The sequence below is a fragment of the Syngnathus floridae genome, unplaced genomic scaffold (assembly GCF_059516105.1).
Source record: "Syngnathus floridae isolate MCC-2025c unplaced genomic scaffold, RoL_Sflo_1.0 HiC_scaffold_50, whole genome shotgun sequence".
NCBI lineage: Eukaryota > Metazoa > Chordata > Actinopteri > Syngnathiformes > Syngnathidae > Syngnathus > Syngnathus floridae.
The window spans coordinates 297,532-368,810 of record NW_028284079.1 but is presented as its reverse complement, the minus strand read 5'-3'; the positions used below and the strand labels follow the sequence as shown (position 1 = coordinate 368,810).

Here is a 71,279-nt window from a genome sequence, read left to right as displayed (position 1 = left end):
AGCGAGTAATGTTGGTTGAACCGATGAATGAAGGTTGAAAGCAATTTAAATTATGACTTTGTATAAATACTAGATATTAACAGAACATCTACTGCGCAAAATGGGCAGAGTTTACTTGTTTGAGAAGGAGTGGCTTATTCAAAACTAAGATGTATTTAATCTGTTTGTTCCCAGGCAAAATTGGATGTGATGCAATTCCAAATCTATCTGAAACGGCAGTTAAAAGTAGAGTTACATAGTTTTCTTTTTTAATCAACACAATCATTTACAACCGTTGACCAGAAAGAATCGTCGAAATTCGACGTCCCCCACAAACGCCACGCTCACTCGCTTTTCAGGGCAACAAAAGTACTTCTTTTTATAAACGATGAGTTGTACTTACCGTGTACGCTCTGGACGGTCCAGTTGCAAGCAGAAAATAAAAATATTTCTCTTGTTAGTCGTATGTTACCATCCGCTGTGTCTTTGTCAACATCGCCGCCATTTTCCTACTTCCTGCTGCGAGCCACGCCCACGGATTTAAATTTGGGCGGAAGCTCTTTCCATTGGCGTCGTTTTCGCGTATAGCAAATCCGATTGGTTGGGAAGGGGGCACGGTTATGCAGCCGAGGGGTCCTGTGATCGGTGGGATGTAAAGTAGGCGTCGACGTCACGTCCGCGTCACGTGACCACGACGTGGCAGACGATATAGCAACCGCTGTTTTGTTTAGTAGATTTACAGTTGTTATGCATTGGCATAATGGTGTGCACTCAAAATAGATTTAAATAAATTAAATATTTCTTCTGCCCACTCCCTTTTAAACAAGTTAACTCTGCCCACGTCCATTGACGTCTTGTCTGCGTCACGTGACCACGACATAGCGACGTCATGTAGTAACCGCTGTTTTGATCAGTAGACTTACAGTTATTATGCGTTGACATAATGGCGCACTGGTTAGCATGGCCACCTCTTAAGCATGATGTTGCGGGTTCGACGCCTGATCAATGTTAGCATGGAGTGAGCTTAAGTGCATGGCGCTGAAGATTTGAATCTTTGAAATGCGCTGAGGTCTGACATATCAGGCAGAATGGTTTGCCATCACGTTCAACAAAAAATAGAAACTTTCCCACTCTGATTAAAACGTCCTGTGTTCATCTACGTATTTTCGTTTTGCTGTGCATCTTTTCCCTGCCATTTCAAGAGCCCAATTGACACTCATAGTTTAAAGAAATGTGTTTGCCCATCCTACTTTGTGGAATTTCACCACATGCGCTTTTGACCAAAATACCAAATTGAACTCAAGTGAAGCCAACACGCACAACCCCCCCCCCCCCCCCCCCCCCCCACACACACACACACACAAATGTTGATATGAACATAAAAGAGCCGCATGCGGTTCGGGAGTTGCGGCTTGGCCAAACCTGTACTATACAACTTTATTTGTATAAAATTTTCACAACAGCTGTCACACAAACAAAGCGGGAAAAACCGAAGACGTGCGTGTTCCGCCCACGCTGGATTTATTTGCACCTTTGAAAAGACACCGTATTGCCGCAGATGTGGCAAAGAGTACTTTTGGGCATCTGAGACGGAAGGATGTCCAAAGCATCACGTCACCTGCTCTGGTAGGCATGGTGGTGGGACGTTGAGGTCAACCGCTTTGGGGTTGGCTGAATCTTTGATCGCAGGATGCCACACACTTGAAGACAGAAGCAGAAAAGCAGAGCTAAATGCAAAATGTACTCACCGGTGACTCCAATTTTTTTCCCCCCTGAAGAAACAGCTGGACGGGTGGCCCCGGCTGGCCAGTGGGACTCTTGTTATTCTGACCCTTTTTAGTGCGCGTTTGGGGCAACAACCGTTTTTTGTGGCGCTCTCTTCTGGTTCAAAAGTGCCCTGCATGTGAATTTGCTTTTCCTGCCTTCTGATTGGATGAGCGCCGGTGTGACGCGGTGCCTCTGTCACCGTGGCGGGGGGTATACGTTGGCATCGGAGCGTCTGCCAACGTCTGAGACCGGCTGGCAGTGTATCGGAGGTGTCGAGTGCGGTGCCGCTGGAGCTCACTCACCAGCTGGTGTTAGGGCCACAGAATGAAGGCCAAGGAGAAGAATAGAAAGAGAAACAGAAACTTCTCCTCCAATTGTTTGATTTGTCTCTTCTGAGCTTCGATGAATTCTTTCAGCTCTTTGTTCCTCTAGGACGGACAAATGGAAAGTGGCATTCAAAAGCCAGTAAACGTGCAAGTAAGTGCCGGGCTGGCTTTGGGCCCTTACCTGTTGCGCGCTGTGCAGCAGATCCATTCTCTCTTGGAGGATGCAAGCGTCGCGCTCCCTCAACTCGCACATCAGGGCTCGCTTCCATTGGTCCACGGCGCTCCTAAGCTCTTCTCTCTGATCCGCCGTCAGCACGTCATTCACGCCAGCGTGGCTGGCTTTTTCGCCGTCCGTGGCGGGGCAGTCCCGCTGCGGTAGCGCCTCGTACAACATGGCCTCCAGCTCCAGGATCCTCTGGGCCGCAATCCTCGTCCATCAGTGGTCCGGCGGGAGATTTGAGGGCGGCTTACCTTATGAGCCTGGTCCATGGAACACTTCCTGAAGTCCAACTCTTCATCCAGGTAGCCCTTCTGCTTGCAGAACATATCCTAGCACAGCTCAAGGTCAGAATTGTTGGGGCACATTGCCGGAGTTCCCCTTGGCTGATGTCGCGTGTCTGTCTACCTTCTCACTTTCAATGTCCAACATCTTCTGTTGAAGTGCTGACTTGGTCACTTTGATGTATTCTAACCACTGAGGAAAGGCTGCTGTCACATAAGCAGAATGCGAGAGCGTGCGTGGACGTGCGCGTTACCTTCTCGGCTAGGGTGAGAAGGGTCCTGGCGTGAATCACGACCACCTGCTCCTCGTTGGTGAGATTCTGCAAGAGCCCAAAGGCACAGCGTCAACAAGCTTCTTTCAGCGCAAAGCCTTCCAAAAGTCACATTTGAGCCGCCGAGTCTCGTGGAGTGCGAACATAAGGAGTTCGACATACACTTACGGCGTTATAGCCCAGGATGTCCAGCTTTTCCAAAAGTGACAACTACAGGGTGTGTCAGGGTTTTCCAGATTATCTTTATCGTATCATTATGTTGCTTTGACTTTGACTGCAACCTGTAATAAATAATATTATTTATCCCTTATTTATCCCTATCGCTTATCCCTTCCTACACAAAGTCGTAAAACACCCCTTGCTATGTTTTGACTAGAGGTCAAGGGCTTCCTCTATTCAATCCACTCTTACACCCACCCTGTTTCTCTTAATTAAAATGCTCGTGCAGGAGCCGAGAGTCAGACTTCATTCGTACAACGGATGGACTCTCCACCTGCAGGTGTCCAAAAGAACTTACTTGTCTCCCGTGTGGTTCTTGCAAAATAAGTTGGAGCGAGCGCAACTCTAACAGGGTGCATTTTGCCACTAGCTGCCTACGGACAATGACGTCGCGCTCGCGGCTCATGGTTGACGGGCTGAGCAGCCGGGCAAGTCCGTCGTTTTCAGCGCACAGCGAGTGGCAAAGGCGCTGACAAAACGGGAGCTTTGAGCTGCTGAAAACGGCAAAACAAGTCTAAAGCGTGTTCAAACGCGTGCGCACAATGCTCCTGCTTGAAAGGTCGGAATTTAAGGGGCCAATTTTTTGGATGGCGGCCGCCGGCCAAGCTTTGGACGGAAAAGGTTTCCTGGCGACAGCGAGCGAGCGCGGCGCTGCCGTACGTGCACCGAGTCGCCTGCCTGAAGACCTTGGACAAGTCGTCGATGATGTGCCGCTGCTCCACAACTTGAAGGAACTCCATTTCACCGTCCTGCTGGCCGCAACCGCGGTCCAGGTCATTGAGCGAACTAGGCCTTCTCTGTGGAACACAAATGCAGTGGACTCTGTTGGCACGCCGCCGTTGTCCGCGTCGACTTACCAAGCTTGCCATCTCCTCGTTCTCCTGGGTGACAAAGCGCACTTTGTTTTCAAGGCGGCACAGCACCAGCGAGAGTTCTTCATTCTTCCTGCTCAGGCGTTTGTTTTTGTACAGGAGTGGCAGAAACTGGCTTTCTGTTTCTCTCAGTCGCTTTAGCTGCAAGCATGAAGTGCGGGATGTGAAAGACGCACAACACGCGGGCCAGAACGTATCCATTCCTTTTGCATCGGTTTGAACGGAATCGTGGCTTTGGCTCCCAATAAAAGACATCTACCAGGCAACCGACGCGCCGCGCCGCTCAACTAATAAGCAAGCGCAATGGGTGCCTCGCTGGATGGCGCGCATCAAACGTAGCGCAAACCTTCAAGCGTGCCGTCAATAAATTACCAGTTCATTGCGCTCTTCAGAAAGCAGGGCGTTTCGATCCTCCAGTTTCCTGATGACTGCGCTGAGCTCAGCGATTTTCAGATGAAACCGTCGCGTGTCCCGATCCTCCTGAGACTGAAAACGCCCCGCAACACACACACACAAGCACTCGTTCAAAGTTCAAAACTGTTTTTGTGCTACCTTCCTCCAGCAACGAACTAAGTCATGCGTACTGCAAGTGTGTGATGAGGTGGCTTACGCAATGAAGAGGATTGCTAGTAGCGGCGTTGACCCCACTTCCAGGGTAGTTTAGGCCCGCCCTTTGGGAATCCCTCAGGGCAGCGATCTGCTGCTCGGCAGCCTGAGTCTGCAGCTGAAGGCGGTGGACGTGGCCGGCCCCAGGGCTTCATCCAAAACACTAACCGCTCTGTCTTTCAGCTTGATCTCATCCGTCTGGATGTACAAACGGGGAGCGCTCAGGCAGGCGGGCAAACTCATTTGCCAGAATTGTGACAAAAACAAAGAGAGCAACCGGCCAATTTTTTTCTTGAATCGACTAGAACACCTTTGCTGTGACAAAAGCGAAGCGAGCAACCGGACATTTTCTTCTTGTGAAATAGAATAGAATAGAATAGAATGCCTTAGGTGTCATTGCACTGCAGGTATACAACGAAATTGGGAACATAGCCACGCACCGCGCATCTGATCAGTCCTACCAGTCGGCGGATCTCCCTCTCGCAGTCTCTCTTGGTTCGGCTCAGCTCCTCCCGATGCTGGTGATGAGCCGATCGGAGCTCGGCCGCTCGGGACTGCCAGGCCTGCTGGGCCGCTGCCAGGGCTTCTTCCGCGCTCCTGGTGGAGGCGACACCGCTCGGTCTCCCGACACCGCCGCGTCTCCTCCACCTCCGCCAGCAAAGCGCCCCCCCTCCTCACCTGAGCAGACATTGCGCCACACCGGGCCGTTGAGACCGCAACGGAGCGCCGCGACGCTTACTGGGGACAAGCTACACAATACGGTAGCGGCCGCATCGAAGCCCGACGTGGCGTGCGGATAGTCAGACACGGATAGAGCGGATCACCTTGTCCATGGAGCCGTCCCTCAGGCTGAGGACCAAGGCATTCAGTCGCTGGATCTCTCCATCTTTGATTTTGATCACTCTCATCAGCTCCATTTCATGCTGCCGCAGTAATGTCTCCCTGGTAATGGCTAACTCTTTCTGCTTCTCCTCATGGAGTTTGCTTTTGAGTTCCGTCATGGCGGCGGTGGCACGGTGGTGCTCCGCCCGCAGGTCCTGACTTCTCTCTCTCTCCAGACAGCTGACCTGACATGACTTAGACTTAGACTTAGACAAACTTTATTGTCATCTTGTCTGCACATGGTGCATACAAAACGAAATTCCATTGCATACGTCTTACAACAAAGTAGTGATATTGCAGTTGAATAGAAGTAACATATCCTATGAAAATATATATATATACATATACTATATATATATATATATATATATATATATATATATTAAAAATAAGTATAAAGTGCAGCAGTGATAATTATGCAATAGTGCAAGTAGGCAAAACAGTATTCAAGAGTGTGCAGAGGAATGCTAAACCATGTATTAAACTTCTATTTAAAGGGTTTATACAAGTTCAGTAAAGTTGGTAGTGCGAGATAGTGCAAGATAGAGGTCCGTAGTGTCATAAAGTACAGTTCTGTGAATGTGTGATGCAGAGTTCAGTTTAGAGCTCAACAGTTCTAGTGTTCAACAGTCTGATGACAGCAGGGAAAAAGCTGTTGCAGAACCTGGTGGACCTGCAGCGGATGCTGCAAACCTCTTCCCAGAGGGCAGCAGGGAGAACAGTCCATGGTGGGGGTGTGATGGGTCATTGATGATGTTACGGGCACGGGACATGCAGCGCTGAGATGAAATGTCCTGAATGGAGGGAAGAGGAGCCCCTATGATCCTCTCTGCTGTCCTCACCACTCTCCTCACGTTCTTCCAATCGGAGGCGGTGCAGCCTCCACACCATACAGAGAGACAGCTTGTCAGAATGCTCTCTATGGTGCTCCTGTAGAACGTCCTCATGATGGGTGGGGGCAGGTGGGCTCTCCTCATCCTCCGCAGGAAGTACAAGCGCTTCTGTGCCCTCTTGACCAGTGCCGTAGTGTTCATAGTCCAGGTGAGGTCTTCTGTGATGTGGACCCCCAGGAATTTGGTGGTGCTGACCACCTCCACAGCTGAGCTGTTGATGATCAGTGGAGCGTGGTGAGGCTGTTTTTTCCTGAAGTCGACGACGATCTCCTTCATCTTCTCCTCATTCAGGATCAGGCTGTTTTCTCTGCACCAGCCCACCAGCTGCTCCACCTCCTCTCTGTAGTCCAGGTCGTTGTTGTCTCTGATGAGCCCCACCACCGTTGTGTCGTCTGCTGACTTCACGATGTGATTGGTGGTGAACCTGAGGACGCAGTCGTGTGTCATCAGGGTGAACAGCAGGGGGCTCAGGACGCAGCCCTGAGGGGAGCCTGTGCTGAGGGTGATGACATCAGAGGTGTTCTGTCCGACCCGGACTGACTGAGGTCTGTTGGTGAGGAAGTCTAGCAGCCAGTTGCGAAGGGGGGTGTTGAAGCCCAGGTGTTCCAATTTTCCTACCAGATGCTGTGGGATGATGGTGTTAAACGCTGAGCTGAAGTCCAGGAACAGCATCCGCACATGGGTGTTCTTCTCCTCCAGGTGAGCCAGGCTCAGGTGAAGAACGGAGGAGATGGCGTCCTGAGTGGAGCGGTTTTGCCGGTCGGCAAACTGGAACGGGTCAAATAATAGGGGGAGTCTGGAAACGATGTGACCTTTAAGCAGCCTTTCGAAGCACTTCATCATAACCGGAGTCAGTGCAACAGGCCGGTAATCATTAAATGAGGTGATTTGAGGTTTCTTCGGCACCGGAATGATGGAGGCAGTCTTAAAGCACGCCGGCACTGTGGCTTGGCCCAGCGAGGTGTTAAAAATGTCTGTGATGACCCCAGCCAGATGACTTGCACATTCCCTGAACACACGCCCAGGAATGTTGTCGGGGCCAGGGGCCTTACAGGGGTTGACTCTCCTCAGGGTCTTCAACACATCGGCGGAGTCAAGGCAGAGTACCTCCTCTTTCTGATGGGGGACAGTTTTAACTGCTGGAGTGCCGTTTAGTGCCTCGAACCTCCCAAAGAAGTTATTTAGACCATTTAGAAAGTCAGCATCAACTACACCCACCGGGGGGGGGGGGGGGAGGGTGAGTTGTAGTCTGTAATCGCCCGTATGCCTTGCCACATACTCCTGATGTTTTTGACGTCGTGGAAACGATCCTGAAATTTTCGACTGTGGTCTCGCTTCGCTATCCTTCCTGATGGCACGGTTCAAGTTGGCTCTCGCTGTCCTCAGTGTCTCCTTGTCGCCAGACTTGAAGGCAGAGTTCCGCGCTCGTAGCGTTTGACGTACCTCCTCAGTCATCCAGGGTCGTTGGTTGCCCCGGGTGATGATATTCTTAGTGGTGCTGACGTCCTCGGTGCATTTGTTGATGTAGGCTGACACAGTCATGGCACACGCATGTCTAATCTACATCGGGAAATCTGGGAGGGAGGGAGGGAGGCAGGCAGGGAGGCAGGCAGGGAGGCAGGCAGTGTCTGTCTGTTGAGGTTTTCACCTTGTTCTTCTCCTGCTGAAGTTCTAACTGGACGTCCATCAGTTTGGTTCTCAGCTCGTCATTGGCGGCCTGAAGGGCGTCCGTTCGCTCCGCCTTGGCCCGCCCTGCCGGAGCTCGTTTGGACATCTCTTACTCGAGTCTCGCCCGGTCGTCAGTCAGAGATCACAACATTTGTACCTGGAGAGCACAAACGCAGCGCTGTTTTCCACTGGCTTCGAACTCAACTTCAATCGGTACCGTAACTTACAACATCATAAACATAGAACTAGCTTGACTTATTCATTGAATAAATGCATTTGGTTCTTCAAAACTGCATCACGCAACATAGCGTGACCGAGACGGCCGTTATCCACCTGCGTGAAGTTATTTGGTGAAATGAATGAGATGTTTAAGACACCATCGTTCTGTCTCTCTGTAGATGAAGGGAAATAATCGATTGCTGAAGGTCCAAAGGTGTTGTGATAAACAAATAAACATATTAGTGATTAGTGACATATTTGTGATAAACATATTAGGCAGGATAATCACATATGTTAACTTGACTGCCCACACTGTATTTATTTATGGTTATTTGTTAAATCGAGTACTGTTAGACATGAAATAGGAAGTGTTTAACATAAATGGAAGACGAAAGGGGTACTCACCATTGTAGCTCCTGCTGGTCAATGATACGAGCCTCTTCTTGCAGTGGAAAACATACAGCCAACAAACACCGTGGAACCTAAAGGAATGAAATTAAACATTAACATTTAGCCTCAACCAACATTCACAGATACAACGCAACGCAAACTACACAAACGTAAATCTTTTTAAACACAATGAGTTGTACTTACCGTGTACGCTCTAGACGGTCCACTTGCAAGCAGAAAATAAAGATATTTCTGTTGATAATCGTCGTGTTTGTATCCGGTGTCTCGCTCAAGGCCATTGCGCCCACAGATTTGAATTTTGGCGAGAGTTCAGCCTATTGACGTCATTTCCGCGGTGTAATACCCGCATATCTGAAACGGCAAAGTTAAGAGTAGAGTTAAATAAAGTTTTTAGTCAACGCAATAATTTACAACCGTTGACCAGTCGAAATAATCGTCGAAATTTGGCGTCTGTGGCTGGAAGCAGACGCCGAGTTCGACGTTCCTCCCAAACGCCAAACTCCCTCGCTTTTCAGGGCTCAAAAAAAACAGTTGTAATTACCTTGTACGCTCTAGACGGTCAAGTTGCAAGCTGAAAACAAAAATATTTGCCTTGTTAGTCATCGTGTTACTAACCGCTGTGTCTTGTTTGCCAGAATTGCCGCTTTCCTACTTCCTGTTGCAAGCCACGCCCACGGAGTATAATTTTGCCGTGAGTTCCGCCTATTGACGTCATGTCCGCGTCACATGACTGCGACGTAATATTATCTAAAACTGTTTGTGCGGTATTGTGTTGTTCTGTGCGGTGTTGTGTTATTCTGTGCGGCGTCGTGTTGTTCTGTGCGGCGTCGTGTTGTTCAGTGCGACGTCGTGTTGTTCAGTGCGGCATGGTGTTGTTCAGTGCGGCATGGTGTTGTTCAGTGCGGCATGGTGTTGTTCAGTGCGGCATAATGTTGTTCAGTGCGGCATAATGTTGTTCAGTGCGGCATGGTGTTGTTCAGTGCGGCATGGTGTTGTTCAGTGCGGCATGGTGTTGTTCAGTGCGGCATAATGTTGTTCAGTGCGCCATAATGTTGTTCAGTGCGGCATGGTGTTGTTCAGTGCGGGATGGTGTTGTTCAGTGCAGGATGGTGTTGCTCAGTGCGGCATGGTGTTGTTCAATGCGGCATGGTGTTGTTCAGTGCGGGATGGTGTTGTTCAGTGCGGCATGGTGTTGTTCAGTGCGGCACAATGTTGTTCAGTGCGGCATGGTGTTGTTCAGTGCGGCATGGTGTTGTTCAGTGCGGCATGGTGTTGTTCAGTGCGGCATAATGTTGTTCAGTGCGGCATAATGTTGTTCAGTGCGGCATGGTGTTGTTCAGTGCGGCATGGTGTTGTTCAGTGCAGCATGGTGTTGTTCAGTGCGGCATAATGTTCAGTGCGCCATAATGTTGTTCAGTGCGGCATGGTGTTGTTCAGTGCGGGATGGTGTTGTTCAGTGCAGGATGGTGTTGCTCAGTGCGGCATGGTGTTGTTCAATGCGGCATGGTGTTGTTCAGTGCGGGATGGTGTTGTTCAGTGCGGCATGGTGTTGTTCAGTGCGGCACAATGTTGTTCAGTGCGGCATGGTGTTGTTCAGTGCGGCATGGTGTTGTTCAGTGCGGCATGGTGTTGTTCAGTGCGGAATGGTGTTGTTCAGTGCGGCATGGTGTTGTTCAGTGCGGGATGGTGTTGTTCAATGCGGGATCGTGTTGTACAGTGCGGGGTGGTGTTGTTCAGTGCAGGATGGTGTTGTTCAGTGCGGCATGGTGTTGTTCAATGCGGCATGGTGTTGTTCAGTGCGGGATGGTGTTGTTCATTGCGGCATGGTGTTGTTCAGTGCGGCATGGTGTTATTCAGTGCGGCATGGTGTTGTTCAGTGCGGCATGGTGTTGTTCAGTGCGGCATAATGTTGTTCAGTGCGGCATGGTGTTGTTCAGTGCGGGTAGGTGTTGTTCAGTGCAGGATGGTGTTGTTCAGTGCGGCATGGTGTTGTTCAGTGCAGCATAGTGTTGTTCAGTGCAGCATGGTGTTGTTCAGTGCGGCATGGTGTTGTTCAGTGCGGCATGGTGTTGTTCAATGCGGCATGGTGTTGTTCAATGCGGGATCGTGTTGTTCAGTGCGGGGTGGTGTTGTTCAGTGCAGGATGGTGTTGTTCAGTGCGGCATGGTGTTGTTCAATGCGGCATGGTGTTGTTCAGTGCTGGATGGTGTTGTTCATTGTGGCATGGTGTTGTTCAGTGCGGCATGGTGTTGTTCAGTGCGGCATGGTGTTGTTCAGTGCGGCATGGTGTTGTTCAGTGCGGCATGGTGTTCAGTGCGGGATGGTGTTGTTCAATGCGGGATGGTGTTGTACAGTGCGGGGTGGTGTTGTTCAGTGCAGGATGGTGTTGTTCAGTGCGGCATGGTGTTGTTCAATGCGGCATGGTGTTGTTCAGTGCGGGATGGTGTTGTTCATTGCGGCATGGTGTTGTTCAGTGCGGCATGGTGTTGTTCAGTGCGGCATGGTGTTGTTCAGTGCGGCATGGTGTTGTTCAGTGCGGCATAATGTTGTTCAGTGCGGCATGGTGTTGTTCAGTGCGGGTAGGTGTTGTTCAGTGCAGGATGGGGTTGTTCAGTGCGGCATGGTGTTGTTCAATGCGGCATGGTGTTGTTCAGTGCGGGATGGTGTTGTTCAGTGCGGGATGGTGTTGTTCAGTGCGGCATGGTGTTGTTCCGTGCGGCATGGTGTTGTTCAGTGCAGGATGGTGTTGTTCAGTGCGGCATGGTGTTGTTCAGTGCGGAATGGTGTTGTTCAGTGCGGCATGGTGTTGTTCAGTGCGGCATGGTGTTGTTCAGTGCAGGATGGTGTTGTTCAATGCGGGATGGTGTTGTTCAGTGCGGGATGGTGTTGTTCAGTGCAGGATGGTGTTGTTCAGTGCGGCATGGTGTTGTTCAATGCGGCATGGTGTTGTTCAGTGCAGGATGGTGTTGTTCAGTGCGGCATGGTGTTGTTCAATGCGGCATGGTGTTGTTCAATGCGGCATGGTGTTGTTCAGTGCGGCATGGTGTTGTTCAGTGCGGCATGGTGTTGTTCAGTGCGGCATAATGTTGTTCAGTGCGGCATGGTGTTGTTCAGTGCGGCATGGTGTTGTTCAGTGCGGCATGGTGTTGTTCAGTGCAGGATGGTGTTGTTCAGTGCGGCATGGTGTTGTTCAATGCGGCATGGTGTTGTTCAGTGCAGGATGGTGTTGTTCAGTGCGGCATGGTGTTGTTCAATGCGGCATGGTGTTGTTCAGTGCGGGATGGTGTTGTTCAGTGCGGCATGGTGTTGTTCAGTGCGGCATAATGTTGTTCAGTGCGGCATGGTGTTGTTCAGTGCGGCATGGTGTTGTTCAGTGCGGCATAATGTTGTTCAGTGCGGCATGGTGTTGTTCAGTGCGGAATGGTGTTGTTCAGTGCGGCATGGTGTTGTTCAGTGCGGGATGGTGTTGTTCAGTGTGGCATGGTGTTCAGTGCGGCATGGTGTTGTTCAGTGCGGTATCGTGTTGTTTAGTGCGGTATCGTGTTGTTCAGTGCGGTATCGTGTTGTTCAGTGCAGTATCGTTGTGTTTTTCGTAATGTGTTGTGTTGTTCGTATTGTGTTGTGTTGTTCGTATTGTGTTGTGTTGTTCGTATTGTGTTGTGTGTTTCATATTGTGTTGTTCATATTGTGTTGAGTTGTTCGTATTGTGTTGAGTTGTTCGTATTGTGTTGTGTTGTTCGTATTGTGTTGCCTTTAACACTTAGCCTCTAACACTTAGCCTCTAACACTTAGCCTTTAGCACCTAGAAGGTAAATAAATAGGAAGGAAGGACTCACCGGTGACGTCTTCGCCCACGTCCAAGCGTTGTACTTTGTATTTTCATCCTTCTGACAGTGGAAAACATAGCCAACAAACACCGTGGAACCTAAACGAATGAAAGAAAACTATCATTTGGCCACAACAGACATTCACAGATACAACACAATGTGACGTGCGGGGTTGAGGTTAAAGGTTGAGTGAAGGGCCCTCGTTTTAAACTACTTTTTTGAAAAGGATTGGGAACAAGTAAGACGTATTTAATTTATTTAATGGGAAGTAGTAAGAGCTATTGAATTTAATCTATGTATTATATTCTATTGTATTGTATTCTGTTGTATTCTTTTGGATTGTATTCACACTAACCCCACTAAAACTTCAGCCCACAAAAACTCGCCTCTGGCGCCTAGCCTCTGGCTTTTAGCCTCTAACACTTAGCCTTTAACACTTAGCCTAGAAGGTGAATAAATAGGGTTAAAGGTTGAGTGAAGGGACCTCGTTTTAAACTACTTTTTTGAAAAGGAGTGGGAACAAGTAAGACGTATTTAATTTATTTAATGGGAACTAGTAAGACTTATTAAATTTATTTAATCTACTTTTCTTCCCAGGCAAAATTTGATGTGCTGCAATTCCAAATTTCCAAAGTGAATGAAGGAATGAAGTCCTTTAAATTATGATTTTGTATAAATACTAGGCATTAACACAAAATTGACGGCACAAAATGGGCAGACTTTACTTGTTTGAAAAGGACTGGTTACAAGACAGACTTTTTTAATTTATTTAATGGGAAGAAGACTTATTTAGTTTAATTGATCTATTTTTGTTCCCTGGCAAAATTCGATTTGCTGCAATTCCAAATTTCCAAAGTGAATGAAGGAAAGAAGTCGTTTAAATTATGATTTTGTTTAAATACTAGGCATAGACACAAAATCTACGGCACAAAATGGGCAGACTTTACTTGTTTGAAGAGGACTGGTTACAAGACAGACTTTTCTGATTTATTTAATGGGAAGAAGACTTATTTAGTTTATTTAATCTATTTTTGTTCCCTGGCAAAATTGGATTTGCTGAAATTGTATTTTGCCAAATCTTGACTTGAGACCTGATAGGAAGTATTAAACGCTTAGTTAAATCAATACAAGTTGGTAATAAGAGCGAGTAATGTTGGTTGAACCGATGAATGAAGGTTGAAAGCAATTTAAATTATGACTTTGTATAAATACTAGATATCAACAGAACATCTACTGCGCGAAATGGGCAGAGTTTACTTGTTTGAGAAGGAGTGGCTTATTCAAAACTAAGATTTATTTAATCTGTTTGTTCCCAGGCAAAATTGGATGTGATGCAATTCCAAATTTCACCACATGATGGTGCCCAATTTTGACTTCATAGGACATATTAAACACTTAGCTTGTTATTATGTTCAAGGTAATCAGATTTGTTTATTATTCTAATGGCCTCTTCAAAACTATTCTGGATTACTACTTTGGATCTATTCTACATTACTTGGCAACAACATACTCTGTAACAGATTAGGCAGTATAATCATATATGTTAACTTGAGAGTGCCCACACTCAATCTACTTATCGTGATGTGTTAAATCAATTACTGTTAGACATTATTTGTCTGATAATCTACCAAATCTTTGAATTGAAGAATTTGTGATTTAATTAATAGCTTGTTGTTATGTTAAGGGTAATCGTACTTGTATATAATTCTAATGGCCTTCTTTTGAAAACTATTCTGAATTACAACTTTGGATCTTATATTACTTTGCAACAATCTACTCTGTGACAGATTAGGCAGTATAATCACATATGTTAACTTCAGTGCCCACACTGTATTTATTTATGGTTATTTGTTAAATCAAGTACTGTTAGACATGAAATAGGAAGTGTTTAACATAAATGTTATGGCTACTCACCATTGTAGCTCGCTCCTGGTCAATGATACGAGCCTCTTCTTGCAGTGGAAAACTTGCAGCCAACAAACACCGTGGAACCTAAAGGAATGAAATTAAACATTAACATTTCGCCTCGACCAATTTTCACACGTACAACGCAACGCGGCTACACTTCTGCTATTACAAACGTAAATCTCCTTAAACACAATGAGTGTTACTTACCGTGTACGCTCTAGACGGTCCAGTTGCAAGCAGAAAATAAAGATATTTCTGTTGATAATCGTCGCTGCTCAGCGGCTCACGGCCATCGCGCCAACAGATTTGAATTTTGGCGGAGGTTCGGGCAATTACGTCATATCCGCGGCACATGACTGCGACGTAATACCCGCTTATCTGAAACGGCAGTTAAAAGTAGAGTTACATCAAGTTTTCTTGGAACCTAAACGAATGAAAGAAAACTATCATTTGGCCACAACCAAGATTCACAGATACAACACAACGTGCGGGGTTGAGGTTAAAGATTGAGTGAAGGGCCCTCGTTTTAAACTACTGTTTTGAAAAGGAGTGGAAACAAGTAAGACGTATTTAATTTATTTAATGGGAAGTAGTAAGACTTATTAAATTTATTTAATCTACTTTTCTTCCCAGGCAAAATTTGATGTGCTGCAATTCCAAATTTCCAAAGTGAATGAAGGAATGAAGTCCTTTAAATTATGATTTTGTATAAATACTAGGCATAAACACAAAATCGACGGCACAAAATGGGCAGACTTTACTTGTTTGAAAAGGACTGGTTACAAGACAGACTTTTTTAATTCATTTAATGGGAAGAAAACGTATTTAGTTTAATTGATCTATTTTTGTTCCCTGGCAAAATTCGATTTGCTGCAATTCCAAATTTCCAAAGTGAATGAAGGAAAGAAGTCGTTTAAATTATGATTTTGTTTAAATACTAGGCATAGACACAAAATCTACGGCACAAAATGGGCAGACTTTACTTGTTTGAAGAGGACTGGTTACAAGACAGACTTTTCTGATTTATTTAATGGGAAGAGGACTTATTTAGTTTATTTAATCTATTTTTGTTCCCTGGCAAAATTGGATTTGCTGAAATTGTATTTTGCCAAATCTCGATTTGAGACCTGATAGGAAGTATTAAACGCTTAGTTAAATCAATACAAGTTGGTAATAAGAGCGAGTAATGTTGGTTGAACCGATGAATGAAGGTTGAAAGCAATTTAAATTATGACTTTGTATAAATACTAGATATTAACAGAACATCTACTGCGCAAAATGGGCAGAGTTTACTTGTTTGAGAAGGAGTGGCTTATTCAAAACTAAGATTTATTTAATCTGTTTGTTCCCAGGCAAAATTGGATGTGATGCAATTCCAAATCTATCTGAAACGGCAGTTAAAAGTAGAGTTACATAGTTTTCTTTTTTAATCAACACAATCATTTACAACCGTTGACCAGAAAGAATCGTCGAAATTCGACGTCCCCCACAAACGCCACGCTCACTCGCTTTTCAGGGCAACAAAAGTACTTCTTTTTAAAAACGATGAGTTGTACTTACCGTGTACGCTCTGGACGGTCCAGTTGCAAGCAGAAAATAAAAATATTTCTCTTGTTAGTCGTATGTTACCATCCGCTGTGTCTTTGTCAACATCGCCGCCATTTTCCTACTTCCTGCTGCGAGCCACGCCCACGGATTTAAATTTGGGCGGAAGCTCTTTCCATTGGCGTCGTTTTCGCGTATAGCAAATCCGATTGGTTGGGAAGGGGGCACGGTTATGCAGCCGAGGGGTCCTGTGATCGGTGGGATGTAAAGTAGGCGTCGACGTCACGTCCGCGTCACGTGACCACGACGTGGCAGACGATATAGCAACCGCTGTTTTGTTTAGTAGATTTACAGTTGTTATGCATTGGCATAATGGTGTGCACTCAAAATAGATTTAAATAAATTAAATATTTCTTCTGCCCACTCCCTTTTAAACAAGTTAACTCTGCCCACGTCCATTGACGTCTTGTCTGCGTCACGTGACCACGACGTAGCGACGTCATGTAGTAACCGCTGTTTTGATCAGTAGACTTACAGTTATTATGCGTTGACATAATGGCGCACTGGTTAGCATGGCCACCTCTTAAGCATGATGTTGCGGGTTCGACGCCTGATCAATGTTAGCATGGAGTGAGCTTAAGTGCATGGCGCTGAAGATTTGAATCTTTGAAATGCGCTGAGGTCTGACATATCAGGCAGAATGGTTTGCCATCACGTTCAACAAAAAATAGAAACTTTCCCACTCTGATTAAAACGTCCTGTGTTCATCTACGTATTTTCGTTTTGCTGTGCATCTTTTCCCTGCCATTTCAAGAGCCCAATTGACACTCATAGTTTAAAGAAATGTGTTTGCCCATCCTACTTTGTGGAATTTCACCACATGCGCTTTTGACCAAAATACCAAATTGAACTCAAGTGAAGCCAACACGCACAACCCCCCCCCCCCCCCCCCCCCACACACACACACACACAAATGTTGATATGAACATAAAAGAGCCGCATGCGGTTCGGGAGTTGCGGCTTGGCCAAACCTGTACTATACAACTTTATTTGTATAAAATTTTCACAACAGCTGTCACACAAACAAAGCGGGAAAAACCGAAGACGTGCGTGTTCCGCCCACGCTGGATTTATTTGCACCTTTGAAAAGACACCGTATTGCCGCAGATGTGGCAAAGAGTACTTTTGGGCATCTGAGACGGAAGGATGTCCAAAGCATCACGTCACCTGCTCTGGTAGGCATGGTGGTGGGACGTTGAGGTCAACCGCTTTGGGGTTGGCTGAATCTTTGATCGCAGGATGCCACACACTTGAAGACAGAAGCAGAAAAGCAGAGCTAAATGCAAAATGTACTCACCGGTGACTCCAATTTTTTTCCCCCCTGAAGAAACAGCTGGACGGGTGGCCCCGGCTGGCCAGTGGGACTCTTGTTATTCTGACCCTTTTTAGTGCGCGTTTGGGGCAACAACCGTTTTTTGTGGCGCTCTCTTCTGGTTCAAAAGTGCCCTGCATGTGAATTTGCTTTTCCTGCCTTCTGATTGGATGAGCGCCGGTGTGACGCGGTGCCTCTGTCACCGTGGCGGGGGGTATACGTTGGCATCGGAGCGTCTGCCAACGTCTGAGACCGGCTGGCAGTGTATCGGAGGTGTCGAGTGCGGTGCCGCTGGAGCTCACTCACCAGCTGGTGTTAGGGCCACAGAATGAAGGCCAAGGAGAAGAATAGAAAGAGAAACAGAAACTTCTCCTCCAATTGTTTGATTTGTCTCTTCTGAGCTTCGATGAATTCTTTCAGCTCTTTGTTCCTCTAGGACGGACAAATGGAAAGTGGCATTCAAAAGCCAGTAAGCGTGCAAGTAAGTGCCGGGCTGGCTTTGGGCCCTTACCTGTTGCGCGCTGTGCAGCAGATCCATTCTCTCTTGGAGGATGCAAGCGTCGCGCTCCCTCAACTCGCACATCAGGGCTCGCTTCCATTGGTCCACGGCGCTCCTAAGCTCTTCTCTCTGATCCGCCGTCAGCACGTCATTCACGCCAGCGTGGCTGGCTTTTTCGCCGTCCGTGGCGGGGCAGTCCCGCTGCGGTAGCGCCTCGTACAACATGGCCTCCAGCTCCAGGATCCTCTGGGCCGCAATCCTCGTCCATCAGTGGTCCGGCGGGAGATTTGAGGGCGGCTTACCTTATGAGCCTGGTCCATGGAACACTTCCTGAAGTCCAACTCTTCATCCAGGTAGCCCTTCTGCTTGCAGAACATATCCTAGCACAGCTCAAGGTCAGAATTGTTGGGGCACATTGCCGGAGTTCCCCTTGGCTGATGTCGCGTGTCTGTCTACCTTCTCACTTTCAATGTCCAACATCTTCTGTTGAAGTGCTGACTTGGTCACTTTGATGTATTCTAACCACTGAGGAAAGGCTGCTGTCACATAAGCAGAATGCGAGAGCGTGCGTGGACGTGCGCGTTACCTTCTCGGCTAGGGTGAGAAGGGTCCTGGCGTGAATCACGACCACCTGCTCCTCGTTGGTGAGATTCTGCAAGAGCCCAAAGGCACAGCGTCAACAAGCTTCTTTCAGCGCAAAGCCTTCCAAAAGTCACATTTGAGCCGCCGAGTCTCGTGGAGTGCGAACATAAGGAGTTCGACATACACTTACGGCGTTATAGCCCAGGATGTCCAGCTTCTTCATCAGATCACTGATGACGATGTCCGGGGGAAAGGCGCAAGGAGCAATGTAAGGTGTTCTGGGACCTCGGGTTAAGGTTAGGGTTGCGAGGGACGCCTTACGTACGCTCACGCCCTCGGCCTCGCAGTAGATCTGCAAAGGGCTGAGGCCGTCTGGGAAACGGACTTGCAGAAACTTCAAGACGGGGGAGCGCCACTCCCTCTCCTGAAAGGCAGAGGCATGCATCCGTCCGTCCGTCCGTCCGTCCGTCCGTCCGTCACATCTCTGGCCTCAACACGCTTGTGCGAGTCTTCCCACCTCCAGCTCCAGGATGCGGAACTCAAGCAGTTCGTTTTGGTCTCGGATATCCTGGATGTGCTCTTTCAGACGCGCTTCTTCCGCCTCCATCCGCCTGACCTGAAAAGACAGTCAGACCTCATCTGCGGGGCTTCCCGACGGGTGTGACGCCAAGCGACTCCGCCCAGCGCCTTTCTTTCCGTCACCTTTTCGGCCAACTGCTGATTGCTCTGACGCAGCAGCTGCTTCTCCTCCACCCACTTGACATTCTAGAAGAGACAAACGCGTGGACAGCTTTGGAATGTTGTGTCATTTTCATCCACAAATTCTTTGGTTGACTGGAAAATGACATTTGCTTTTCTCCGCATTTTCCCAGCCACGTTCGGGGGGGGGGGGGGGTTGGTCCAGTAATGCCAGACGAATGAGTGACTGAAGAATGTAGCTATTTTGTCTGAGAAAAAGGTGTGCTCATTGATGAGCTTACCTGTCCTTGTTGCTTCAGCGCTGACTCCAGATCTGCTACTCTGCTTTGATAGTGACCCATTTCTACCATCAGCTTTTCTCTGGTCTGAAAGGAGGAGGAGGGAGGCTCCTCCTCCTCCTTTCAGACCAGAGAACACCCGAGGCTGGGTGAGAACGGGGAGGCTGCGACCCGGCCGGGGGTTGCGGAAAGGGGCGCCACCTTGATCTCCTTCTCGGCGTCGTAGTCCCCTTCGCTGGTCTGGGCTAGCAGAGCGTAGGCTCGTTGCAGCGCTTGATATTCTTGCGTCAGCTGGCGGTAGCGAAGCTCCGCCTCTTCATGCACACACCAATGCAACACAGCACTAGTACCAGAATCAGTCAGACCGGCGACAAAGCACCCGCGACGCAAAGACGAGTCCGATTCCAGGCTGAAGAGGAATGTTTGGTGCCAATACGCTGGCAGAAATGGCGGGCTACCTCTTCGGGTTCCGTGTCGGGGGTTCTGTCGGTGTGAAAAGACAAGGACGATCCGTCCGAGTCCACCAACACGTCTTCGTCGTAGCCGTAAAATGTTTCGATGACCTGCGGGCGCGGAAGCAAACATCTCTCTGAACAAACTGAAGCGACACCTCACGATGAATCGACGAGAGGAACGATAGCGAGAAAAAGGCCATTTCATCTTGCGCAACACCAAGCAGCCGCAAACAAACAGACTCACCTTGCAGGACCTCACGCTTTGTTCCTCCTCAGAGATTCTCGACGTCGGTATCGTAGCAGCAAATCTCTCTCCTGTCGACACAAATAATCCGCCTTTGAGATTCTTTGGATGCAAAGGGAACGAATGGCTCCGGCGCAGAAACAAACGCGACTCACAATGACATTTCTGACATGAGCTCCTGTCTCCAGAGCCTGAAAAACACGTCACCGGCGATGATTGGAGGGACGCTCGTCTTTTCCAAAAGTGACAACTACAGGGTGTGTCAGGGTTTTCCAGATTATCTTTATCGTATCATTATGTTGCTTTGACTTTGACTGCAACCTGTAATAAATAATATTATTTATCCCTTATTTATCCCTATCGCTTATCCCTTCCTACACAAAGTCGTAAAACACCCCTTGCTATGTTTTGACTAGAGGTCAAGGGCTTCCTCTATTCAATCCACTCTTACACCCACCCTGTTTCTCTTAATTAAAATGCTCGTGTAGGAGCCGAGAGTCAGACTTCATTCGTACAACGGATGGACTCTCCACCTGCAGGTGTCCAAAAGAACTTACTTGTCTCCCGTGTGGTTCTTGCAAAATAAGTTGGAGCGAGCGCAACTCTAACAGGGTGCATTTTGCCACTAGCTGCCTACGGACAATGACGTCGCGCTCGCGGCTCATGGTTGACGGGCTGAGCAGCCGGGCAAGTCCGTCGTTTTCAGCGCACAGCGAGTGGCAAAGGCGCTGACAAAACGGGAGCTTTGAGCTGCTGAAAACGGCAAAACAAGTCTAAAGCGTGTTCAAACGCGTGCGCACAATGCTCCTGCTTGAAAGGTCGGAATTTAAGGGGCCAATTTTTTGGATGGCGGCCGCCGGCCAAGCTTTGGACGGAAAAGGTTTCCTGGCGACAGCGAGCGAGCGCGGCGCTGCCGTACGTGCACCGAGTCGCCTGCCTGAAGACCTTGGACAAGTCGTCGATGATGTGCCGCTGCTCCACAACTTGAAGGAACTCCATTTCACCGTCCTGCTGGCCGCAACCGCGGTCCAGGTCATTGAGCGAACTAGGCCTTCTCTGTGGAACACAAATGCAGTGGACTCTGTTGGCACGCCGCCGTTGTCCGCGTCGACTTACCAAGCTTGCCATCTCCTCGTTCTCCTGGGTGACAAAGCGCACTTTGTTTTCAAGGCGGCACAGCACCAGCGAGAGTTCTTCATTCTTCCTGCTCAGGCGTTTGTTTTTGTACAGGAGTGGCAGAAACTGGCTTTCTGTTTCTCTCAGTCGCTTTAGCTGCAAGCATGAAGTGCGGGATGTGAAAGACGCACAACACGCGGGCCAGAACGTATCCATTCCTTTTGCATCGGTTTGAACGGAATCGTGGCTTTGGCTCCCAATAAAAGACATCTACCAGGCAACCGACGCGCCGCGCCGCTCAACTAATAAGCAAGCGCAATGGGTGCCTCGCTGGATGGCGCGCATCAAACGTAGCGCAAACCTTCAAGCGTGCCGTCAATAAATTACCAGTTCATTGCGCTCTTCAGAAAGCAGGGCGTTTCGATCCTCCAGTTTCCTGATGACTGCGCTGAGCTCAGCGATTTTCAGATGAAACCGTCGCGTGTCCCGATCCTCCTGAGACTGAAAACGCCCCGCAACACACACACACAAGCACTCGTTCAAAGTTCAAAACTGTTTTTGTGCTACCTTCCTCCAGCAACGAACTAAGTCATGCGTACTGCAAGTGTGTGATGAGGTGGCTTACGCAATGAAGAGGATTGCTAGTAGCGGCGTTGACCCCACTTCCAGGGTAGTTTAGGCCCGCCCTTTGGGAATCCCTCAGGGCAGCGATCTGCTGCTCGGCAGCCTGAGTCTGCAGCTGAAGGCGGTGGACGTGGCCGGCCCCAGGGCTTCATCCAAAACACTAACCGCTCTGTCTTTCAGCTTGATCTCATCCGTCTGGATGTACAAACGGGGAGCGCTCAGGCAGGCGGGCAAACTCATTTGCCAGAATTGTGACAAAAACAAAGAGAGCAACCGGCCAATTTTTTTCTTGAATCGACTAGAACACCTTTGCTGTGACAAAAGCGAAGCGAGCAACCGGACATTTTCTTCTTGTGAAATAGAATAGAATAGAATAGAATGCCTTAGGTGTCATTGCACTGCAGGTATACAACGAAATTGGGAACATAGCCACGCACCGCGCATCTGATCAGTCCTACCAGTCGGCGGATCTCCCTCTCGCAGTCTCTCTTGGTTCGGCTCAGCTCCTCCCGATGCTGGTGATGAGCCGATCGGAGCTCGGCCGCTCGGGACTGCCAGGCCTGCTGGGCCGCTGCCAGGGCTTCTTCCGCGCTCCTGGTGGAGGCGACACCGCTCGGTCTCCCGACACCGCCGCGTCTCCTCCACCTCCGCCAGCAAAGCGCCCCCCCTCCTCACCTGAGCAGACATTGCGCCACACCGGGCCGTTGAGACCGCAACGGAGCGCCGCGACGCTTACTGGGGACAAGCTACACAATACGGTAGCGGCCGCATCGAAGCCCGACGTGGCGTGCGGATAGTCAGACACGGATAGAGCGGATCACCTTGTCCATGGAGCCGTCCCTCAGGCTGAGGACCAAGGCATTCAGTCGCTGGATCTCTCCATCTTTGATTTTGATCACTCTCATCAGCTCCATTTCATGCTGCCGCAGTAATGTCTCCCTGGTAATGGCTAACTCTTTCTGCTTCTCCTCATGGAGTTTGCTTTTGAGTTCCGTCATGGCGGCGGTGGCACGGTGGTGCTCCGCCCGCAGGTCCTGACTTCTCTCTCTCTCCAGACAGCTGACCTGACATGACTTAGACTTAGACTTAGACAAACTTTATTGTCATCTTGTCTGCACATGGTGCATACAAAACGAAATTCCATTGCATACGTCTTACAACAAAGTAGTGATATTGCAGTTGAATAGAAGTAACATATCCTATGAAAATATATATATATACATATACTATATATATATATATATATATATATATATATATATTAAAAATAAGTATAAAGTGCAGCAGTGATAATTATGCAATAGTGCAAGTAGGCAAAACAGTATTCAAGAGTGTGCAGAGGAATGCTAAACCATGTATTAAACTTCTATTTAAAGGGTTTATACAAGTTCAGTAAAGTTGGTAGTGCGAGATAGTGCAAGATAGAGGTCCGTAGTGTCATAAAGTACAGTTCTGTGAATGTGTGATGCAGAGTTCAGTTTAGAGCTCAACAGTTCTAGTGTTCAACAGTCTGATGACAGCAGGGAAAAAGCTGTTGCAGAACCTGGTGGACCTGCAGCGGATGCTGCAAACCTCTTCCCAGAGGGCAGCAGGGAGAACAGTCCATGGTGGGGGTGTGATGGGTCATTGATGATGTTACGGGCACGGGACATGCAGCGCTGAGATGAAATGTCCTGAATGGAGGGAAGAGGAGCCCCTATGATCCTCTCTGCTGTCCTCACCACTCTCCTCACGTTCTTCCAATCGGAGGCGGTGCAGCCTCCACACCATACAGAGAGACAGCTTGTCAGAATGCTCTCTATGGTGCTCCTGTAGAACGTCCTCATGATGGGTGGGGGCAGGTGGGCTCTCCTCATCCTCCGCAGGAAGTACAAGCGCTTCTGTGCCCTCTTGACCAGTGCCGTAGTGTTCATAGTCCAGGTGAGGTCTTCTGTGATGTGGACCCCCAGGAATTTGGTGGTGCTGACCACCTCCACAGCTGAGCTGTTGATGATCAGTGGAGCGTGGTGAGGCTGTTTTTTCCTGAAGTCGACGACGATCTCCTTCATCTTCTCCTCATTCAGGATCAGGCTGTTTTCTCTGCACCAGCCCACCAGCTGCTCCACCTCCTCTCTGTAGTCCAGGTCGTTGTTGTCTCTGATGAGCCCCACCACCGTTGTGTCGTCTGCTGACTTCACGATGTGATTGGTGGTGAACCTGAGGACGCAGTCGTGTGTCATCAGGGTGAACAGCAGGGGGCTCAGGACGCAGCCCTGAGGGGAGCCTGTGCTGAGGGTGATGACATCAGAGGTGTTCTGTCCGACCCGGACTGACTGAGGTCTGTTGGTGAGGAAGTCTAGCAGCCAGTTGCGAAGGGGGGTGTTGAAGCCCAGGTGTTCCAATTTTCCTACCAGATGCTGTGGGATGATGGTGTTAAACGCTGAGCTGAAGTCCAGGAACAGCATCCGCACATGGGTGTTCTTCTCCTCCAGGTGAGCCAGGCTCAGGTGAAGAACGGAGGAGATGGCGTCCTGAGTGGAGCGGTTTTGCCGGTCGGCAAACTGGAACGGGTCAAATAATAGGGGGAGTCTGGAAACGATGTGACCTTTAAGCAGCCTTTCGAAGCACTTCATCATAACCGGAGTCAGTGCAACAGGCCGGTAATCATTAAATGAGGTGATTTGAGGTTTCTTCGGCACCGGAATGATGGAGGCAGTCTTAAAGCACGCCGGCACTGTGGCTTGGCCCAGCGAGGTGTTAAAAATGTCTGTGATGACCCCAGCCAGATGACTTGCACATTCCCTGAACACACGCCCAGGAATGTTGTCGGGGCCAGGGGCCTTACAGGGGTTGACTCTCCTCAGGGTCTTCAACACATCGGCGGAGTCAAGGCAGAGTACCTCCTCTTTCTGATGGGGGACAGTTTTAACTGCTGGAGTGCCGTTTAGTGCCTCGAACCTCCCAAAGAAGTTATTTAGACCATTTAGAAAGTCAGCATCAACTACACCCACCGGGGGGGGGGGGGGGGAGGGTGAGTTGTAGTCTGTAATCGCCCGTATGCCTTGCCACATACTCCTGATGTTTTTGACGTCGTGGAAACGATCCTGAAATTTTCGACTGTGGTCTCGCTTCGCTATCCTGATGGCACGGTTCAAGTTGGCTCTCGCTGTCCTCAGTGTCTCCTTGTCGCCAGACTTGAAGGCAGAGTTCCGCGCTCGTAGCGTTTGACGTACCTCCTCAGTCATCCAGGGTCGTTGGTTGCCCCGGGTGATGATATTCTTAGTGGTGCTGACGTCCTCGGTGCATTTGTTGATGTAGGCTGACACAGTCATGGCACACGCATGTCTAATCTACATCGGGAAATCTGGGAGGGAGGGAGGGAGGCAGGCAGGGAGGCAGGCAGGGAGGCAGGCAGTGTCTGTCTGTTGAGGTTTTCACCTTGTTCTTCTCCTGCTGAAGTTCTAACTGGACGTCCATCAGTTTGGTTCTCAGCTCGTCATTGGCGGCCTGAAGGGCGTCCGTTCGCTCCGCCTTGGCCCGCCCTGCCGGAGCTCGTTTGGACATCTCTTACTCGAGTCTCGCCCGGTCGTCAGTCAGAGATCACAACATTTGTACCTGGAGAGCACAAACGCAGCGCTGTTTTCCACTGGCTTCGAACTCAACTTCAATCGGTACCGTAACTTACAACATCATAAACATAGAACTAGCTTGACTTATTCATTGAATAAATGCATTTGGTTCTTCAAAACTGCATCACGCAACATAGCGTGACCGAGACGGCCGTTATCCACCTGCGTGAAGTTATTTGGTGAAATGAATGAGATGTTTAAGACACCATCGTTCTGTCTCTCTGTAGATGAAGGGAAATAATCGATTGCTGAAGGTCCAAAGGTGTTGTGATAAACAAATAAACATATTAGTGATTAGTGACATATTTGTGATAAACATATTAGGCAGGATAATCACATATGTTAACTTGACTGCCCACACTGTATTTATTTATGGTTATTTGTTAAATCGAGTACTGTTAGACATGAAATAGGAAGTGTTTAACATAAATGGAAGACGAAAGGGGTACTCACCATTGTAGCTCCTGCTGGTCAATGATACGAGCCTCTTCTTGCAGTGGAAAACATACAGCCAACAAACACCGTGGAACCTAAAGGAATGAAATTAAACATTAACATTTAGCCTCAACCAACATTCACAGATACAACGCAACGCAAACTACACAAACGTAAATCTTTTTAAACACAATGAGTTGTACTTACCGTGTACGCTCTAGACGGTCCACTTGCAAGCAGAAAATAAAGATATTTCTGTTGATAATCGTCGTGTTTGTATCCGGTGTCTCGCTCAAGGCCATTGCGCCCACAGATTTGAATTTTGGCGAGAGTTCAGCCTATTGACGTCATTTCCGCGGTGTAATACCCGCATATCTGAAACGGCAAAGTTAAGAGTAGAGTTAAATAAAGTTTTTAGTCAACGCAATAATTTACAACCGTTGACCAGTCGAAATAATCGTCGAAATTTGGCGTCTGTGGCTGGAAGCAGACGCCGAGTTCGACGTTCCTCCCAAACGCCAAACTCCCTCGCTTTTCAGGGCTCAAAAAAAACAGTTGTAATTACCTTGTACGCTCTAGACGGTCAAGTTGCAAGCTGAAAACAAAAATATTTGCCTTGTTAGTCATCGTGTTACTAACCGCTGTGTCTTGTTTGCCAGAATTGCCGCTTTCCTACTTCCTGTTGCAAGCCACGCCCACGGAGTATAATTTTGCCGTGAGTTCCGCCTATTGACGTCATGTCCGCATCACATGACTGCGACGTAATATTATCTAATACTGTTTGTGCGGTATTGTGTTGTTCTGTGCGGTGTTGTGTTATTCTGTGCGGCGTCGTGTTGTTCTGTGCGGCGTCGTGTTGTTCAGTGCGACGTCGTGTTGTTCAGTGCGGCATGGTGTTGTTCAGTGCGGCATGGTGTTGTTCAGTGCGGCATGGTGTTGTTCAGTGCGGCATAATGTTGTTCAGTGCGGCATGGTGTTGTTCAGTGCGGCATGGTGTTGTTCAGTGCGGCATAATGTTGTTCAGTGCGCCATAATGTTGTTCAGTGCGGCATGGTGTTGTTCAGTGCGGGATGGTGTTGTTCAGTGCAGGATGGTGTTGCTCAGTGCGGCATGGTGTTGTTCAATGCGGCATGGTGTTGTTCAGTGCGGGATGGTGTTGTTCAGTGCGGCATGGTGTTGTTCAGTGCGGCACAATGTTGTTCAGTGCGGCATGGTGTTGTTCAGTGCGGCATGGTGTTGTTCAGTGCGGCATGGTGTTGTTCAGTGCGGCATGGTGTTGTTCAGTGCGGAATGGTGTTGTTCAGTGCGGCATGGTGTTGTTCAGTGCGGGATGGTGTTGTTCAATGCGGGATCGTGTTGTACAGTGCGGGGTGGTGTTGTTCAGTGCAGGATGGTGTTGTTCAGTGCGGCATGGTGTTGTTCAATGCGGCATGGTGTTGTTCAGTGCGGGATGGTGTTGTTCATTGCGGCATGGTGTTGTTCAGTGCGGCATGGTGTTGTTCAGTGCGGCATGGTGTTGTTCAGTGCGGCATGGTGTTGTTCAGTGCGGCATAATGTTGTTCAGTGCGGCATGGTGTTGTTCAGTGCGGGTAGGTGTTGTTCAGTGCAGGATGGTGTTGTTCAGTGCGGCATGGTGTTGTTCAGTGCAGCATAGTGTTGTTCAGTGCGGCATGGTGTTGTTCAGTGCGGCATGGTGTTGTTCAATGCGGCATGGTGTTGTTCAATGCGGGATCGTGTTGTTCAGTGCGGGGTGGTGTTGTTCAGTGCAGGATGGTGTTGTTCAGTGCGGCATGGTGTTGTTCAATGCGGCATGGTGTTGTTCAGTGCTGGATGGTGTTGTTCATTGTGGCATGGTGTTGTTCAGTGCGGCATGGTGTTGTTCAGTGCGGCATGGTGTTGTTCAGTGCGGCATGGTGTTGTTCAGTGCGGCATGGTGTTGTTCAGTGCGGGATGGTGTTGTTCAATGCGGGATGGTGTTGTACAGTGCGGGGTGGTGTTGTTCAGTGCAGGATGGTGTTGTTCAGTGCGGCATGGTGTTGTTCAATGCGGCATGGTGTTGTTCAGTGCGGGATGGTGTTGTTCATTGCGGCATGGTGTTGTTCAGTGCGGCATGGTGTTGTTCAGTGCGGCATGGTGTTGTTCAGTGCGGCATGGTGTTGTTCAGTGCGGCATAATGTTGTTCAGTGCGGCATGGTGTTGTTCAGTGCGGGTAGGTGTTGTTCAGTGCAGGATGGGGTTGTTCAGTGCGGCATGGTGTTGTTCAATGCGGCATGGTGTTGTTCAGTGCGGGATGGTGTTGTTCAGTGCGGGATGGTGTTGTTCAGTGCGGCATGGTGTTGTTCCGTGCGGCATGGTGTTGTTCAGTGCGGGATGGTGTTGTTCATTGCGGCATGGTGTTGTTCATTGCGGCATGGTGTTGTTCAATGCGGCATGGTGTTGTTCAATGCGGCATGGTGTTGTTCAATGCGGGATCGTGTTGTTCAGTGCGGGGTGGTGTTGTTCAGTGCAGGATGGTGTTGTTCAGTGCGGCATGGTGTTGTTCAATGCGGCATGGTGTTGTTCAGTGCTGGATGGTGTTGTTCATTGTGGCATGGTGTTGTTCAGTGCGGCATGGTGTTGTTCAGTGCGGCATGGTGTTGTTCAGTGCAGGATGGTGTTGTTTAGTGCGGCATGGTGTTGTTCAATGCAGGATCGTGTTGTTCAGTGCAGCATAATGTTGTTCAGTGCAGCATGGTGTTGTTCAGTGCGGCATGGTGTTGTTCAATGCGGCATGGTGTTGTTCAGTGCGGGATGGTGTTGTTCAGTGCGGCATGGTGTTGTTCAGTGCGGCATAATGTTGTTCAGTGCAGCATGGTGTTGTTCAGTGCGGCATGGTGTTGTTCAGTGCGACATAATGTTGTTCAGTGCGGCATAATGTTGTTCAGTGCGGCATGGTGTTGTTCAGTGCGGCATGGTGTTGTTCAGTGCGGCATGGTGTTGTTCAGTGCGGCATGGTGTGCTTCAGTGCGGCATGGTGTTGTTCAGTGCGGCATAATGTTGTTCAGTGCGCCATAATGTTGTTCAGTGCGGCATGGTGTTGTTCAGTGCGGGATGGTGTTGTTCAGTGCAGGATGGTGTTGCTCAGTGCGGCATGGTGTTGTTCAATGCGGCATGGTGTTGTTCAGTGCGGGATGGTGTTGTTCAGTGCGGCATGGTGTTGTTCAGTGCGGCACAATGTTGTTCAGTGCGGCATGGTGTTGTTCAGTGCGGCATGGTGTTGTTCAGTGCGGCATGGTGTTGTTCAGTGCGGCATGGTGTTGTTCAGTGCGGAATGGTGTTGTTCAGTGCGGCATGGTGTTGTTCAGTGCGGGATGGTGTTGTTCAATGCGGGATCGTGTTGTACAGTGCGGGGTGGTGTTGTTCAGTGCAGGATGGTGTTGTTCAGTGCGGCATGGTGTTGTTCAATGCGGCATGGTGTTGTTCAGTGCGGGATGGTGTTGTTCATTGCGGCATGGTGTTGTTCAGTGCGGCATGGTGTTGTTCAGTGCGGCATGGTGTTGTTCAGTGCGGCATGGTGTTGTTCAGTGCGGCATAATGTTGTTCAGTGCGGCATGGTGTTGTTCAGTGCGGGTAGGTGTTGTTCAGTGCAGGATGGTGTTGTTCAGTGCGGCATGGTGTTGTTCAGTGCAGCATAGTGTTGTTCAGTGCAGCATGGTGTTGTTCAGTGCGGCATGGTGTTGTTCAGTGCGGCATGGTGTTGTTCAATGCGGCATGGTGTTGTTCAATGCAGGATCGTGTTGTTCAGTGCAGCATAATGTTGTTCAGTGCAGCATGGTGTTGTTCAGTGCGGCATGGTGTTGTTCATTGCGGCATGGTGTTGTTCAGTGCGGCATGGTGTTGTTCAGTGCAGGATGGTGTTGTTCAATGCGGGATGGTGTTGTTCAGTGCGGGATGGTGTTGTTCAGTGCAGGATGGTGTTGTTCAGTGCGGCATGGTGTTGTTCAATGCGGCATGGTGTTGTTCAGTGCAGGATGGTGTTGTTCAGTGCGGCATGGTGTTGTTCAATGCGGCATGGTGTTGTTCAATGCGGCATGGTGTTGTTCAGTGCGGCATGGTGTTGTTCAGTGCGGCATGGTGTTGTTCAGTGCGGCATAATGTTGTTCAGTGCGGCATGGTGTTGTTCAGTGCGGCATGGTGTTGTTCAGTGCGGCATGGTGTTGTTCAGTGCAGGATGGTGTTGTTCAGTGCGGCATAGTGTTGTTCAATGCGGCATGGTGTTGTTCAGTGCAGGATGGTGTTGTTCAGTGCGGCATGGTGTTGTTCAATGCGGCATGGTGTTGTTCAGTGCGGGATGGTGTTGTTCAGTGCGGCATGGTGTTGTTCAGTGCGGCATAATGTTGTTCAGTGCGGCATGGTGTTGTTCAGTGCGGCATGGTGTTGTTCAGTGCGGCATAATGTTGTTCAGTGCGGCATGGTGTTGTTCAGTGCGGAATGGTGTTGTTCAGTGCGGCATGGTGTTGTTCAGTGCGGGATGGTGTTGTTCAGTGCGGCATGGTGTTGTTCAGTGCGGCATAATGTTGTTCAGTGCGGCATGGTGTTGTTCAGTGTGGCATGGTGTTCAGTGCGGCATGGTGTTGTTCAGTGCGGTATCGTGTTGTTTAGTGCGGTATCGTGTTGTTCAGTGCGGTATCGTGTTGTTCAGTGCAGTATCGTTGTGTTTTTCGTATTGTGTTGTGTTGTTCGTAATGTGTTGTGTTGTTCGTATTGTGTTGTGTTGTTCGTATTGTGTTGTGTTGTTCGTATTGTGTTGTGTGTTTCATATTGTGTTGTTCATATTGTGTTGAGTTGTTCGTATTGTGTTGTGTTGTTCGTATTGTGTTGCCTTTAACACTTAGCCTCTAACACTTAGCCTCTAACACTTAGCCTTTAGCACCTAGAAGGTAAATAAATAGGAAGGAAGGACTCACCGGTGACGTCTTCGCCCACGTCCAAGCGTTGTACTTTGTATTTTCATCCTTCTGACAGTGGAAAACATAGCCAACAAACACCGTGGAACCTAAACGAATGAAAGAAAACTATCATTTGGCCACAACAGACATTCACAGATACAACACAATGTGACGTGCGGGGTTGAGGTTAAAGGTTGAGTGAAGGGCCCTCGTTTTAAACTACTTTTTTGAAAAGGATTGGGAACAAGTAAGACGTATTTAATTTATTTAATGGGAAGTAGTAAGAGCTATTGATTTTAATCTATGTATTATATTCTATTGTATTGTATTCTGTTGTATTCTTTTGGATTGTATTCACACTAACCCCACTAAAACTTCAGCCCACAAAAACTCGCCTCTGGCGCCTAGCCTCTGGCTTTTAGCCTCTAACACTTAGCCTTTAACACTTAGCCTAGAAGGTGAATAAATAGGGTTAAAGGTTGAGTGAAGGGACCTCGTTTTAAACTACTTTTTTGAAAAGGAGTGGGAACAAGTAAGACGTATTTAATTTATTTAATGGGAACTAGTAAGACTTATTAAATTTATTTAATCTACTTTTCTTCCCAGGCAAAATTTGATGTGCTGCAATTCCAAATTTCCAAAGTGAATGAAGGAATGAAGTCCTTTAAATTATGATTTTGTATAAATACTAGGCATTAACACAAAATTGACGACACAAAATGGGCAGACTTTACTTGTTTGAAAAGGACTGGTTACAAGACAGACTTTTTTAATTTATTTAATGGGAAGAAGACTTATTTAGTTTAATTGATCTATTTTTGTTCCCTGGCAAAATTCGATTTGCTGCAATTCCAAATTTCCAAAGTGAATGAAGGAAAGAAGTCGTTTAAATTATGATTTTGTTTAAATACTAGGCATAGACACAAAATCTACGGCACAAAATGGGCAGACTTTACTTGTTTGAAGAGGACTGGTTACAAGACAGACTTTTCTGATTTATTTAATGGGAAGAGGACTTATTTAGTTTATTTAATCTATTTTTGTTCCCTGGCAAAATTGGATTTGCTGAAATTGTATTTTGCCAAATCTTGACTTGAGACCTGATAGGAAGTATTAAACGCTTAGTTAAATCAATACAAGTTGGTAATAAGAGCGAGTAATGTTGGTTGAACCGATGAATGAAGGTTGAAAGCAATTTAAATTATGACTTTGTATAAATACTAGATATCAACAGAACATCTACTGCGCGAAATGGGCAGAGTTTACTTGTTTGAGAAGGAGTGGCTTATTCAAAACTAAGATTTATTTAATCTGTTTGTTCCCAGGCAAAATTGGATGTGATGCAATTCCAAATTTCACCACATGATGGTGCCCAATTTTGACTTCATAGGACATATTAAACACTTAGCTTGTTATTATGTTCAAGGTAATCAGATTTGTTTATTATTCTAATGGCCTCTTCAAAACTATTCTGGATTACTACTTTGGATCTATTCTACATTACTTGGCAACAACATACTCTGTAACAGATTAGGCAGTATAATCATATATGTTAACTTGAGAGTGCCCACACTCAATCTACTTATCGTGATGTGTTAAATCAATTACTGTTAGACATTATTTGTCTGATAATCTACCAAATCTTTGAATTGAAGAATTTGTGATTTAATTAATAGCTTGTTGTTATGTTAAGGGTAATCGTACTTGTATATAATTCTAATGGCCTTCTTTTGAAAACTATTCTGAATTACAACTTTGGATCTTATATTACTTTGCAACAATCTACTCTGTGACAGATTAGGCAGTATAATCACATATGTTAACTTCAGTGCCCACACTGTATTTATTTATGGTTATTTGTTAAATCAAGTACTGTTAGACATGAAATAGGAAGTGTTTAACATAAATGTTATGGCTACTCACCATTGTAGCTCGCTCCTGGTCAATGATACGAGCCTCTTCTTGCAGTGGAAAACTTGCAGCCAACAAACACCGTGGAACCTAAAGGAATGAAATTAAACATTAACATTTCGCCTCGACCAATTTTCACACGTACAACGCAACGCGGCTACACTTCTGCTATTACAAACGTAAATCTCCTTAAACACAATGAGTGTTACTTACCGTGTACGCTCTAGACGGTCCAGTTGCAAGCAGAAAATAAAGATATTTCTGTTGATAATCGTCGCTGCTCAGCGGCTCACGGCCATCGCGCCAACAGATTTGAATTTTGGCGGAGGTTCGGGCAATTACGTCATATCCGCGGCACATGACTGCGACGTAATACCCGCTTATCTGAAACGGCAGTTAAAAGTAGAGTTACATCAAGTTTTCTTGGAACCTAAACGAATGAAAGAAAACTATCATTTGGCCACAACCAAGATTCACAGATACAACACAACGTGCGGGGTTGAGGTTAAAGATTGAGTGAAGGGCCCTCGTTTTAAACTACTGTTTTGAAAAGGAGTGGAAACAAGTAAGACGTATTTAATTTATTTAATGGGAAGTAGTAAGACTTATTAAATTTATTTAATCTACTTTTCTTCCCAGGCAAAATTTGATGTGCTGCAATTCCAAATTTCCAAAGTGAATGAAGGAATGAAGTCCTTTAAATTATGATTTTGTATAAATACTAGGCATAAACACAAAATCGACGGCACAAAATGGGCAGACTTTACTTGTTTGAAAAGGACTGGTTACAAGACAGACTTTTTTAATTCATTTAATGGGAAGAAAACGTATTTAGTTTAATTGATCTATTTTTGTTCCCTGGCAAAATTCGATTTGCTGCAATTCCAAATTTCCAAAGTGAATGAAGGAAAGAAGTCGTTTAAATTATGATTTTGTTTAAATACTAGGCATAGACACAAAATCTACGGCACAAAATGGGCAGACTTTACTTGTTTGAAGAGGACTGGTTACAAGACAGACTTTTCTGATTTATTTAATGGGAAGAGGACTTATTTAGTTTATTTAATCTATTTTTGTTCCCTGGCAAAATTGGATTTGCTGAAATTGTATTTTGCCAAATCTTGACTTGAGACCTGATAGGAAGTATTAAACGCTTAGTTAAATCAATACAAGTTGGTAATAAGAGCGAGTAATGTTGGTTGAACCGATGAATGAAGGTTGAAAGCAATTTAAATTATGACTTTGTATAAATACTAGATATCAACAGAACATCTACTGCGCGAAATGGGCAGAGTTTACTTGTTTGAGAAGGAGTGGCTTATTCAAAACTAAGATTTATTTAATCTGTTTGTTCCCAGGCAAAATTGGATGTGATGCAATTCCAAATTTCACCACATGATGGTGCCCAATTTTGACTTCATAGGACATATTAAACACTTAGCTTGTTATTATGTTCAAGGTAATCAGATTTGTTTATTATTCTAATGGCCTCTTCAAAACTATTCTGGATTACTACTTTGGATCTATTCTACATTACTTGGCAACAACATACTCTGTAACAGATTAGGCAGTATAATCATATATGTTAACTTGAGAGTGCCCACACTCAATCTACTTATCGTGATGTGTTAAATCAATTACTGTTAGACATTATTTGTCTGATAATCTACCAAATCTTTGAATTGAAGAATTTGTGATTTAATTAATAGCTTGTTGTTATGTTAAGGGTAATCGTACTTGTATATAATTCTAATGGCCTTCTTTTGAAAACTATTCTGAATTACAACTTTGGATCTTATATTACTTTGCAACAATCTACTCTGTGACAGATTAGGCAGTATAATCACATATGTTAACTTCAGTGCCCACACTGTATTTATTTATGGTTATTTGTTAAATCAAGTACTGTTAGACATGAAATAGGAAGTGTTTAACATAAATGTTATGGCTACTCACCATTGTAGCTCGCTCCTGGTCAATGATACGAGCCTCTTCTTGCAGTGGAAAACTTGCAGCCAACAAACACCGTGGAACCTAAAGGAATGAAATTAAACATTAACATTTCGCCTCGACCAATTTTCACACGTACAACGCAACGCGGCTACACTTCTGCTATTACAAACGTAAATCTCCTTAAACACAATGAGTGTTACTTACCGTGTACGCTCTAGACGGTCCAGTTGCAAGCAGAAAATAAAGATATTTCTGTTGATAATCGTCGCTGCTCAGCGGCTCACGGCCATCGCGCCAACGGATTTGAATTTTGGCGGAGGTTCGGGCAATTACGTCATATCCGCGGCACATGACTGCGACGTAATACCCGCTTATCTGAAACGGCAGTTAAAAGTAGAGTTACATCAAGTTTTCTTGGAACCTAAACGAATGAAAGAAAACTATCATTTGGCCACAACCAAGATTCACAGATACAACACAACGTGCGGGGTTGAGGTTAAAGATTGAGTGAAGGGCCCTCGTTTTAAACTACTGTTTTGAAAAGGAGTGGAAACAAGTAAGACGTATTTAATTTATTTAATGGGAAGTAGTAAGACTTATTAAATTTATTTAATCTACTTTTCTTCCCAGGCAAAATTTGATGTGCTGCAATTCCAAATTTCCAAAGTGAATGAAGGAATGAAGTCCTTTAAATTATGATTTTGTATAAATACTAGGCATAAACACAAAATCGACGGCACAAAATGGGCAGACTTTACTTGTTTGAAAAGGACTGGTTACAAGACAGACTTTTTTAATTCATTTAATGGGAAGAAAACTTATTTAGTTTAATTGATCTATTTTTGTTCCCTGGCAAAATTCGATTTGCTGCAATTCCAAATTTCCAAAGTGAATGAAGGAAAGAAGTCGTTTAAATTATGATTTTGTTTAAATACTAGGCATAGACACAAAATCTACGGCACAAAATGGGCAGACTTTACTTGTTTGAAGAGGACTGGTTACAAGACAGACTTTTCTGATTTATTTAATGGGAAGAGGACTTATTTAGTTTATTTAATCTATTTTTGTTCCCTGGCAAAATTGGATTTGCTGAAATTGTATTTTGCCAAATCTTGACTTGAGACCTGATAGGAAGTATTAAACGCTTAGTTAAATCAATACAAGTTGGTAATAAGAGCGAGTAATGTTGGTTGAACCGATGAATGAAGGTTGAAAGCAATTTAAATTATGACTTTGTATAAATACTAGATATCAACAGAACATCTACTGCGCGAAATGGGCAGAGTTTACTTGTTTGAGAAGGAGTGGCTTATTCAAAACTAAGATTTATTTAATCTGTTTGTTCCCAGGCAAAATTGGATGTGATGCAATTCCAAATTTCACCACATGATGGTGCCCAATTTTGACTTCATAGGACATATTAAACACTTAGCTTGTTATTATGTTCAAGGTAATCAGATTTGTTTATTATTCTAATGGCCTCTTCAAAACTATTCTGGATTACTACTTTGGATCTATTCTACATTACTTGGCAACAACATACTCTGTAACAGATTAGGCAGTATAATCATATATGTTAACTTGAGAGTGCCCACACTCAATCTACTTATCGTGATGTGTTAAATCAATTACTGTTAGACATTATTTGTCTGATAATCTACCAAATCTTTGAATTGAAGAATTTGTGATTTAATTAATAGCTTGTTGTTATGTTAAGGGTAATCGTACTTGTATATAATTCTAATGGCCTTCTTTTGAAAACTATTCTGAATTACAACTTTGGATCTTATATTACTTTGCAACAATCTACTCTGTGACAGATTAGGCAGTATAATCACATATGTTAACTTCAGTGCCCACACTGTATTTATTTATGGTTATTTGTTAAATCAAGTACTGTTAGACATGAAATAGGAAGTGTTTAACATAAATGTTATGGCTACTCACCATTGTAGCTCGCTCCTGGTCAATGATACGAGCCTCTTCTTGCAGTGGAAAACTTGCAGCCAACAAACACCGTGGAACCTAAAGGAATGAAATTAAACATTAACATTTCGCCTCGACCAATTTTCACACGTACAACGCAACGCGGCTACACTTCTGCTATTACAAACTTAAATCTCCTTAAACACAATGAGTGTTACTTACCGTGTACGCTCTAGACGGTCCAGTTGCAAGCAGAAAATAAAGATATTTCTGTTGATAATCGTCGCTGCTCAGTGGCTCACGGCCATCGCGCCAACAGATTTGAATTTTGGCGGAGGTTCGGGCAATTACGTCATATCCGCGGCACATGACTGCGACGTAATACCCGCTTATCTGAAACGGCAGTTAAAAGTAGAGTTACATCAAGTTTTCTTGGAACCTAAACGAATGAAAGAAAACTATCATTTGGCCACAACCAAGATTCACAGATACAACACAACGTGCGGGGTTGAGGTTAAAGATTGAGTGAAGGGCCCTCGTTTTAAACTACTGTTTTGAAAAGGAGTGGAAACAAGTAAGACGTATTTAATTTATTTAATGGGAAGTAGTAAGACTTATTAAATTTATTTAATCTACTTTTCTTCCCAGGCAAAATTTGATGTGCTGCAATTCCAAATTTCCAAAGTGAATGAAGGAATGAAGTCCTTTAAATTATGATTTTGTATAAATACTAGGCATAAACACAAAATCGACGGCACAAAATGGGCAGACTTTACTTGTTTGAAAAGGACTGGTTACAAGACAGACTTTTTTAATTCATTTAATGGGAAGAAAACTTATTTAGTTTAATTGATCTATTTTGTTCCCTGGCAAAATTCGATTTGCTGCAATTCCAAATTTCCAAAGTGAATGAAGGAAAGAAGTCGTTTAAATTATGATTTTGTTTAAATACTAGGCATAGACACAAAATCTACGGCACAAAATGGGCAGACTTTACTTGTTTGAAGAGGACTGGTTACAAGACAGACTTTTCTGATTTATTTAATGGGAAGAGGACTTATTTAGTTTATTTAATCTATTTTTGTTCCCTGGCAAAATTGGATTTGCTGAAATTGTATTTTGCCAAATCTTGACTTGAGACCTGATAGGAAGTATTAAACGCTTAGTTAAATCAATACAAGTTGGTAATAAGAGCGAGTAATGTTGGTTGAACCGATGAATGAAGGTTGAAAGCAATTTAAATTATGACTTTGTATAAATACTAGATATCAACAGAACATCTACTGCGCGAAATGGGCAGAGTTTACTTGTTTGAGAAGGAGTGGCTTATTCAAAACTAAGATTTATTTAATCTGTTTGTTCCCAGGCAAAATTGGATGTGATGCAATTCCAAATTTCACCACATGATGGTGCCCAATTTTGACTTCATAGGACATATTAAACACTTAGCTTGTTATTATGTTCAAGGTAATCAGATTTGTTTATTATTCTAATGGCCTCTTCAAAACTATTCTGGATTACTACTTTGGATCTATTCTACATTACTTGGCAACAACATACTCTGTAACAGATTAGGCAGTATAATCATATATGTTAACTTGAGAGTGCCCACACTCAATCTACTTATCGTGATGTGTTAAATCAATTACTGTTAGACATTATTTGTCTGATAATCTACCAAATCTTTGAATTGAAGAATTTGTGATTTAATTAATAGCTTGTTGTTATGTTAAGGGTAATCGTACTTGTATATAATTCTAATGGCCTTCTTTTGAAAACTATTCTGAATTACAACTTTGGATCTTATATTACTTTGCAACAATCTACTCTGTGACAGATTAGGCAGTATAATCACATATGTTAACTTCAGTGCCCACACTGTATTTATTTATGGTTATTTGTTAAATCAAGTACTGTTAGACATGAAATAGGAAGTGTTTAACATAAATGTTATGGCTACTCACCATTGTAGCTCGCTCCTGGTCAATGATACGAGCCTCTTCTTGCAGTGGAAAACTTGCAGCCAACAAACACCGTGGAACCTAAAGGAATGAAATTAAACATTAACATTTCGCCTCGACCAATTTTCACACGTACAACGCAACGCGGCTACACTTCTGCTATTACAAACGTAAATCTCCTTAAACACAATGAGTGTTACTTACCGTGTACGCTCTAGACGGTCCAGTTGCAAGCAGAAAATAAAGATATTTCTGTTGATAATCGTCGCTGCTCAGCGGCTCACGGCCATCGCGCCAACAGATTTGAATTTTGGCGGAGGTTCGGGCAATTACGTCATATCCGCGGCACATGACTACGACGTAATACCCGCTTATCTGAAACGGCAGTTAAAAGTAGAGTTACATCAAGTTTTCTTGGAACCTAAACGAATGAAAGAAAACTATCATTTGGCCACAACCAAGATTCACAGATACAACACAACGTGCGGGGTTGAGGTTAAAGATTGAGTGAAGGGCCCTCGTTTTAAACTACTGTTTTGAAAAGGAGTGGAAACAAGTAAGACGTATTTAATTTATTTAATGGGAACTAGTAAGACTTATTAAATTTATTTAATCTACTTTTCTTCCCAGGCAAAATTTGATGTGCTGCAATTCCAAATTTCCAAAGTGAATGAAGGAATGAAGTCCTTTAAATTATGATTTTGTATAAATACTAGGCATAAACACAAAATCGACGGCACAAAATGGGCAGACTTTACTTGTTTGAAAAGGACTGGTTACAAGACAGACTTTTTTAATTCATTTAATGGGAAGAAAACGTATTTAGTTTAATTGATCTATTTTTGTTCCCTGGCAAAATTCGATTTGCTGCAATTCCAAATTTCCAAAGTGAATGAAGGAAAGAAGTCGTTTAAATTATGATTTTGTTTAAATACTAGGCATAGACACAAAATCTACGGCACAAAATGGGCAGACTTTACTTGTTTGAAGAGGACTGGTTACAAGACAGACTTTTCTGATTTATTTAATGGGAAGAGGACTTATTTAGTTTATTTAATCTATTTTTGTTCCCTGGCAAAATTGGATTTGCTGAAATTGTATTTTGCCAAATCTCGATTTGAGACCTGATAGGAAGTATTAAACGCTTAGTTAAATCAATACAAGTTGGTAATAAGAGCGAGTAATGTTGGTTGAACCGATGAATGAAGGTTGAAAGCAATTTAAATTATGACTTTGTATAAATACTAGATATTAACAGAACATCTACTGCGCAAAATGGGCAGAGTTTACTTGTTTGAGAAGGAGTGGCTTATTCAAAACTAAGATTTATTTAATCTGTTTGTTCCCAGGCAAAATTGGATGTGATGCAATTCCAAATCTATCTGAAACGGCAGTTAAAAGTAGAGTTACATAGTTTTCTTTTTTAATCAACACAATCATTTACAACCGTTGACCAGAAAGAATCGTCGAAATTCGACGTCCCCCACAAACGCCACGCTCACTCGCTTTTCAGGGCAACAAAAGTACTTCTTTTTAAAAACGATGAGTTGTACTTACCGTGTACGCTCTGGACGGTCCAGTTGCAAGCAGAAAATAAAAATATTTCTCTTGTTAGTCGTATGTTACCATCCGCTGTGTCTTTGTCAACATCGCCGCCATTTTCCTACTTCCTGCTGCGAGCCACGCCCACGGATTTAAATTTGGGCGGAAGCTCTTTCCATTGGCGTCGTTTTCGCGTATAGCAAATCCGATTGGTTGGGAAGGGGGCACGGTTATGCAGCCGAGGGGTCCTGTGATCGGTGGGATGTAAAGTAGGCGTCGACGTCACGTCCGCGTCACGTGACCACGACGTGGCAGACGATATAGCAACCGCTGTTTTGTTTAGTAGATTTACAGTTGTTATGCATTGGCATAATGGTGTGCACTCAAAATAGATTTAAATAAATTAAATATTTCTTCTGCCCACTCCCTTTTAAACAAGTTAACTCTGCCCACGTCCATTGACGTCTTGTCTGCGTCACGTGACCACGACGTAGCGACGTCATGTAGTAACCGCTGTTTTGATCAGTAGACTTACAGTTATTATGCGTTGACATAATGGCGCACTGGTTAGCATGGCCACCTCTTAAGCATGATGTTGCGGGTTCGACGCCTGATCAATGTTAGCATGGAGTGAGCTTAAGTGCATGGCGCTGAAGATTTGAATCTTTGAAATGCGCTGAGGTCTGACATATCAGGCAGAATGGTTTGCCATCACGTTCAACAAAAAATAGAAACTTTCCCACTCTGATTAAAACGTCCTGTGTTCATCTACGTATTTTCGTTTTGCTGTGCATCTTTTCCCTGCCATTTCAAGAGCCCAATTGACACTCATAGTTTAAAGAAATGTGTTTGCCCATCCTACTTTGTGGAATTTCACCACATGCGCTTTTGACCAAAATACCAAATTGAACTCAAGTGAAGCCAACACGCACAACCCCCCCCCCCCCACACACACACACACACACACAAATGTTGATATGAACATAAAAGAGCCGCATGCGGTTCGGGAGTTGCGGCTTGGCCAAACCTGTACTATACAACTTTATTTGTATAAAATTTTCACAACAGCTGTCACACAAACAAAGCGGGAAAAACCGAAGACGTGCGTGTTCCGCCCACGCTGGATTTATTTGCACCTTTGAAAAGACACCGTATTGCCGCAGATGTGGCAAAGAGTACTTTTGGGCATCTGAGACGGAAGGATGTCCAAAGCATCACGTCACCTGCTCTGGTAGGCATGGTCGTGGGACGTTGAGGTCAACCGCTTTGGGGTTGGCTGAATCTTTGATCGCAGGATGCCACACACTTGAAGACAGAAGCAGAAAAGCAGAGCTAAATGCAAAATGTACTCACCGGTGACTCCAATTTTTTTCCGCCCTGAAGAAACAGCTGGACGGGTGGCCCCGGCTGGCCAGTGGGACTCTTGTTATTCTGACCCTTTTTAGTGCGCGTTTGGGGCAACAACCGTTTTTTGTGGCGCTCTCTTCTGGTTCAAAAGTGCCCTGCATGTGAATTTGCTTTTCCTGCCTTCTGATTGGATGAGCGCCGGTGTGACGCGGTGCCTCTGTCACCGTGGCGGGGGGTATACGTTGGCATCGGAGCGTCTGCCAACGTCTGAGACCGGCTGGCAGTGTATCGGAGGTGTCGAGTGCGGTGCCGCTGGAGCTCACTCACCAGCTGGTGTTAGGGCCACAGAATGAAGGCCAAGGAGAAGAATAGAAAGAGAAACAGAAACTTCTCCTCCAATTGTTTGATTTGTCTCTTCTGAGCTTCGATGAATTCTTTCAGCTCTTTGTTCCTCTAGGACGGACAAATGGAAAGTGGCATTCAAAAGCCAGTAAGCGTGCAAGTAAGTGCCGGGCTGGCTTTGGGCCCTTACCTGTTGCGCGCTGTGCAGCAGATCCATTCTCTCTTGGAGGATGCAAGCGTCGCGCTCCCTCAACTCGCACATCAGGGCTCGCTTCCATTGGTCCACGGCGCTCCTAAGCTCTTCTCTCTGATCCGCCGTCAGCACGTCATTCACGCCAGCGTGGCTGGCTTTTTCGCCGTCCGTGGCGGGGCAGTCCCGCTGCGGTAGCGCCTCGTACAACATGGCCTCCAGCTCCAGGATCCTCTGGGCCGCAATCCTCGTCCATCAGTGGTCCGGCGGGAGATTTGAGGGCGGCTTACCTTATGAGCCTGGTCCATGGAACACTTCCTGAAGTCCAACTCTTCATCCAGGTAGCCCTTCTGCTTGCAGAACATATCCTAGCACAGCTCAAGGTCAGAATTGTTGGGGCACATTGCCGGAGTTCCCCTTGGCTGATGTCGCGTGTCTGTCTACCTTCTCACTTTCAATGTCCAACATCTTCTGTTGAAGTGCTGACTTGGTCACTTTGATGTATTCTAACCACTGAGGAAAGGCTGCTGTCACATAAGCAGAATGCGAGAGCGTGCGTGGACGTGCGCGTTACCTTCTCGGCTAGGGTGAGAAGGGTCCTGGCGTGAATCACGACCACCTGCTCCTCGTTGGTGAGATTCTGCAAGAGCCCAAAGGCACAGCGTCAACAAGCTTCTTTCAGCGCAAAGCCTTCCAAAAGTCACATTTGAGCCGCCGAGTCTCGTGGAGTGCGAACATAAGGAGTTCGACATACACTTACGGCGTTATAGCCCAGGATGTCCAGCTTCTTCATCAGATCACTGATGACGATGTCCGGGGGAAAGGCGCAAGGAGCAATGTAAGGTGTTCTGGGACCTCGGGTTAAGGTTAGGGTTGCGAGGGACGCCTTACGTACGCTCACGCCCTCGGCCTCGCAGTAGATCTGCAAAGGGCTGAGGCCGTCTGGGAAACGGACTTGCAGAAACTTCAAGACGGGGGAGCGCCACTCCCTCTCCTGAAAGGCAGAGGCATGCATCCGTCCGTCCGTCCGTCCGTCCGTCCGTCCGTCACATCTCTGGCCTCAACACGCTTGTGCGAGTCTTCCCACCTCCAGCTCCAGGATGCGGAACTCAAGCAGTTCGTTTTGGTCTCGGATATCCTGGATGTGCTCTTTCAGACGCGCTTCTTCCGCCTCCATCCGCCTGACCTGAAAAGACAGTCAGACCTCATCTGCGGGGCTTCCCGACGGGTGTGACGCCAAGCGACTCCGCCCAGCGCCTTTCTTTCCGTCACCTTTTCGGCCAACTGCTGATTGCTCTGACGCAGCAGCTGCTTCTCCTCCACCCACTTGACATTCTAGAAGAGACAAACGCGTGGACAGCTTTGGAATGTTGTGTCATTTTCATCCACAAATTCTTTGGTTGACTGGAAAATGACATTTGCTTTTCTCCGCATTTTCCCAGCCACGTTCGGGGGGGGGGGGGGGGGGGGGGTTGGTCCAGTAATGCCAGACGAATGAGTGACTGAAGAATGTAGCTATTTTGTCTGAGAAAAAGGTGTGCTCATTGATGAGCTTACCTGTCCTTGTTGCTTCAGCGCTGACTCCAGATCTGCTACTCTGCTTTGATAGTGACCCATTTCTACCATCAGCTTTTCTCTGGTCTGAAAGGAGGAGGAGGGAGGCTCCTCCTCCTCCTTTCAGACCAGAGAACACCCGAGGCTGGGTGAGAACGGGGAGGCTGCGACCCGGCCGGGGGTTGCGGAAAGGGGCGCCACCTTGATCTCCTTCTCGGCGTCGTAGTCCCCTTCGCTGGTCTGGGCTAGCAGAGCGTAGGCTCGTTGCAGCGCTTGATATTCTTGCGTCAGCTGGCGGTAGCGAAGCTCCGCCTCTTCATGCACACACCAATGCAACACAGCACTAGTACCAGAATCAGTCAGACCGGCGACAAAGCACCCGCGACGCAAAGACGAGTCCGATTCCAGGCTGAAGAGGAATGTTTGGTGCCAATACGCTGGCAGAAATGGCGGGCTACCTCTTCGGGTTCCGTGTCGGGGGTTCTGTCGGTGTGAAAAGACAAGGACGATCCGTCCGAGTCCACCAACACGTCTTCGTCGTAGCCGTAAAATGTTTCGATGACCTGCGGGCGCGGAAGCAAACATCTCTCTGAACAAACTGAAGCGACACCTCACGATGAATCGACGAGAGGAACGATAGCGAGAAAAAGGCCATTTCATCTTGCGCAACACCAAGCAGCCGCAAACAAACAGACTCACCTTGCAGGACCTCACGCTTTGTTCCTCCTCAGAGATTCTCGACGTCGGTATCGTAGCAGCAAATCTCTCTCCTGTCGACACAAATAATCCGCCTTTGAGATTCTTTGGATGCAAAGGGAACGAATGGCTCCGGCGCAGAAACAAACGCGACTCACAATGACATTTCTGACATGAGCTCCTGTCTCCAGAGCCTGAAAAACACGTCACCGGCGATGATTGGAGGGACGCTCGTCTTTTCCAAAAGTGACAACTACAGGGTGTGTCAGGGTTTTCCAGATTATCTTTATCGTATCATTATGTTGCTTTGACTTTGACTGCAACCTGTAATAAATAATATTATTTATCCCTTATTTATCCCTATCGCTTATCCCTTCCTACACAAAGTCGTAAAACACCCCTTGCTATGTTTTGACTAGAGGTCAAGGGCTTCCTCTATTCAATCCACTCTTACACCCACCCTGTTTCTCTTAATTAAAATGCTCGTGCAGGAGCCGAGAGTCAGACTTCATTCGTACAACGGATGGACTCTCCACCTGCAGGTGTCCAAAAGAACTTACTTGTCTCCCGTGTGGTTCTTGCAAAATAAGTTGGAGCGAGCGCAACTCTAACAGGGTGCATTTTGCCACTAGCTGCCTACGGACAATGACGTCGCGCTCGCGGCTCATGGTTGACGGGCTGAGCAGCCGGGCAAGTCCGTCGTTTTCAGCGCACAGCGAGTGGCAAAGGCGCTGACAAAACGGGAGCTTTGAGCTGCTGAAAACGGCAAAACAAGTCTAAAGCGTGTTCAAACGCGTGCGCACAATGCTCCTGCTTGAAAGGTCGGAATTTAAGGGGCCAATTTTTTGGATGGCGGCCGCCGGCCAAGCTTTGGACGGAAAAGGTTTCCTGGCGACAGCGAGCGAGCGCGGCGCTGCCGTACGTGCACCGAGTCGCCTGCCTGAAGACCTTGGACAAGTCGTCGATGATGTGCCGCTGCTCCACAACTTGAAGGAACTCCATTTCACCGTCCTGCTGGCCGCAACCGCGGTCCAGGTCATTGAGCGAACTAGGCCTTCTCTGTGGAACACAAATGCAGTGGACTCTGTTGGCACGCCGCCGTTGTCCGCGTCGACTTACCAAGCTTGCCATCTCCTCGTTCTCCTGGGTGACAAAGCGCACTTTGTTTTCAAGGCGGCACAGCACCAGCGAGAGTTCTTCATTCTTCCTGCTCAGGCGTTTGTTTTTGTACAGGAGTGGCAGAAACTGGCTTTCTGTTTCTCTCAGTCGCTTTAGCTGCAAGCATGAAGTGCGGGATGTGAAAGACGCACAACACGCGGGCCAGAACGTATCCATTCCTTTTGCATCGGTTTGAACGGAATCGTGGCTTTGGCTCCCAATAAAAGACATCTACCAGGCAACCGACGCGCCGCGCCGCTCAACTAATAAGCAAGCGCAATGGGTGCCTCGCTGGATGGCGCGCATCAAACGTAGCGCAAACCTTCAAGCGTGCCGTCAATAAATTACCAGTTCATTGCGCTCTTCAGAAAGCAGGGCGTTTCGATCCTCCAGTTTCCTGATGACTGCGCTGAGCTCAGCGATTTTCAGATGAAACCGTCGCGTGTCCCGATCCTCCTGAGACTGAAAACGCCCCGCAACACACACACACAAGCACTCGTTCAAAGTTCAAAACTGTTTTTGTGCTACCTTCCTCCAGCAACGAACTAAGTCATGCGTACTGCAAGTGTGTGATGAGGTGGCTTACGCAATGAAGAGGATTGCTAGTAGCGGCGTTGACCCCACTTCCAGGGTAGTTTAGGCCCGCCCTTTGGGAATCCCTCAGGGCAGCGATCTGCTGCTCGGCAGCCTGAGTCTGCAGCTGAAGGCGGTGGACGTGGCCGGCCCCAGGGCTTCATCCAAAACACTAACCGCTCTGTCTTTCAGCTTGATCTCATCCGTCTGGATGTACAAACGGGGAGCGCTCAGGCAGGCGGGCAAACTCATTTGCCAGAATTGTGACAAAAACAAAGAGAGCAACCGGCCAATTTTTTTCTTGAATCGACTAGAACACCTTTGCTGTGACAAAAGCGAAGCGAGCAACCGGACATTTTCTTCTTGTGAAATAGAATAGAATAGAATGCCTTAGGTGTCATTGCACTGCAGGTATACAACGAAATTGGGAACATAGCCACGCACCGCGCATCTGATCAGTCCTACCAGTCGGCGGATCTCCCTCTCGCAGTCTCTCTTGGTTCGGCTCAGCTCCTCCCGATGCTGGTGATGAGCCGATCGGAGCTCGGCCGCTCGGGACTGCCAGGCCTGCTGGGCCGCTGCCAGGGCTTCTTCCGCGCTCCTGGTGGAGGCGACGCCGCTCGGTCTCCCGACACCGCCGCGTCTCCTCCACCTCCGCCAGCAAAGCGCCCCCCCTCCTCACCTGAGCAGACATTGCGCCACACCGGGCCGTTGAGACCGCAACGGAGCGCCGCGACGCTTACTGGGGACAAGCTACACAATACGGTAGCGGCCGCATCGAAGCCCGACGTGGCGTGCGGATAGTCAGACACGGATAGAGCGGATCACCTTGTCCATGGAGCCGTCCCTCAGGCTGAGGACCAAGGCATTCAGTCGCTGGATCTCTCCATCTTTGATTTTGATCACTCTCATCAGCTCCATTTCATGCTGCCGCAGTAATGTCTCCCTGGTAATGGCTAACTCTTTCTGCTTCTCCTCATGGAGTTTGCTTTTGAGTTCCGTCATGGCGGCGGTGGCACGGTGGTGCTCCGCCCGCAGGTCCTGACTTCTCTCTCTCTCCAGACAGCTGACCTGACATGACTTAGACTTAGACTTAGACAAACTTTATTGTCATCTTGTCTGCACATGGTGCATACAAAACGAAATTCCATTGCATACGTCTTACAACAAAGTAGTGATATTGCAGTTGAATAGAAGTAACATATCCTATGAAAATATATATATATACATATACTATATATATATATATATATATATATATATTAAAAATAAGTATAAAGTGCAGCAGTGATAATTATGCAATAGTGCAAGTAGGCAAAACAGTATTCAAGAGTGTGCAGAGGAATGCTAAACCATGTATTAAACTTCTATTTAAAGGGTTTATACAAGTTCAGTAAAGTTGGTAGTGCGAGATAGTGCAAGATAGAGGTCCGTAGTGTCATAAAGTACAGTTCTGTGAATGTGTGATGCAGAGTTCAGTTTAGAGCTCAACAGTTCTAGTGTTCAACAGTCTGATGACAGCAGGGAAAAAGCTGTTGCAGAACCTGGTGGACCTGCAGCGGATGCTGCAAACCTCTTCCCAGAGGGCAGCAGGGAGAACAGTCCATGGTGGGGGTGTGATGGGTCATTGATGATGTTACGGGCACGGGACATGCAGCGCTGAGATGAAATGTCCTGAATGGAGGGAAGAGGAGCCCCTATGATCCTCTCTGCTGTCCTCACCACTCTCCTCACGTTCTTCCAATCGGAGGCGGTGCAGCCTCCACACCATACAGAGAGACAGCTTGTCAGAATGCTCTCTATGGTGCTCCTGTAGAACGTCCTCATGATGGGTGGGGGCAGGTGGGCTCTCCTCATCCTCCGCAGGAAGTACAAGCGCTTCTGTGCCCTCTTGACCAGTGCCGTAGTGTTCATAGTCCAGGTGAGGTCTTCTGTGATGTGGACCCCCAGGAATTTGGTGGTGCTGACCACCTCCACAGCTGAGCTGTTGATGATCAGTGGAGCGTGGTGAGGCTGTTTTTTCCTGAAGTCGACGACGATCTCCTTCATCTTCTCCTCATTCAGGATCAGGCTGTTTTCTCTGCACCAGCCCACCAGCTGCTCCACCTCCTCTCTGTAGTCCAGGTCGTTGTTGTCTCTGATGAGCCCCACCACCGTTGTGTCGTCTGCTGACTTCACGATGTGATTGGTGGTGAACCTGAGGACGCAGTCGTGTGTCATCAGGGTGAACAGCAGGGGGCTCAGGACGCAGCCCTGAGGGGAGCCTGTGCTGAGGGTGATGACATCAGAGGTGTTCTGTCCGACCCGGACTGACTGAGGTCTGTTGGTGAGGAAGTCTAGCAGCCAGTTGCGAAGGGGGGTGTTGAAGCCCAGGTGTTCCAATTTTCCTACCAGATGCTGTGGGATGATGGTGTTAAACGCTGAGCTGAAGTCCAGGAACAGCATCCGCACATGGGTGTTCTTCTCCTCCAGGTGAGCCAGGCTCAGGTGAAGAACGGAGGAGATGGCGTCCTGAGTGGAGCGGTTTTGCCGGTCGGCAAACTGGAACGGGTCAAATAATAGGGGGAGTCTGGAAACGATGTGACCTTTAAGCAGCCTTTCGAAGCACTTCATCATAACCGGAGTCAGTGCAACAGGCCGGTAATCATTAAATGAGGTGATTTGAGGTTTCTTCGGCACCGGAATGATGGAGGCAGTCTTAAAGCACGCCGGCACTGTGGCTTGGCCCAGCGAGGTGTTAAAAATGTCTGTGATGACCCCAGCCAGATGACTTGCACATTCCCTGAACACACGCCCAGGAATGTTGTCGGGGCCAGGGGCCTTACAGGGGTTGACTCTCCTCAGGGTCTTCAACACATCGGCGGAGTCAAGGCAGAGTACCTCCTCTTTCTGATGGGGGACAGTTTTAACTGCTGGAGTGCCGTTTAGTGCCTCGAACCTCCCAAAGAAGTTATTTAGACCATTTAGAAAGTCAGCATCAACTACACCCACCGTGGGGGGGGGGGGGGGGGAGGGTGAGTTGTAGTCTGTAATCGCCCGTATGCCTTGCCACATACTCCTGATGTTTTTGACGTCGTGGAAACGATCCTGAAATTTTCGACTGTGGTCTCGCTTCGCTATCCTTCCTGATGGCACGGTTCAAGTTGGCTCTCGCTGTCCTCAGTGTCTCCTTGTCGCCAGACTTGAAGGCAGAGTTCCGCGCTCGTAGCGTTTGACGTACCTCCTCAGTCATCCAGGGTCGTTGGTTGCCCCGGGTGATGATATTCTTAGTGGTGCTGACGTCCTCGGTGCATTTGTTGATGTAGGCTGACACAGTCATGGCACACGCATGTCTAATCTACATCGGGAAATCTGGGAGGGAGGGAGGGAGGCAGGCAGGGAGGCAGGCAGGGAGGCAGGCAGTGTCTGTCTGTTGAGGTTTTCACCTTGTTCTTCTCCTGCTGAAGTTCTAACTGGACGTCCATCAGTTTGGTTCTCAGCTCGTCATTGGCGGCCTGAAGGGCGTCCGTTCGCTCCGCCTTGGCCCGCCCTGCCGGAGCTCGTTTGGACATCTCTTACTCGAGTCTCGCCCGGTCGTCAGTCAGAGATCACAACATTTGTACCTGGAGAGCACAAACGCAGCGCTGTTTTCCACTGGCTTCGAACTCAACTTCAATCGGTACCGTAACTTACAACATCATAAACATAGAACTAGCTTGACTTATTCATTGAATAAATGCATTTGGTTCTTCAAAACTGCATCACGCAACATAGCGTGACCGAGACGGCCGTTATCCACCTGCGTGAAGTTATTTGGTGAAATGAATGAGATGTTTAAGACACCATCGTTCTGTCTCTCTGTAGATGAAGGGAAATAATCGATTGCTGAAGGTCCAAAGGTGTTGTGATAAACAAATAAACATATTAGTGATTAGTGACATATTTGTGATAAACATATTAGGCAGGATAATCACATATGTTAACTTGACTGCCCACACTGTATTTATTTATGGTTATTTGTTAAATCGAGTACTGTTAGACATGAAATAGGAAGTGTTTAACATAAATGGAAGACGAAAGGGGTACTCACCATTGTAGCTCCTGCTGGTCAATGATACGAGCCTCTTCTTGCAGTGGAAAACATACAGCCAACAAACACCGTGGAACCTAAAGGAATGAAATTAAACATTAACATTTAGCCTCAACCAACATTCACAGATACAACGCAACGCAAACTACACAAACGTAAATCTTTTTAAACACAATGAGTTGTACTTACCGTGTACGCTCTAGACGGTCCACTTGCAAGCAGAAAATAAAGATATTTCTGTTGATAATCGTCGTGTTTGTATCCGGTGTCTCGCTCAAGGCCATTGCGCCCACAGATTTGAATTTTGGCGAGAGTTCAGCCTATTGACGTCATTTCCGCGGTGTAATACCCGCATATCTGAAACGGCAAAGTTAAGAGTAGAGTTAAATAAAGTTTTTAGTCAACGCAATAATTTACAACCGTTGACCAGTCGAAATAATCGTCGAAATTTGGCGTCTGTGGCTGGAAGCAGACGCCGAGTTCGACGTTCCTCCCAAACGCCAAACTCCCTCGCTTTTCAGGGCTCAAAAAAAACAGTTGTAATTACCTTGTACGCTCTAGACGGTCAAGTTGCAAGCTGAAAACAAAAATATTTGCCTTGTTAGTCATCGTGTTACTAACCGCTGTGTCTTGTTTGCCAGAATTGCCGCTTTCCTACTTCCTGTTGCAAGCCACGCCCACGGAGTATAATTTTGCCGTGAGTTCCGCCTATTGACGTCATGTCCGCGTCACATGACTGCGACGTAATATTATCTAAAACTGTTTGTGCGGTATTGTGTTGTTCTGTGCGGTGTTGTGTTATTCTGTGCGGCGTCGTGTTGTTCTGTGCGGCGTCGTGTTGTTCAGTGCGACGTCGTGTTGTTCAGTGCGGCATGGTGTTGTTCAGTGCGGCATGGTGTTGTTCAGTGCGGCATGGTGTTGTTCAGTGCGGCATAATGTTGTTCAGTGCGGCATAATGTTGTTCAGTGCGGCATGGTGTTGTTCAGTGCGGCATGGTGTTGTTCAGTGCGGCATGGTGTTGTTCAGTGCGGCATAATGTTGTTCAGTGCGCCATAATGTTGTTCAGTGCGGCATGGTGTTGTTCAGTGCGGGATGGTGTTGTTCAGTGCAGGATGGTGTTGCTCAGTGCGGCATGGTGTTGTTCAATGCGGCATGGTGTTGTTCAGTGCGGGATGGTGTTGTTCAGTGCGGCATGGTGTTGTTCAGTGCGGCACAATGTTGTTCAGTGCGGCATGGTGTTGTTCAGTGCGGCATGGTGTTGTTCAGTGCGGCATGGTGTTGTTCAGTGCGGCATGGTGTTGTTCAGTGCGGAATGGTGTTGTTCAGTGCGGCATGGTGTTGTTCAGTGCGGGATGGTGTTGTTCAATGCGGGATCGTGTTGTACAGTGCGGGGTGGTGTTGTTCAGTGCAGGATGGTGTTGTTCAGTGCGGCATGGTGTTGTTCAATGCGGCATGGTGTTGTTCAGTGCGGGATGGTGTTGTTCATTGCGGCATGGTGTTGTTCAGTGCGGCATGGTGTTGTTCAGTGCGGCATGGTGTTGTTCAGTGCGGCATGGTGTTGTTCAGTGCGGCATAATGTTGTTCAGTGCGGCATGGTGTTGTTCAGTGCGGGTAGGTGTTGTTCAGTGCAGGATGGTGTTGTTCAGTGCGGCATGGTGTTGTTCAGTGCAGCATAGTGTTGTTCAGTGCAGCATGGTGTTGTTCAGTGCGGCATGGTGTTGTTCAGTGCGGCATGGTGTTGTTCAATGCGGCATGGTGTTGTTCAATGCGGGATCGTGTTGTTCAGTGCGGGGTGGTGTTGTTCAGTGCAGGATGGTGTTGTTCAGTGCGGCATGGTGTTGTTCAATGCGGCATGGTGTTGTTCAGTGCTGGATGGTGTTGTTCATTGTGGCATGGTGTTGTTCAGTGCGGCATGGTGTTGTTCAGTGCGGCATGGTGTTGTTCAGTGCGGCATGGTGTTGTTCAGTGCGGCATGGTGTTCAGTGCGGGATGGTGTTGTTCAATGCGGGATGGTGTTGTACAGTGCGGGGTGGTGTTGTTCAGTGCAGGATGGTGTTGTTCAGTGCGGCATGGTGTTGTTCAATGCGGCATGGTGTTGTTCAGTGCGGGATGGTGTTGTTCATTGCGGCATGGTGTTGTTCAGTGCGGCATGGTGTTGTTCAGTGCGGCATGGTGTTGTTCAGTGCGGCATGGTGTTGTTCAGTGCGGCATAATGTTGTTCAGTGCGGCATGGTGTTGTTCAGTGCGGGTAGGTGTTGTTCAGTGCAGGATGGGGTTGTTCAGTGCGGCATGGTGTTGTTCAATGCGGCATGGTGTTGTTCAGTGCGGGATGGTGTTGTTCAGTGCGGGATGGTGTTGTTCAGTGCGGCATGGTGTTGTTCCGTGCGGCATGGTGTTGTTCAGTGCGGGATGGTGTTGTTCATTGCGGCATGGTGTTGTTCAGTGCGGCATGGTGTTGTTCAATGCGGCATGGTGTTGTTCAATGCGGCATGGTGTTGTTCAATGCGGGATCGTGTTGTTCAGTGCGGGGTGGTGTTGTTCAGTGCAGGATGGTGTTGTTCAGTGCGGCATGGTGTTGTTCAATGCGGCATGGTGTTGTTCAGTGCTGGATGGTGTTGTTCATTGTGGCATGGTGTTGTTCAGTGCGGCATGGTGTTGTTCAGTGCGGCATGGTGTTGTTCAGTGCAGGATGGTGTTGTTTAGTGCGGCATGGTGTTGTTCAATGCAGGATCGTGTTGTTCAGTGCAGCATAATGTTGTTCAGTGCAGCATGGTGTTGTTCAGTGCAGCATGGTGTTGTTCAATGCGGCATGGTGTTGTTCAGTGCGGGATGGTGTTGTTCAGTGCGGCATGGTGTTGTTCAGTGCGGCATAATGTTGTTCAGTGCAGCATGGTGTTGTTCAGTGCGGCATGGTGTTGTTCAGTGCGACATAATGTTGTTCAGTGCGGCATAATGTTGTTCAGTGCGGCATGGTGTTGTTCAGTGCGGCATGGTGTTGTTCAGTGCGGCATGATGTTGTTCAGTGCGGCATGGTGTTGTTCAGTGCAGGATGGTGTTGTTCAGTGCGGCATGGTGTTGTTCAATGCGGCATGGTGTTGTTCAGTGCGGGATGGTGTTGTTCAGTGCAGGATGGTGTTGTTCAGTGCGGCATGGTGTTGTTCAGTGCGGAATGGTGTTGTTCAGTGCGGCATGGTGTTGTTCAGTGCGGCATGGTGTTGTTCAGTGCAGGATGGTGTTGTTCAATGCGGGATGGTGTTGTTCAGTGCGGGATGGTGTTGTTCAGTGCAGGATGGTGTTGTTCAGTGCGGCATGGTGTTGTTCAATGCGGCATGGTGTTGTTCAGTGCAGGATGGTGTTGTTCAGTGCGGCATGGTGTTGTTCAATGCGGCATGGTGTTGTTCAATGCGGCATGGTGTTGTTCAGTGCGGCATGGTGTTGTTCAGTGCGGCATGGTGTTGTTCAGTGCGGCATAATGTTGTTCAGTGCGGCATGGTGTTGTTCAGTGCGGCATGGTGTTGTTCAGTGCGGCATGGTGTTGTTCAGTGCAGGATGGTGTTGTTCAGTGCGGCATGGTGTTGTTCAATGCGGCATGGTGTTGTTCAGTGCAGGATGGTGTTGTTCAGTGCGGCATGGTGTTGTTCAATGCGGCATGGTGTTGTTCAGTGCGGGATGGTGTTGTTCAGTGCGGCATGGTGTTGTTCAGTGCGGCATAATGTTGTTCAGTGCGGCATGGTGTTGTTCAGTGCGGCATGGTGTTGTTCAGTGCGGCATAATGTTGTTCAGTGCGGCATGGTGTTGTTCAGTGCGGAATGGTGTTGTTCAGTGCGGCATGGTGTTGTTCAGTGCGGGATGGTGTTGTTCAGTGCGGCATGGTGTTGTTCAGTGCGGCATAATGTTGTTCAGTGCGGCATGGTGTTGTTCAGTGTGGCATGGTGTTCAGTGCGGCATGGTGTTGTTCAGTGCGGTATCGTGTTGTTTAGTGCGGTATCGTGTTGTTCAGTGCGGTATCGTGTTGTTCAGTGCAGTATCGTTGTGTTTTTCGTATTGTGTTGTGTTGTTCGTAATGTGTTGTGTTGTTCGTATTGTGTTGTGTTGTTCGTATTGTGTTGTGTTGTTCGTATTGTGTTGTGTGTTTCATATTGTGTTGTTCATATTGTGTTGAGTTGTTCGTATTGTGTTGTGTTGTTCGTATTGTGTTGCCTTTAACACTTAGCCTCTAACACTTAGCCTCTAACACTTAGCCTTTAGCACCTAGAAGGTAAATAAATAGGAAGGAAGGACTCACCGGTGGCGTCTTCGCCCACGTCCAAGCGTTGTACTTTGTATTTTCATCCTTCTGACAGTGGAAAACATAGCCAACAAACACCGTGGAACCTAAACGAATGAAAGAAAACTATCATTTGGCCACAACAGACATTCACAGATACAACACAATGTGACGTGCGGGGTTGAGGTTAAAGGTTGAGTGAAGGGCCCTCGTTTTAAACTACTTTTTTGAAAAGGATTGGGAACAAGTAAGACGTATTTAATTTATTTAATGGGAAGTAGTAAGAGCTATTGAATTTAATCTATGTATTATATTCTATTGTATTGTATTCTGTTGTATTCTTTTGGATTGTATTCACACTAACCCCACTAAAACTTCAGCCCACAAAAACTCGCCTCTGGCGCCTAGCCTCTGGCTTTTAGCCTCTAACACTTAGCCTTTAACACTAAGCCTAGAAGGTGAATAAATAGGGTTAAAGGTTGAGTGAAGGGACCTCGTTTTAAACTACTTTTTTGAAAAGGAGTGGGAACAAGTAAGACGTATTTAATTTATTTAATGGGAACTAGTAAGACTTATTAAATTTATTTAATCTACTTTTCTTCCCAGGCAAAATTTGATGTGCTGCAATTCCAAATTTCCAAAGTGAATGAAGGAATGAAGTCCTTTAAATTATGATTTTGTATAAATACTAGGCATTAACACAAAATTGACGGCACAAAATGGGCAGACTTTACTTGTTTGAAAAGGACTGGTTACAAGACAGACTTTTTTAATTTATTTAATGGGAAGAAGACTTATTTAGTTTAATTGATCTATTTTTGTTCCCTGGCAAAATTCGATTTGCTGCAATTCCAAATTTCCAAAGTGAATGAAGGAAAGAAGTCGTTTAAATTATGATTTTGTTTAAATACTAGGCATAGACACAAAATCTACGGCACAAAATGGGCAGACTTTACTTGTTTGAAGAGGACTGGTTACAAGACAGACTTTTCTGATTTATTTAATGGGAAGAAGACTTATTTAGTTTATTTAATCTATTTTTGTTCCCTGGCAAAATTGGATTTGCTGAAATTGTATTTTGCCAAATCTTGACTTGAGACCTGATAGGAAGTATTAAACGCTTAGTTAAATCAATACAAGTTGGTAATAAGAGCGAGTAATGTTGGTTGAACCGATGAATGAAGGTTGAAAGCAATTTAAATTATGACTTTGTATAAATACTAGATATCAACAGAACATCTACTGCGCGAAATGGGCAGAGTTTACTTGTTTGAGAAGGAGTGGCTTATTCAAAACTAAGATTTATTTAATCTGTTTGTTCCCAGGCAAAATTGGATGTGATGCAATTCCAAATTTCACCACATGATGGTGCCCAATTTTGACTTCATAGGACATATTAAACACTTAGCTTGTTATTATGTTCAAGGTAATCAGATTTGTTTATTATTCTAATGGCCTCTTCAAAACTATTCTGGATTACTACTTTGGATCTATTCTACATTACTTGGCAACAACATACTCTGTAACAGTTTAGGCAGTATAATCATATATGTTAACTTGAGAGTGCCCACACTCAATCTACTTATCGTGATGTGTTAAATCAATTACTGTTAGACATTATTTGTCTGATAATCTACCAAATCTTTGAATTGAAGAATTTGTGATTTAATTAATAGCTTGTTGTTATGTTAAGGGTAATCGTACTTGTATATAATTCTAATGGCCTTCTTTTGAAAACTATTCTGAATTACAACTTTGGATCTTATATTACTTTGCAACAATCTACTCTGTGACAGATTAGGCAGTATAATCACATATGTTAACTTCAGTGCCCACACTGTATTTATTTATGGTTATTTGTTAAATCAAGTACTGTTAGACATGAAATAGGAAGTGTTTAACATAAATGTTATGGCTACTCACCATTGTAGCTCGCTCCTGGTCAATGATACGAGCCTCTTCTTGCAGTGGAAAACTTGCAGCCAACAAACACCGTGGAACCTAAAGGAATGAAATTAAACATTAACATTTCGCCTCGACCAATTTTCACACGTACAACGCAACGCGGCTACACTTCTGCTATTACAAACGTAAATCTCCTTAAACACAATGAGTGTTACTTACCGTGTACGCTCTAGACGGTCCAGTTGCAAGCAGAAAATAAAGATATTTCTGTTGATAATCGTCGCTGCTCAGCGGCTCACGGCCATCGCGCCAACAGATTTGAATTTTGGCGGAGGTTCGGGCAATTACGTCATATCCGCGGCACATGACTGCGACGTAATACCCGCTTATCTGAAACGGCAGTTAAAAGTAGAGTTACATCAAGTTTTCTTGGAACCTAAACGAATGAAAGAAAACTATCATTTGGCCACAACCAAGATTCACAGATACAACACAACGTGCGGGGTTGAGGTTAAAGATTGAGTGAAGGGCCCTCGTTTTAAACTACTGTTTTGAAAAGGAGTGGAAACAAGTAAGACGTATTTAATTTATTTAATGGGAAGTAGTAAGACTTATTAAATTTATTTAATCTACTTTTCTTCCCAGGCAAAATTTGATGTGCTGCAATTCCAAATTTCCAAAGTGAATGAAGGAATGAAGTCCTTTAAATTATGATTTTGTATAAATACTAGGCATAAACACAAAATCGACGGCACAAAATGGGCAGACTTTACTTGTTTGAAAAGGACTGGTTACAAGACAGACTTTTTTAATTCATTTAATGGGAAGAAAACTTATTTAGTTTAATTGATCTATTTTTGTTCCCTGGCAAAATTCGATTTGCTGCAATTCCAAATTTCCAAAGTGAATGAAGGAAAGAAGTCGTTTAAATTATGATTTTGTTTAAATACTAGGCATAGACACAAAATCTACGGCACAAAATGGGCAGACTTTACTTGTTTGAAGAGGACTGGTTACAAGACAGACTTTTCTGATTTATTTAATGGGAAGAGGACTTATTTAGTTTATTTAATCTATTTTTGTTCCCTGGCAAAATTGGATTTGCTGAAATTGTATTTTGCCAAATCTTGACTTGAGACCTGATAGGAAGTATTAAACGCTTAGTTAAATCAATACAAGTTGGTAATAAGAGCGAGTAATGTTGGTTGAACCGATGAATGAAGGTTGAAAGCAATTTAAATTATGACTTTGTATAAATACTAGATATCAACAGAACATCTACTGCGCGAAATGGGCAGAGTTTACTTGTTTGAGAAGGAGTGGCTTATTCAAAACTAAGATTTATTTAATCTGTTTGTTCCCAGGCAAAATTGGATGTGATGCAATTCCAAATTTCACCACATGATGGTGCCCAATTTTGACTTCATAGGACATATTAAACACTTAGCTTGTTATTATGTTCAAGGTAATCAGATTTGTTTATTATTCTAATGGCCTCTTCAAAACTATTCTGGATTACTACTTTGGATCTATTCTACATTACTTGGCAACAACATACTCTGTAACAGTTTAGGCAGTATAATCATATATGTTAACTTGAGAGTGCCCACACTCAATCTACTTATCGTGATGTGTTAAATCAATTACTGTTAGACATTATTTGTCTGATAATCTACCAAATCTTTGAATTGAAGAATTTGTGATTTAATTAATAGCTTGTTGTTATGTTAAGGGTAATCGTACTTGTATATAATTCTAATGGCCTTCTTTTGAAAACTATTCTGAATTACAACTTTGGATCTTATATTACTTTGCAACAATCTACTCTGTGACAGATTAGGCAGTATAATCACATATGTTAACTTCAGTGCCCACACTGTATTTATTTATGGTTATTTGTTAAATCAAGTACTGTTAGACATGAAATAGGAAGTGTTTAACATAAATGTTATGGCTACTCACCATTGTAGCTCGCTCCTGGTCAATGATACGAGCCTCTTCTTGCAGTGGAAAACTTGCAGCCAACAAACACCGTGGAACCTAAAGGAATGAAATTAAACATTAACATTTCGCCTCGACCAATTTTCACACGTACAACGCAACGCGGCTACACTTCTGCTATTACAAACGTAAATCTCCTTAAACACAATGAGTGTTACTTACCGTGTACGCTCTAGACGGTCCAGTTGCAAGCAGAAAATAAAGATATTTCTGTTGATAATCGTCGCTGCTCAGCGGCTCACGGCCATCGCGCCAACAGATTTGAATTTTGGCGGAGGTTCGGGCAATTACGTCATATCCGCGGCACATGACTGCGACGTAATACCCGCTTATCTGAAACGGCAGTTAAAAGTAGAGTTACATCAAGTTTTCTTGGAACCTAAACGAATGAAAGAAAACTATCATTTGGCCACAACCAAGATTCACAGATACAACACAACGTGCGGGGTTGAGGTTAAAGATTGAGTGAAGGGCCCTCGTTTTAAACTACTGTTTTGAAAAGGAGTGGAAACAAGTAAGACGTATTTAATTTATTTAATGGGAAGTAGTAAGACTTATTAAATTTATTTAATCTACTTTTCTTCCCAGGCAAAATTTGATGTGCTGCAATTCCAAATTTCCAAAGTGAATGAAGGAATGAAGTCCTTTAAATTATGATTTTGTATAAATACTAGGCATAAACACAAAATCGACGGCACAAAATGGGCAGACTTTACTTGTTTGAAAAGGACTGGTTACAAGACAGACTTTTTTAATTCATTTAATGGGAAGAAAACTTATTTAGTTTAATTGATCTATTTTTGTTCCCTGGCAAAATTCGATTTGCTGCAATTCCAAATTTCCAAAGTGAATGAAGGAAAGAAGTCGTTTAAATTATGATTTTGTTTAAATACTAGGCATAGACACAAAATCTACGGCACAAAATGGGCAGACTTTACTTGTTTGAAGAGGACTGGTTACAAGACAGACTTTTCTGATTTATTTAATGGGAAGAGGACTTATTTAGTTTATTTAATCTATTTTTGTTCCCTGGCAAAATTGGATTTGCTGAAATTGTATTTTGCCAAATCTTGACTTGAGACCTGATAGGAAGTATTAAACGCTTAGTTAAATCAATACAAGTTGGTAATAAGAGCGAGTAATGTTGGTTGAACCGATGAATGAAGGTTGAAAGCAATTTAAATTATGACTTTGTATAAATACTAGATATCAACAGAACATCTACTGCGCGAAATGGGCAGAGTTTACTTGTTTGAGAAGGAGTGGCTTATTCAAAACTAAGATTTATTTAATCTGTTTGTTCCCAGGCAAAATTGGATGTGATGCAATTCCAAATTTCACCACATGATGGTGCCCAATTTTGACTTCATAGGACATATTAAACACTTAGCTTGTTATTATGTTCAAGGTAATCAGATTTGTTTATTATTCTAATGGCCTCTTCAAAACTATTCTGGATTACTACTTTGGATCTATTCTACATTACTTGGCAACAACATACTCTGTAACAGATTAGGCAGTATAATCATATATGTTAACTTGAGAGTGCCCACACTCAATCTACTTATCGTGATGTGTTAAATCAATTACTGTTAGACATTATTTGTCTGATAATCTACCAAATCTTTGAATTGAAGAATTTGTGATTTAATTAATAGCTTGTTGTTATGTTAAGGGTAATCGTACTTGTATATAATTCTAATGGCCTTCTTTTGAAAACTATTCTGAATTACAACTTTGGATCTTATATTACTTTGCAACAATCTACTCTGTGACAGATTAGGCAGTATAATCACATATGTTAACTTCAGTGCCCACACTGTATTTATTTATGGTTATTTGTTAAATCAAGTACTGTTAGACATGAAATAGGAAGTGTTTAATATAAATGTTATGGCTACTCACCATTGTAGCTCGCTCCTGGTCAATGATACGAGCCTCTTCTTGCAGTGGAAAACTTGCAGCCAACAAACACCGTGGAACCTAAAGGAATGAAATTAAACATTAACATTTCGCCTCGACCAATTTTCACACGTACAACGCAACGCGGCTACACTTCTGCTATTACAAACGTAAATCTCCTTAAACACAATGAGTGTTACTTACCGTGTACGCTCTAGACGGTCCAGTTGCAAGCAGAAAATAAAGATATTTCTGTTGATAATCGTCGCTGCTCAGCGGCTCACGGCCATCGCGCCAACAGATTTGAATTTTGGCGGAGGTTCGGGCAATTACGTCATATCCGCGGCACATGACTGCGACGTAATACCCGCTTATCTGAAACGGCAGTTAAAAGTAGAGTTACATCAAGTTTTCTTGGAACCTAAACGAATGAAAGAAAACTATCATTTGGCCACAACCAAGATTCACAGATACAACACAACGTGCGGGGTTGAGGTTAAAGATTGAGTGAAGGGCCCTCGTTTTAAACTACTGTTTTGAAAAGGAGTGGAAACAAGTAAGACGTATTTAATTTATTTAATGGGAAGTAGTAAGACTTATTAAATTTATTTAATCTACTTTTCTTCCCAGGCAAAATTTGATGTGCTGCAATTCCAAATTTCCAAAGTGAATGAAGGAATGAAGTCCTTTAAATTATGATTTTGTATAAATACTAGGCATAAAGACAAAATCGACGGCACAAAATGGGCAGACTTTACTTGTTTGAAAAGGACTGGTTACAAGACAGACTTTTTTAATTCATTTAATGGGAAGAAAACGTATTTAGTTTAATTGATCTATTTTTGTTCCCTGGCAAAATTCGATTTGCTGCAATTCCAAATTTCCAAAGTGAATGAAGGAAAGAAGTCGTTTAAATTATGATTTTGTTTAAATACTAGGCATAGACACAAAATCTACGGCACAAAATGGGCAGACTTTACTTGTTTGAAGAGGACTGGTTACAAGACAGACTTTTCTGATTTATTAAATGGGAAGAGGACTTATTTAGTTTATTTAATCTATTTTTGTTCCCTGGCAAAATTGGATTTGCTGAAATTGTATTTTGCCAAATCTCGATTTGAGACCTGATAGGAAGTATTAAACGCTTAGTTAAATCAATACAAGTTGGTAATAAGAGCGAGTAATGTTGGTTGAACCGATGAATGAAGGTTGAAAGCAATTTAAATTATGACTTTGTATAAATACTAGATATTAACAGAACATCTACTGCGCAAAATGGGCAGAGTTTACTTGTTTGAGAAGGAGTGGCTTATTCAAAACTAAGATTTATTTAATCTGTTTGTTCCCAGGCAAAATTGGATGTGATGCAATTCCAAATCTATCTGAAACGGCAGTTAAAAGTAGAGTTACATAGTTTTCTTTTTTAATCAACACAATCATTTACAACCGTTGACCAGAAAGAATCGTCGAAATTCGACGTCCCCCACAAACGCCACGCTCACTCGCTTTTCAGGGCAACAAAAGTACTTCTTTTTAAAAACGATGAGTTGTACTTACCGTGTACGCTCTGGACGGTCCAGTTGCAAGCAGAAAATAAAAATATTTCTCTTGTTAGTCGTATGTTACCATCCGCTGTGTCTTTGTCAACATCGCCGCCATTTTCCTACTTCCTGCTGCGAGCCACGCCCACGGATTTAAATTTGGGCGGAAGCTCTTTCCATTGGCGTCGTTTTCGCGTATAGCAAATCCGATTGGTTGGGAAGGGGGCACGGTTATGCAGCCGAGGGGTCCTGTGATCGGTGGGATGTAAAGTAGGCGTCGACGTCACGTCCGCGTCACGTGACCACGACGTGGCAGACGATATAGCAACCGCTGTTTTGTTTAGTAGATTTACAGTTGTTATGCATTGGCATAATGGTGTGCACTCAAAATAGATTTAAATAAATTAAATATTTCTTCTGCCCACTCCCTTTTAAACAAGTTAACTCTGCCCACGTCCATTGACGTCTTGTCTGCGTCACGTGACCACGACGTAGCGACGTCATGTAGTAACCGCTGTTTTGATCAGTAGACTTACAGTTATTATGCGTTGACATAATGGCGCACTGGTTAGCATGGCCACCTCTTAAGCATGATGTTGCGGGTTCGACGCCTGATCAATGTTAGCATGGAGTGAGCTTAAGTGCATGGCGCTGAAGATTTGAATCTTTGAAATGCGCTGAGGTCTGACATATCAGGCAGAATGGTTTGCCATCACGTTCAACAAAAAATAGAAACTTTCCCACTCTGATTAAAACGTCCTGTGTTCATCTACGTATTTTCGTTTTGCTGTGCATCTTTTCCCTGCCATTTCAAGAGCCCAATTGACACTCATAGTTTAAAGAAATGTGTTTGCCCATCCTACTTTGTGGAATTTCACCACATGCGCTTTTGACCAAAATACCAAATTGAACTCAAGTGAAGCCAACACGCACAACCCCCCCCCCCCCCCCCCCCACACACACACACACACACAAATGTTGATATGAACATAAAAGAGCCGCATGCGGTTCGGGAGTTGCGGCTTGGCCAAACCTGTACTATACAACTTTATTTGTATAAAATTTTCACAACAGCTGTCACACAAACAAAGCGGGAAAAACCGAAGACGTGCGTGTTCCGCCCACGCTGGATTTATTTGCACCTTTGAAAAGACACCGTATTGCCGCAGATGTGGCAAAGAGTACTTTTGGGCATCTGAGACGGAAGGATGTCCAAAGCATCACGTCACCTGCTCTGGTAGGCATGGTGGTGGGACGTTGAGGTCAACCGCTTTGGGGTTGGCTGAATCTTTGATCGCAGGATGCCACACACTTGAAGACAGAAGCAGAAAAGCAGAGCTAAATGCAAAATGTACTCACCGGTGACTCCAATTTTTTTCCCCCCTGAAGAAACAGCTGGACGGGTGGCCCCGGCTGGCCAGTGGGACTCTTGTTATTCTGACCCTTTTTAGTGCGCGTTTGGGGCAACAACCGTTTTTTGTGGCGCTCTCTTCTGGTTCAAAAGTGCCCTGCATGTGAATTTGCTTTTCCTGCCTTCTGATTGGATGAGCGCCGGTGTGACGCGGTGCCTCTGTCACCGTGGCGGGGGGTATACGTTGGCATCGGAGCGTCTGCCAACGTCTGAGACCGGCTGGCAGTGTATCGGAGGTGTCGAGTGCGGTGCCGCTGGAGCTCACTCACCAGCTGGTGTTAGGGCCACAGAATGAAGGCCAAGGAGAAGAATAGAAAGAGAAACAGAAACTTCTCCTCCAATTGTTTGATTTGTCTCTTCTGAGCTTCGATGAATTCTTTCAGCTCTTTGTTCCTCTAGGACGGACAAATGGAAAGTGGCATTCAAAAGCCAGTAAGCGTGCAAGTAAGTGCCGGGCTGGCTTTGGGCCCTTACCTGTTGCGCGCTGTGCAGCAGATCCATTCTCTCTTGGAGGATGCAAGCGTCGCGCTCCCTCAACTCGCACATCAGGGCTCGCTTCCATTGGTCCACGGCGCTCCTAAGCTCTTCTCTCTGATCCGCCGTCAGCACGTCATTCACGCCAGCGTGGCTGGCTTTTTCGCCGTCCGTGGCGGGGCAGTCCCGCTGCGGTAGCGCCTCGTACAACATGGCCTCCAGCTCCAGGATCCTCTGGGCCGCAATCCTCGTCCATCAGTGGTCCGGCGGGAGATTTGAGGGCGGCTTACCTTATGAGCCTGGTCCATGGAACACTTCCTGAAGTCCAACTCTTCATCCAGGTAGCCCTTCTGCTTGCAGAACATATCCTAGCACAGCTCAAGGTCAGAATTGTTGGGGCACATTGCCGGAGTTCCCCTTGGCTGATGTCGCGTGTCTGTCTACCTTCTCACTTTCAATGTCCAACATCTTCTGTTGAAGTGCTGACTTGGTCACTTTGATGTATTCTAACCACTGAGGAAAGGCTGCTGTCACATAAGCAGAATGCGAGAGCGTGCGTGGACGTGCGCGTTACCTTCTCGGCTAGGGTGAGAAGGGTCCTGGCGTGAATCACGACCACCTGCTCCTCGTTGGTGAGATTCTGCAAGAGCCCAAAGGCACAGCGTCAACAAGCTTCTTTCAGCGCAAAGCCTTCCAAAAGTCACATTTGAGCCGCCGAGTCTCGTGGAGTGCGAACATAAGGAGTTCGACATACACTTACGGCGTTATAGCCCAGGATGTCCAGCTTCTTCATCAGATCACTGATGACGATGTCCGGGGGAAAGGCGCAAGGAGCAATGTAAGGTGTTCTGGGACCTCGGGTTAAGGTTAGGGTTGCGAGGGACGCCTTACGTACGCTCACGCCCTCGGCCTCGCAGTAGATCTGCAAAGGGCTGAGGCCGTCTGGGAAACGGACTTGCAGAAACTTCAAGACGGGGGAGCGCCACTCCCTCTCCTGAAAGGCAGAGGCATGCATCCGTCCGTCCGTCCGTCCGTCCGTCCGTCCGTCCGTCCGTCACATCTCTGGCCTCAACACGCTTGTGCGAGTCTTCCCACCTCCAGCTCCAGGATGCGGAACTCAAGCAGTTCGTTTTGGTCTCGGATATCCTGGATGTGCTCTTTCAGACGCGCTTCTTCCGCCTCCATCCGCCTGACCTGAAAAGACAGTCAGACCTCATCTGCGGGGCTTCCCGACGGGTGTGACGCCAAGCGACTCCGCCCAGCGCCTTTCTTTCCGTCACCTTTTCGGCCAACTGCTGATTGCTCTGACGCAGCAGCTGCTTCTCCTCCACCCACTTGACATTCTAGAAGAGACAAACGCGTGGACAGCTTTGGAATGTTGTGTCATTTTCATCCACAAATTCTTTGGTTGACTGGAAAATGACATTTGCTTTTCTCCGCATTTTCCCAGCCACGTTCGGGGGGGGGGGGGGGGGGGGTTGGTCCAGTAATGCCAGACGAATGAGTGACTGAAGAATGTAGCTATTTTGTCTGAGAAAAAGGTGTGCTCATTGATGAGCTTACCTGTCCTTGTTGCTTCAGCGCTGACTCCAGATCTGCTACTCTGCTTTGATAGTGACCCATTTCTACCATCAGCTTTTCTCTGGTCTGAAAGGAGGAGGAGGGAGGCTCCTCCTCCTCCTTTCAGACCAGAGAACACCCGAGGCTGGGTGAGAACGGGGAGGCTGCGACCCGGCCGGGGGTTGCGGAAAGGGGCGCCACCTTGATCTCCTTCTCGGCGTCGTAGTCCCCTTCGCTGGTCTGGGCTAGCAGAGCGTAGGCTCGTTGCAGCGCTTGATATTCTTGCGTCAGCTGGCGGTAGCGAAGCTCCGCCTCTTCATGCACACACCAATGCAACACAGCACTAGTACCAGAATCAGTCAGACCGGCGACAAAGCACCCGCGACGCAAAGACGAGTCCGATTCCAGGCTGAAGAGGAATGTTTGGTGCCAATACGCTGGCAGAAATGGCGGGCTACCTCTTCGGGTTCCGTGTCGGGGGTTCTGTCGGTGTGAAAAGACAAGGACGATCCGTCCGAGTCCACCAACACGTCTTCGTCGTAGCCGTAAAATGTTTCGATGACCTGCGGGCGCGGAAGCAAACATCTCTCTGAACAAACTGAAGCGACACCTCACGATGAATCGACGAGAGGAACGATAGCGAGAAAAAGGCCATTTCATCTTGCGCAACACCAAGCAGCCGCAAACAAACAGACTCACCTTGCAGGACCTCACGCTTTGTTCCTCCTCAGAGATTCTCGACGTCGGTATCGTAGCAGCAAATCTCTCTCCTGTCGACACAAATAATCCGCCTTTGAGATTCTTTGGATGCAAAGGGAACGAATGGCTCCGGCGCAGAAACAAACGCGACTCACAATGACATTTCTGACATGAGCTCCTGTCTCCAGAGCCTGAAAAACACGTCACCGGCGATGATTGGAGGGACGCTCGTCTTTTCCAAAAGTGACAACTACAGGGTGTGTCAGGGTTTTCCAGATTATCTTTATCGTATCATTATGTTGCTTTGACTTTGACTGCAACCTGTAATAAATAATATTATTTATCCCTTATTTATCCCTATCGCTTATCCCTTCCTACACAAAGTCGTAAAACACCCCTTGCTATGTTTTGACTAGAGGTCAAGGGCTTCCTCTATTCAATCCACTCTTACACCCACCCTGTTTCTCTTAATTAAAATGCTCGTGCAGGAGCCGAGAGTCAGACTTCATTCGTACAACGGATGGACTCTCCACCTGCAGGTGTCCAAAAGAACTTACTTGTCTCCCGTGTGGTTCTTGCAAAATAAGTTGGAGCGAGCGCAACTCTAACAGGGTGCATTTTGCCACTAGCTGCCTACGGACAATGACGTCGCGCTCGCGGCTCATGGTTGACGGGCTGAGCAGCCGGGCAAGTCCGTCGTTTTCAGCGCACAGCGAGTGGCAAAGGCGCTGACAAAACGGGAGCTTTGAGCTGCTGAAAACGGCAAAACAAGTCTAAAGCGTGTTCAAACGCGTGCGCACAATGCTCCTGCTTGAAAGGTCGGAATTTAAGGGGCCAATTTTTTGGATGGCGGCCGCCGGCCAAGCTTTGGACGGAAAAGGTTTCCTGGCGACAGCGAGCGAGCGCGGCGCTGCCGTACGTGCACCGAGTCGCCTGCCTGAAGACCTTGGACAAGTCGTCGATGATGTGCCGCTGCTCCACAACTTGAAGGAACTCCATTTCACCGTCCTGCTGGCCGCAACCGCGGTCCAGGTCATTGAGCGAACTAGGCCTTCTCTGTGGAACACAAATGCAGTGGACTCTGTTGGCACGCCGCCGTTGTCCGCGTCGACTTACCAAGCTTGCCATCTCCTCGTTCTCCTGGGTGACAAAGCGCACTTTGTTTTCAAGGCGGCACAGCACCAGCGAGAGTTCTTCATTCTTCCTGCTCAGGCGTTTGTTTTTGTACAGGAGTGGCAGAAACTGGCTTTCTGTTTCTCTCAGTCGCTTTAGCTGCAAGCATGAAGTGCGGGATGTGAAAGACGCACAACACGCGGGCCAGAACGTATCCATTCCTTTTGCATCGGTTTGAACGGAATCGTGGCTTTGGCTCCCAATAAAAGACATCTACCAGGCAACCGACTCGCCGCGCCGCTCAACTAATAAGCAAGCGCAATGGGTGCCTCGCTGGATGGCGCGCATCAAACGTAGCGCAAACCTTCAAGCGTGCCGTCAATAAATTACCAGTTCATTGCGCTCTTCAGAAAGCAGGGCGTTTCGATCCTCCAGTTTCCTGATGACTGCGCTGAGCTCAGCGATTTTCAGATGAAACCGTCGCGTGTCCCGATCCTCCTGAGACTGAAAACGCCCCGCAACACACACACACAAGCACTCGTTCAAAGTTCAAAACTGTTTTTGTGCTACCTTCCTCCAGCAACGAACTAAGTCATGCGTACTGCAAGTGTGTGATGAGGTGGCTTACGCAATGAAGAGGATTGCTAGTAGCGGCGTTGACCCCACTTCCAGGGTAGTTTAGGCCCGCCCTTTGGGAATCCCTCAGGGCAGCGATCTGCTGCTCGGCAGCCTGAGTCTGCAGCTGAAGGCGGTGGACATGGCCGGCCCCAGGGCTTCATCCAAAACACTAACCGCTCTGTCTTTCAGCTTGATCTCATCCGTCTGGATGTACAAACGGGGAGCGCTCAGGCAGGCGGGCAAACTCATTTGCCAGAATTGTGACAAAAACAAAGAGAGCAACCGGCCAATTTTTTTCTTGAATCGACTAGAACACCTTTGCTGTGACAAAAGCGAAGCGAGCAACCGGACATTTTCTTCTTGTGAAATAGAATAGAATAGAATGCCTTAGGTGTCATTGCACTGCAGGTATACAACGAAATTGGGAACATAGCCACGCACCGCGCATCTGATCAGTCCTACCAGTCGGCGGATCTCCCTCTCGCAGTCTCTCTTGGTTCGGCTCAGCTCCTCCCGATGCTGGTGATGAGCCGATCGGAGCTCGGCCGCTCGGGACTGCCAGGCCTGCTGGGCCGCTGCCAGGGCTTCTTCCGCGCTCCTGGTGGAGGCGACGCCGCTCGGTCTCCCGACACCGCCGCGTCTCCTCCACCTCCGCCAGCAAAGCGCCCCCCCTCCTCACCTGAGCAGACATTGCGCCACACCGGGCCGTTGAGACCGCAACGGAGCGCCGCGACGCTTACTGGGGACAAGCTACACAATACGGTAGCGGCCGCATCGAAGCCCGACGTGGCGTGCGGATAGTCAGACACGGATAGAGCGGATCACCTTGTCCATGGAGCCGTCCCTCAGGCTGAGGACCAAGGCATTCAGTCGCTGGATCTCTCCATCTTTGATTTTGATCACTCTCATCAGCTCCATTTCATGCTGCCGCAGTAATGTCTCCCTGGTAATGGCTAACTCTTTCTGCTTCTCCTCATGGAGTTTGCTTTTGAGTTCCGTCATGGCGGCGGTGGCACGGTGGTGCTCCGCCCGCAGGTCCTGACTTCTCTCTCTCTCCAGACAGCTGACCTGACATGACTTAGACTTAGACTTAGACAAACTTTATTGTCATCTTGTCTGCACATGGTGCATACAAAACGAAATTCCATTGCATACGTCTTACAACAAAGTAGTGATATTGCAGTTGAATAGAAGTAACATATCCTATGAAAATATATATATATACATATACTATATATATATATATATATATATATATATTAAAAATAAGTATAAAGTGCAGCAGTGATAATTATGCAATAGTGCAAGTAGGCAAAACAGTATTCAAGAGTGTGCAGAGGAATGCTAAACCATGTATTAAACTTCTATTTAAAGGGTTTATACAAGTTCAGTAAAGTTGGTAGTGCGAGATAGTGCAAGATAGAGGTCCGTAGTGTCATAAAGTACAGTTCTGTGAATGTGTGATGCAGAGTTCAGTTTAGAGCTCAACAGTTCTAGTGTTCAACAGTCTGATGACAGCAGGGAAAAAGCTGTTGCAGAACCTGGTGGACCTGCAGCGGATGCTGCAAACCTCTTCCCAGAGGGCAGCAGGGAGAACAGTCCATGGTGGGGGTGTGATGGGTCATTGATGATGTTACGGGCACGGGACATGCAGCGCTGAGATGAAATGTCCTGAATGGAGGGAAGAGGAGCCCCTATGATCCTCTCTGCTGTCCTCACCACTCTCCTCACGTTCTTCCAATCGGAGGCGGTGCAGCCTCCACACCATACAGAGAGACAGCTTGTCAGAATGCTCTCTATGGTGCTCCTGTAGAACGTCCTCATGATGGGTGGGGGCAGGTGGGCTCTCCTCATCCTCCGCAGGAAGTACAAGCGCTTCTGTGCCCTCTTGACCAGTGCCGTAGTGTTCATAGTCCAGGTGAGGTCTTCTGTGATGTGGACCCCCAGGAATTTGGTGGTGCTGACCACCTCCACAGCTGAGCTGTTGATGATCAGTGGAGCGTGGTGAGGCTGTTTTTTCCTGAAGTCGACGACGATCTCCTTCATCTTCTCCTCATTCAGGATCAGGCTGTTTTCTCTGCACCAGCCCACCAGCTGCTCCACCTCCTCTCTGTAGTCCAGGTCGTTGTTGTCTCTGATGAGCCCCACCACCGTTGTGTCGTCTGCTGACTTCACGATGTGATTGGTGGTGAACCTGAGGACGCAGTCGTGTGTCATCAGGGTGAACAGCAGGGGGCTCAGGACGCAGCCCTGAGGGGAGCCTGTGCTGAGGGTGATGACATCAGAGGTGTTCTGTCCGACCCGGACTGACTGAGGTCTGTTGGTGAGGAAGTCTAGCAGCCAGTTGCGAAGGGGGGTGTTGAAGCCCAGGTGTTCCAATTTTCCTACCAGATGCTGTGGGATGATGGTGTTAAACGCTGAGCTGAAGTCCAGGAACAGCATCCGCACATGGGTGTTCTTCTCCTCCAGGTGAGCCAGGCTCAGGTGAAGAACGGAGGAGATGGCGTCCTGAGTGGAGCGGTTTTGCCGGTCGGCAAACTGGAACGGGTCAAATAATAGGGGGAGTCTGGAAACGATGTGACCTTTAAGCAGCCTTTCGAAGCACTTCATCATAACCGGAGTCAGTGCAACAGGCCGGTAATCATTAAATGAGGTGATTTGAGGTTTCTTCGGCACCGGAATGATGGAGGCAGTCTTAAAGCACGCCGGCACTGTGGCTTGGCCCAGCGAGGTGTTAAAAATGTCTGTGATGACCCCAGCCAGATGACTTGCACATTCCCTGAACACACGCCCAGGAATGTTGTCGGGGCCAGGGGCCTTACAGGGGTTGACTCTCCTCAGGGTCTTCAACACATCGGCGGAGTCAAGGCAGAGTACCTCCTCTTTCTGATGGGGGACAGTTTTAACTGCTGGAGTGCCGTTTAGTGCCTCGAACCTCCCAAAGAAGTTATTTAGACCATTTAGAAAGTCAGCATCAACTACACCCACCGGGGGGGGGGGGGGGGGGGGAGGGTGAGTTGTAGTCTGTAATCGCCCGTATGCCTTGCCACATACTCCTGATGTTTTTGACGTCGTGGAAACGATCCTGAAATTTTCGACTGTGGTCTCGCTTCGCTATCCTGATGGCACGGTTCAAGTTGGCTCTCGCTGTCCTCAGTGTCTCCTTGTCGCCAGACTTGAAGGCAGAGTTCCGCGCTCGTAGCGTTTGACGTACCTCCTCAGTCATCCAGGGTCGTTGGTTGCCCCGGGTGATGATATTCTTAGTGGTGCTGACGTCCTCGGTGCATTTGTTGATGTAGGCTGACACAGTCATGGCACACGCATGTCTAATCTACATCGGGAAATCTGGGAGGGAGGGAGGGAGGCAGGCAGGGAGGCAGGCAGGGAGGCAGGCAGTGTCTGTCTGTTGAGGTTTTCACCTTGTTCTTCTCCTGCTGAAGTTCTAACTGGACGTCCATCAGTTTGGTTCTCAGCTCGTCATTGGCGGCCTGAAGGGCGTCCGTTCGCTCCGCCTTGGCCCGCCCTGCCGGAGCTCGTTTGGACATCTCTTACTCGAGTCTCGCCCGGTCGTCAGTCAGAGATCACAACATTTGTACCTGGAGAGCACAAACGCAGCGCTGTTTTCCACTGGCTTCGAACTCAACTTCAATCGGTACCGTAACTTACAACATCATAAACATAGAACTAGCTTGACTTATTCATTGAATAAATGCATTTGGTTCTTCAAAACTGCATCACGCAACATAGCGTGACCGAGACGGCCGTTATCCACCTGCGTGAAGTTATTTGGTGAAATGAATGAGATGTTTAAGACACCATCGTTCTGTCTCT

General features: G+C 46.5%; 2 protein-coding genes across 2 annotated transcripts; both read right to left on the bottom strand.

The window, feature by feature from the left end:
* Positions 1-46,692: 46,692 nt before the first annotated feature.
* Positions 46,693-49,485, bottom strand: LOC148378375 (janus kinase and microtubule-interacting protein 3-like). The gene is made up of 2 exons (XM_088367945.1): positions 49,314-49,485; positions 46,693-46,959 (listed from the first exon to the last, which is right to left on the bottom strand). Exons 1-2 carry the CDS (start codon positions 49,437-49,439, stop codon positions 46,693-46,695), a joined length of 393 nt encoding a protein of 130 aa, XP_088224071.1. The 5' UTR covers positions 49,440-49,485.
* A 13,777-nt stretch (positions 49,486-63,262) lies between these two features.
* On the bottom strand, positions 63,263-70,993 carry LOC148378374 (janus kinase and microtubule-interacting protein 3-like). Its single transcript, XM_088367944.1, has 13 exons — positions 70,868-70,993; positions 68,277-68,516; positions 65,220-65,324; positions 65,022-65,105; positions 64,739-64,801; positions 64,554-64,652; positions 64,355-64,452; positions 64,219-64,273; positions 64,033-64,098; positions 63,903-63,971; positions 63,749-63,826; positions 63,459-63,692; positions 63,263-63,379 (listed from the first exon to the last, which is right to left on the bottom strand). The coding sequence occupies exons 1-13, from the start codon at positions 70,991-70,993 to the stop codon at positions 63,263-63,265; spliced, it is 1,434 nt and encodes a 477-aa protein (XP_088224070.1).
* Between the last annotated feature and the right edge of the window lie 286 nt (positions 70,994-71,279).

Coding starts and splice junctions, on each gene's coding strand:
- LOC148378374 (XM_088367944.1), bottom strand. CDS start 70,993: ATGTCCAAACGAGCTCCGGCAGGGCGGGCCAAGGCGGAGCGAACGGAC. Junction 64,274..64,354: donor TGCGAGGCCGAGGGCGTGAG/CGTACGTAAGGC, acceptor CGCCTTTCCCCC/GGACATCGTCATCAGTGATC. Junction 63,380..63,458: donor TGCTGCACAGCGCGCAACAG/GTAAGGGCCCAA, acceptor TGTCCGTCCTAG/AGGAACAAAGAGCTGAAAGA.
- LOC148378375 (XM_088367945.1), bottom strand. CDS start 49,439: ATGTCCAAACGAGCTCCGGCAGGGCGGGCCAAGGCGGAGCGAACGGAC. Junction 46,960..49,313: donor TTCAGCAGGAGAAGAACAAG/GTGAAAACCTCA, acceptor AAGTCATGTCAG/GTCAGCTGTCTGGAGAGAGA.